Raw genomic sequence first — 72,089 nt, forward strand, 5'->3', positions numbered from 1 at the left:
TACAATAATTATTTTTTGAAATCATTATAAGGAACAAAATCGACCACCTAATTGACGAAATTTCCTTATTATAATTGTATTTTTGGTTGACTGGTAAATCTTCAAACAAGAAAAATGCAATGCAAACAAGAATAAATTTGAAGGGTGATAGCTGACTCTTGTGTGCTGCCAGAATCCTGATGGTAGGTAAGAAAACGTGGAATCATAGATCGGCCAATCAGGTAGTAAGCTAGGGGTACATAAGTTACTTACCAGTAACACAACACGGTAAGAAAACCACTAATTTTTTTCTTTCACAAATCCTTATTTAAAATGGTGAGCAATAAATCGGAATCAAAGTTAACTCAAATGTTTTAAAAGTTACACCAATATAAAGTTATCTATTTTATGGTGATATAATTTTTCATTTTATTAAAAATTATTTCTTCAAATCACCCTAATAATGTACTGCGTATAACCTTAATAATTTACCCTTTAAAATATTTATCCATTAGCTTTTTGGAAAAATTGACATAAATAATCCCACCTTTCACTCATCTTCTCAGAATAATCCCAACTTCGGATTATTTTAGAATAATCCAAACTTTAGGGGTTACATTCTCAAAATAATCCAAACTATCAATTTGCCTATGTACAATAGACCCAAAATGGATTAGTAATGACAAGAAAAAAAGACTTCGGATTATTTTGAGAAGGTAACCCCTAAAGTTTGGATTATTCTAAAATAATCCAAAGTTGGGATTATTTTTAGAAGATGTGTGAAAATTGGGATTATTTATGTCAATTTTTCCTAGCTTTTTTTCATAATATAGAAATTAATCAAAACATATTAAAAGTTAAAAAAAGCGCGTTGGGCAAAAAATATCATGGTGTAAAATAAATTTTTTTACACCTTGCGCGTGCAAGACCTTTTGTTTGTTTTTTTAAGGTAAGAAAATTGTCTTACCGGGTCGAAACTCCACGGGTCAACCCTTTCCGAATTTAATGGGTTAGACACTTTCAGAGTGAGGAAATGGTAACTGAACCCTTCCTTAAAGTGCCTCTAGTGGAGAATGGACACCCAACCATTTGGTTGAAAAGTAAAATCCTTTCCATTACGACAAAACATTGCTTGGTAAAAAAATCACATGCCCAAGTAAGATAAAAATATACTACCTACGTAGTATGTTTCAAAAGATCTTTACAGTTACTATTTGCACAAATATAAGACAAAAGTAGAAAAGTTGGTTGAATATAATAAAATATGGATAAAGTAAGAGACCGGAATGTGTAAAAATGTGGGTTGGGGCAAGAAAAAAAATGAATAAAGTAAAAGAAAGTGAATGAAAAATTGTAAATATTATTGGGGTAAGAAAGATAAGGTAGTAAATTTTAATGTCTAACAACTGAATAAAACAAAGTGTAAAAAAGGTTATGAAACACACTAAAACGGAAAGGATAAAGGTCATTTTGAAACAGAAGTAATAATACATTTTTTTTACGTATGTTTTCGGTTTAATGGTGGCCACCAACTATGAGAAGGGGTTTGGGGACTTGGGGCTATGTTAGGAAAATTTAGGGGATGGTAAATATTGCCTCAGAAAAACATCCACTGTTGCATTTTCCCTAAATAACCTAGTGAGAAGAATAATACTTGAATCAAAATTGCATAATTGAAATTATTATATACTCGAAGCTTATCGATAGGGTTTTTTTTTTTTGAGGGAAGTAGCTTATTGATAGTTAATGTGTTACTCACAATTTGGATTATACACCCGGGTGCACAATGCTTATTGTGCACCCTGAAGAACATTTGTTGAGTATCTAAAGAATATGAAGAATGATTTCAATGTACATATACAAATGAAATATTTGCACTATATGTTCTTTGGGTTTGAACTATATGTTCATTTAGTATATGTTCTATGGATATGAATGATATGTTCTTTGCATTTGAACTATATGTTCTTTTAAAATTAGGGTGCACACTGAGCATTGTACACCCGGGTGTATAAACCATATATGTCCTTCATCGTTTTTTTCAAATGAGGAGAAAATCCAAAATAAAGGCAAAAACACAAATTACTAAGTTGGTATTGGTATGGTATGAAAGGAATAAAAGTATAAAACAATCTAGTGTTGCTTAGAATTGAAATTCATGACTCAGGAGTGAAGAGTTCTTGTTTGACCCGAAGATTAAGGCAAAGAAGTCGCACAGTTGTTTCAATTAATAAGTAATTAACATGATATTAACTACTTCACATGATCGATCGAATGTCCAATTAATTAAATTAATTTGGTACTACTTTTTTGCATTTCCTTCTTGCATGGATAGTTGGATACTATATTATTACTAGTTTTATTTTATTTTATTTTATTAATAGTATGTTGCATGAAGAATATTGCAGTCAATCTAATTAAGGTCACCGGCCACCATGCATGTGAGTATGTGACTAGGTTTTCCAGATTATTGCAACTGTTAGTACTAATCCTGATCGATGCATCATGTATTATTGATTATCATTGTGACAGGACCGTACGTAATGATCGATGGTTAATCATCGAGGGTGCAACAACAGATGGACCATTAATAGAGAAAGAAATAGAGAGAGACTCATCTTAATGTCGTTCTTTAAATTGTTAGCTGGAATCCTTATACATAGTACTCCGTATGTGTCAATCCTTCCACATGAAGGCACATCATATCCACCGTGGCTATAACTAATTGGCTGTAATTAGATTACTAGAGTAGCTTATCAATTTTACATGGGACGATTAGACTCAACTCACATTCCATTACTATCATGTTACAACTTACAAGGATTGTAATAAAATTAAGTGGAAATTGAGAAAAGTCATAACTAACTCTGAGTTAGCTAATTAGATGATGAAGATGAGTTGGGCTTCTCTTTTGGGCTTGCAGCTGGACTGTATACACGCAATTACACAGTCCAGTCGACATTACTTGGCGTTCCAAATTCAAAATATAACACAATTAAGAAACTTTTTTGTGGCACTTCATTTTTCTTCTTACTGACGCCTACAATATTACTAATCTACGATTCAGTGATTTCATGATCAGTCAACAGCTCAAAACATTCACCACGTACGTACAATGCGTTAGGTTCCAGAATTGTTCAAATTCTAAACAAGCAGCGTATATATTTTTACCAAGTATGGATGGGAGACTGGGAGTATATATACTTCGTATATAGGAGTATATTTTGAATTGTTTCTCAATTAACTTGCACATACGGAGTAGTACGTAATACCACATTTTGTTGAAACTAACAAATTTGTACTCCGTACATGTGAGTTACGTTCAACCGCCACAAGGGGCGTACTCCCTAGCCCCTCACGGTTCTTAAATGGAATTGGTCCACACTAAATTTATTGTGGACCATGCCTTAAAATAAAGTTAACAACTTATTCCTAATTTATTTTGGGATTTTATTAAGATTATTATGGGAAAAAAAATATATGAAATTAGTGTCGTTGATACATGTTATACTTGAATAATGTGATTTTAAGTCACAATTAGCTTTTAAAAACATAGGGTTACTATACTTCAAAAAATGGTTACTATGTCTATGAATTTTGGTGTTTAATTTATTATAGTTACTATATGAACAATAAAGGTTATTATAAATGTAAAAAAGTGCTACAGAAAACTATTGATTTTGGATCCACACTAATATTATTGTGGACCAGGTCCACGCAAGAATAATCCCTAACCCCTATGGGTAAATTAATGTTAACTTCCTCAAAACATTTCTAGGATGCATGATTACCGCTTGTAACTAGTTACGTTCATATAGGATATACGGATGGCCAAAATAAGAATGATTATACATTTCCAATCCCTAATGAATTGAAGCTTGTACTCCCGTAGTATAAGTGACAATGAAATATTTGCATTTAGTAAACTTAGTTAATTACATAACATTGGATCTAATTAACCATCACAAAAACATAGAAGCCAAGGTTGGAAATGAGAAACTAATAAACTCAACTTCTAAGCTAGCTAGCTAGAACCAATTTGAGTAGAGACCTCGAAACCTGGCATTACAACAAGAAAGGCGACGACTAAAGCACAAAGTAGAAACAGGCGAACCGCTACTACGCACCATATCATCTTCCCCCTCATCTAGTTGTACACTCGCGTACTCAAATGATGACTTGTGCCTATGTATAGGGGAAGGAGTTGACACCACAGAACACGATTGCGAGGATGGTGATGATGATGATGATGAAGAGGGCCGCGATGATGATTTGGTTGACGAGGATGATGACAATTCTGGAGAATCATCTCTTGAAACAGACAGCCTTGGAAACATGGATTGAATAAGATTCACATTATTATTGCAGGTAGCATCATTTTGTTTCTTTTTCTTGCTAAACGGCCTTATTTTGGTGGATGCATGTTTATTATGGTATTGATATGAAGGTGGTGGAGTTAAAGGAGGAAGTAATATATTATCAATTTCATGATCATAATTAGTAGAAGACCTCATGATAGTATGACGCTTGGGAGTACCTGGACTTGATTCCCACACAAAGGGCACAGCCGCGGGTTCTTGTGCATGGTAATCACCACCACCCTCCACGGAAGAATTACTCAGATTAGAAACCTCTCGAGACATTACTCTTCGTCTTCTCCCCACCTTAAAACTCGCGGCACCAGCACCACCACCACCACCAGTAGCAGTAGCAGTAGTAGTCGCTGCGGCGGCTTCTTTGATTTTAATTGAATGAAGATATTTAGAATGATGATGATCAACATTCATTTTGGGGACAGACAATTGTCCAAGTTTGTTGGACTGTAAGGTTGCTTTCTGAATTCTGAATGACAATCTAGCTTAATTGTCTGTAATTTGTGTTGGATCGTCACAGGAAATTAAGCTGAGAAATTGACTAAACAGGCTAACTTTATATATTGTTCCATTAAGTATATGACAGCTTCTATGTTCATTATAGATAGTTTAGCATGTGAACAGTAAGCGTCATTGACGCTTCTAATCAGTGGACTTCCTCATAATTATACTTATACTCCTAACATACATGTGTTGGGGTGACTTTAGTTCAAGTTTAAAAGTTAGTAGCTGAGATCTTGTATGTTGTAACATCACATGTATAATGTTTAAAACCGAAAGGAGAAGACTTATCACATGCTACAATTTATTCAACTTGTGCATCGATCACATCTAGTTGTTGATAGTCAACCTAACATTTAATTTCATCGCATCGCATCACCCAAATATTTAGCTCATCAACTTGCATACACAAACTCTTGTATCACTTTTGATAATCAAGCTCGCCACTCGCCTCATCGCATCTTTTTTCAAGAGTGCACAATGTTCACTTTACGTCAAAAGAACATACACCAACGTACTCATGAGTGAAATTGACAATCAAGCTCGCCTCATTGCATCTTGTTAAGAGTAATTATAGGAGAGCTTATATATTTATATTATTAATATTATTTTATTGCTAGTTAGTTACAAGTTTGTTAGAGGTTGGTTAGAGTTAGTTTTACATTGTATATAAAAGCACATTGAGCTTTTCTTTTCCTTCAAGAAATCAGATTATAACATTCTGTTTTCCCTCATTTTCTCTCTCAATATACTGGATTTCTTCTTTTCTTCATGGTATCAGAGCCAAATCTCCTCTGAGATTTAGGTTCCAATTTTTTGATTTCTTCGATTTTGATTGATCGCAAGTATTTTCTGCAAATTGCGAGGTGTTCTGAAAGATTGCTGCGAAATTTCTGGCGATTAATCTCGTGAAATTTCTTGCGCAAGCTTTGAATCTTCAACAAATCAGTGGTGTTTTTGTTGATTCCTGATCGAAATGAATACTGAAGATTCTGAAAACTCAGCTTCTCAGTCAAACAATGGAGGTAATTTTGATCCATATTTTGTTGCTAGCTCGGATAATCCTACTTCCTCTTTAGTTGCTGTAGTGTTCAATGGACTGAATTTTATTCGTTGGAGTAGAAATGTTCGAAGAGCATTAGTAGCTAAAAACAAAGAAGGTTTCATCAATGGTGACATATTGAAACCAGCTGTTAATCATAAAGATTATCCTAAATGGAAACGAGCTGATTTTATGGTAGTAAGCTGGATATTGAGTTCAATGAATAGTGAACTTGCTGATGATTTTGGATACATAGATAATGCTGTGGAGTTATGGAAGGAATTGACTAAGAGGTTTGGACAATCTAATGGTCCCTTGATTTATCAGTTGAAGAAAGAGATAGATAATCTCAATCAAGAAAACCTTACCATAGTTACATATTATGGCAAATTGAAGAAACTTTGGGATGAAATGCAGAACCTAAGAGCTTTTCCTACTTGTACTTGTGGAGCTCTTAATTTCTGCAGCTGTATGTTCTTAAAAAAGGTTGCTGAATTTGAGGAAGAAGATAAAATGATGAAGTTCTTGCTTGGTTTAAATGGAGGTTATGAAGGTACTGTGACAAATGTACTGTCTATGGATCCTCTTCCAACTATTAATCGAGTTTTTGCCATCACTCAGCAAAAAGAAAAGCTCAATGTGCTTTTATATACAATGTAAAACTAACTCTAATCTAGAAAAGCAGAAAGAAATGCACAGTTTGACAACTGAAACTGCTGCTCTGAGTAGTAGTGCTATGGCTGCACAAACTAACAAGGGTGGACAGTTTCAGAAGTTTGGTGTTACTTCTGGAAAGAAGGATTGGAAAGATTTGAAGAAAGAAAAGATGCACAGAGTCTGTACTCACTGCAAAGGAAAGGGACACACAGCAGATCAGTGTTTCAAATTGATTGGTTATCCAGACTGGTATAATTCCATTAAAGCTTCCAAAAATTCTCAGTCACATGGAGACAGATTTGCTGCAAATGTTCAGACTAATGCAACTGGAGATACTCCTTTGGATGATACAATTGGGGACACTGGAGGTGTTAGTAGTGAGATGTTAAATGCAATCTGCCAGGAAGTGATCAAAGCAATGAAGGGCAAGCATATGCAGAATGCTGATGCTGCTGGAGCAGATTGTTCCTATGCCAATTATGCAGGTATAATCTCTCACTCTTTCAATTGCACTGTGAATAACTTGCACAATGAGTGTCTTTGGATTGTTGATTCTGGTGCATGTGATCATATGACATATGATGAAAGAATCTTGATAAACAAAAAAGTCATTAGTGTGCCTATTAAGGTTGGATTGCCAGATGGAACTCAATTGAGTGTTGATATCATGGGTGATGCATACTTGACTGACAAGTTGTTGCTGAAAAATGTTTTATTGGTAAAGGGTTTCAGACACAATTTATTGTCAATAGGAAGATTGATTGAACAAACTGGTCTGAATGTTACATTTAATGGAAATGGATATTGTTTCCAGGACCCCTCTAATGCCATGGTGGTTGGTGCTGGAAAAAGGATACAAGGACTTTATTACTTCCAGTCAAAGGTTAAGAATAAATCTGATTCTGTTTGTCAAAATTCAGATTGCAATGTAGTTGCTAATGCAGTTGAAGGAACTGTTATTGATGTAAATATGACTAGTTTGCCTAATAAGACTGCTACTAGTATTTCTGAATCTAGAATGGAACACAAAGACAGTCTTGATCTATTGCATGCTAGGCTAGGTCATGCATCCTTGTCAAAATTGAAACACATTAATGCTGAATGTTGCAGAAATATTACAGAATACAATTGTGCTGTCTGTTGTCATTCAAAGCAACACAGATTTTCTTTTTCTGAAAGTGACAGCAGAGCATCTGATTGTTTTGACTTGGTACACTTAGATTTGTGGGGACCCTACAGAGTTAAAAATCTAGATGGGGCATCCTATTTTTTAACTGTGCTAGATGATCATAGCAGAGTTACATGGACCTATTTGTTAAATAACAAATTGCAAGTAGCAAAGATCATTTCTGAGTTTATATCTATGGTTGAAACTCAATTTAAAAAGAGAATTAAAAGGATCAGATCAGACAATGGTACTGAAATTGTCAATCAGTCTTGTTTAGCAATGTTTGCTAGCAAAGGTATTATACATGAGAGGAGTGTACCATATGTTCCTCAACAAAATGGAAGAGTTGAGAGAAAACACAGGAGTCTTCTTGAGATTGCTAGGTCATTAAGATTCCATGCTGGTCTTCCAAAGAAGTTTTGGGGAGAGTGTGTGCTCACAGCCACATACTTGCTAAATAAGATAACATCAAAGGTGTTAAATTGGAAAACACCCTTTGAGGTTATGTTCAAAACTCCTGCAGTTTATGATAAACTCAGAGTTTTTGGTTCCCTTTGCTTTGCTCATAATAAAGATGTTAAGAAAGACAAATTTGATTCCAGAACAAGGAGGTGTATATTCCTTGGTTATCCTGCTGGTTTTAAAGCTTTCAAGTTATATGATTTGGATAATCATATTGTGTTTGTTTCCAGAGATGTTATTTTTTTTGAGAGTGTGTTTCCTTACAAGGCTGAACAATCTACTTCTACTTCAGCTTCTTGTTCTGTTTCTATAGTGCAATTTGGCACTAATGCTCAAACTCATATAGACAAATCTGTTACACCAGCTTATTCTCCAAATCACACTTTCTCACTTGATTCTTCTTCCTCTTCTGACTCAGATTCAAACACAAATCATAATTTGACTTCAGAAACTTTCTTATCTTCTCCTCATATTTCCTCTCATATTTCTTCTTCTCCTGATTCTTCAAGTTCTTCTCTCCCTATATCTCCCAATCTCTCTATTCAATCTGATCACAATGATTCTTTGTCTATTTCTTCTTCTCATGTTTCACCCACAACTCTTATTCCTGAGATTGTTGTTAAACATCCACCTAGACAAATTAAGCCTTCTACTGTTTTAAAGGATTTTGTTGGTGGATATATTCCTCATAGGGATACTGTTGCATCTTCTAGCAGTGAATCTCTATCTTTTTCTGTGAACTCTTGTTCTCCTGACATTGGGAGTGATGATTCTTGGCTTTTAGCTATGGCACTTGACAGTTTTGATATTTGGGAATCTTTGGCATTTTCTGTGTTGCCTTCTGTCAATGATCCCAAATTCTACAGTCAAGCAAAGGATAATGACAATTGGGTACAAGCAATGAACAAAGAATTAGGTGCTCTTGAGAGCAATGACACATGGGAACTTACTCAATTACCTCAAGGAAAGAAGGCTATAGGTTCAAAATGGGTTTACAGAACCAAACTTAATCCTGATTACACCATTGACAGATACAAAGCAAGGTTGGTTGCTATTGGCTATCAGCAGGTTGAAGGGAGAGATTTCACCCAAACTTTTTCACCTGTAGCTAAATTAGCCACTGTGAGGATAATTATTGCACTTGCTGTTTTCAAAGATTGGGATTTATTTCAATTAGATGTGAACAATGCATTCTTGCATGGGTTCATTGATGAAGAAGTTTACATGAAGCCTCCTCCTGGTTACACCAAAGCTCAATCAGGTGAAGTTTGCAAACTGGAAAGATCCATTTATGGTCTGAAACAGGCTTCTAGACAGTGGAACAAAGAATTGAGCAAATTTTTGAAGACTTTGCAGTTTGAACAGTCCAAACAGGACTACTCTTTGTTCACTAGAACACTAGATGGAGAGTTTCTGGTGATTCTTGTCTATGTGGATGACATTCTAATTACTGGTACTTCTTTTTCTCAAATAGAGCATGTTAAGTGTTTACTTGATCAGGCTTTTACAATTAAAGACCTTGGTTTTTTGTCTTACTTTCTTGGCATAGAGGTTCACAGAAATTCCAAAGGTATCTTTCTATCCCAGAGAAAATATATCAATGATATTCTCAAAGATTCTGATATGGAAGACTGTAATGCTGCTTCTGCTCCTTTACCTTGTGGTTTGAAACTTTCTGTTAATGAGGGAGAGTTACTAGATGATCCCAATGTTTATAGAAGATTAGTTGGCAGGCTTTTGTACTTGGGAATCACAAGGCCAGATGTTTCTTACAGTGTGCAGCACCCCAGTCAGTTTGTTACTGCACCAAGGGTTCCACATTTGAGAGCTGCTCTTCATGTTCTCAAATATCTCAAAGGAACTATGGATAATGGACTTTGGTACTCAGCTGATTCTAGTCTACATCTATCTGCATACAGTGATGCTGATTGGAGTTCTTGCCAGTTTAGTAGCAGATCACTTAGTGCTTATGCAGTTTTTCTTGGCAGCAATTTAATTTCTTGGAAAACCAAGAAGCAGCGCACTGTAAGCAAGTCCTCTGCTGAAGCTGAATACAGAAGTATGTCAGTTACTGCTAGTGAACTTGTATGGATTCAGGATCTGCTTGAGGATCTTCATGTGATCATTCCCTTGCCTGTTATTATGCATTGTGACAATACTTCAGCAGAACATCTGGCTCAGAATCCTATGTTCCATGACAAAACTAAACATCTGAAAAGAGAAATGCATTATGTTCGTGAGCAAGTTGACAGTGGATTCATCAAGACTGCTCATGTCTCTAGCATCAACCAACTTGCTGATATTCTAACCAAACCTCTTGCTTCTTCTCAGCATCGTGTTCTATCTTCCAAGCTTGGTCTTGTATCCAAAGTCCAGCTTGATAGGAGAGCTTATATATTTATATTATTAATATTATTTTATTGCTAGTTAGTTACAAGTTTGTTAGAGGTTGGTTAGAGTTAGTTTTACATTGTATATAAAAGCACATTGAGCTTTTCTTTTCCTTCAAGAAATCAGATTATAACATTCTGTTTTCCCTCATTTTCTCTCTCAATATACTGGATTTCTTCTTTTCTTCAGTAATAACACACATGGCCTCATGTGAGTTACGTTGGGACAACTTGTCTAATATTATTACACCATTTGACTTTTAATTAAGGAAGTTAGGTTCTATTATGTTTGACTTATTTCACACAAAATAAGTTCAGATAAGTTCAGACAATATAAGTTCAGCAAAAAAAAAAAATTTTAGACACTTTCACACACAAATAAGTTTATTTTAGATAAAATAAGTTTAGTTAAGTTTAGATAAGTTCAGATAATATAAGTTAAGTCAAAATAAGTCAAATAGAACGGAGCCTTAATTCACAAATATTGCACCATATCCATTTAGGAAATTATTAAAATTTTGTTTTCATACTACAAATCTATTACATAATACTAAAAAAGACACCAGGAATGACGCGTGCCATTTCTTGGTACAATATTTTCCCGCCAAAATGTTTTCCTTTTTCCTCTTACTTTCTCTTTTTTTAATAAATTTTTTAAAAGAAATTAATAGAATGGTTATGGAAGTTACCAACAATAATATAATCAAATAAATTAATATATTACATTACATAATACTAAAAGAGATACCAGGAATAACACGTATCATTTCCTGATGCAATGTTTTCCCGCCAAGATGTTTTCCTTTTTTTCTCTTTTTTTCTCTGTTTTTAATAAATTTTTAAAGTAAAATTGATAGAATGGTTATGGAAGTTACCAACAATAACATAGTCAAATAAAAGGAATGAAATAAAATTAACATAGAATTATATTGGAGATTTGAGTTAAATAAATTATAATCTTTGGCTTCTTCATTTACCTAATAAAAATAATTTTGGCAAAAATATATTGACATCCAAATATATGACAATAATCAATTCCATCTTCACATATTTATATATGTAAGTGACAGAAACGAGATTCTTTTACAAGAATTATATACATAAAATAAACGAAATGGAATTTAATTAATATATAATTAACAGAGATATCAGAATAAATTTATAACTGTATACTAGAAATGACACATGTCATTTCCTGATGCAAAATTATATAAATAATGTTCTATGTATGTATTGGTTTAAAGATTATGAAAATAATAGATACCATGCAATAATAATTTGCTAAAAAGTAACTTTGGATATTTTAGTCAAATCGGTATATTATTCACGGTAAATATAATTACTCAATATTTTGGTCAAATTAGCATATCACTAAACATATAAAAGATGTAATACAAATGTAGTAGGACAAAAGTTGCATATTATATGATTAAATTAGTATGTTCAAAATTTATTAATTTCTGAGTATGTAATAACTTTAGGGGGGGAAATTTTCAGTTATATATTTTGTAAAAGATAATGATCAAATAATAATTTTATAATATCCGTGGGTGCACAAGATTTAATCTAGTACCCGGTATATTATGGTAACTCTTGTTGATTTATTTAATGGGGTATATGTTTCAATCACCTGGGCAAATGTTTTTGAAATTTCCATCTCTTACTTTTCTCTCCACCAAAAATCTATTGTAAAACCCTAATGGTGCAGTAATTTAGAACGGATCGGACAAAATATATAAGATTTGTGGCAACTACACACTTATCACCAATTAATTTTTGTATGATACCCTGTTAGTTTTATATGTGACCGTACTCTTCTCCGGTGTGGATTATGATGAAACCTTTTCACCAGTTGCAATGCTAAAGTCTATTCGGATAATGTTAGGCATCGCTGCATATTACGATTATGAAATATGGCAGATGATTATCAAAACCGCTTTCTTTAACGGCGTTTTAACAGAAACTGTGTTTATGACACGGCTTGAGGGTTTTGAGGACCCAAAGAATGCTAAAAAGGTATGCAAGCTTAAGAAATCCATTTATGGATTGAAGCAAACATCAAGGAGCTGGAATATACGTTTTGATGAAGCAGTCAGTGACTTTGGCTTCGTCAAGAACGCAGACGAATCGTGTGTATACAAGAAATTCAGTGGGAGCAAAATTTCTTTCCTAGTATTGTATGTCGAGGACATATTACTTATCGGAAATGAGGTTCCTATGTTGAACTCTGTCAAGATTTGTCTTGGGAAATGTTTTTCGATGAAGGATCTAGGAGAAGCACAGTACATACTGGGCATCAATAAGGTGCTTAGATGATTGGACTTAGTCAAAGCACTTATATCAATAAGGTGCTTGAAAGGTTCAATATGGTTGACTCCAAGCGAGGTTACCTACCCATGTCTCATGGAATGACTCTAAGTAAGACGCAATGCCCAAAAACACTGGATGAGCAAAGACGAATGAATGGGATTCCATATGCATCATCAATTGGTTTAAAAATTTATGCTATGATATGTACACGTCTGGATGTTGCGTACGCACTCAGTGCTACGAGCAGATACCAGTCAGACCCAGGAGAGGCACATTGGACTGCTACCAAGAACATTTTGAAGTACCTAAAAAGGTACAAAGATGATTTCCTGGTGTATGGTGGAGATGATAAATTAATTGTTAAAGGCTATACGGATGCAAGTTTCTAAACCGACAAAGATGATTTCAGATCACAGTTTGGGTTTGTCTTCTGCCTCAACGGAAGTGCAGTAAGCTGGAAAAGTGCTAAACATAGCACCATTGCGGATTCTACAACTGGAGCGGAGTACATTGATGCACATGAAGCAGCAAAGGAAGCTATTTGGATAAGGAAGTTCATAGGTGAACTTGGTGTAGTCCCCTCCATTAAAGGACCAATAGCTCTATATTGTGACAATAATGGAGATGTTGCACAGGCAAAGGAGCCTAGACACCACCAGAGAGTCAAGCATGTACTTCGTAGATTTCACCTTCTACGAGAGTTCGTGAAGAGAAAAGAAGTCGAGATAAGCAAGATTGGAACTGATGACAACATCTCAGATCCATTAATTAAACCTTTGCCGCAAGCGAAGCACAACTCGCACACTGCAGCTATGCGAATCAAGCATGTTGGAGAATGGCTTTGATGTCCTTAATGAATGTTTTAAAGTTTTAGAGTTTAATACTTTGTAAAACATTTTTGGTTAACCATTCATAGAAATGAATAAAATTCATTTTTCCATTTGATTTTGTGGTTTATTAAATGATGAGTCCTTTCAATTTGACAATATATTCAAGATAAACTATCAGGACCCGTCCTGTGACTAAGAAATGTCTATCAAGTGAACTTGAATGTAAAAAATTGAAAATAGTCCCTGGTCGGAATTTTTCTATAAAGGTGGACGCATAGAAAACGCTAGACGGCTAGAATGCAAGATGACTAGTAGTTCCGTTTCTTGAACTATGTGGACATGGTAATGTCGCAATCATTTGCATAGATACTTACTTGAGAAAATTAGCATCGAACAGAACTATGAAACTTTACTGTAAGAGATGAAAATTTGTCATAAGTAAATTTCATTACATTATTAGACACTAATCATCAACACCTGAGTGCTTTGAGATTACTTGTTTGAGAACTGGTTACTTTGACGTTGTCAAGCGTCGCACCGTAAAAGGAGACTATAACGGCAACTCTCAGGTAATCACCTATCAAACGAAATGTAATCTCAAAATCACAAGATTGAAATTGTCCTCCCATAAATCGGGATGAGATGCCGAAAGTTGTACAAGGCCACTCGCAGAGCTAGAAACTGAAAAATGCATGGCCGTGCTCAGATGAATCATAGGCTATGATTATCTGTTTATTTGATCAGTTGAACTCTGAAACTGAGAAATACCTCTAGACATAATAAGGATGACTACTCTTACCTTACGTTCATAAGCAGGCATCAAGAGACAAAGGAATTAGGAAATGCACACTTGTCCCTAAGGACAAGTGGGACACTGAAGGAAATAATGCCTTTGGTCTAAGTTTGCATTTAATGCTAAATCTAATGAATGCGGTTCAGTATTAATTAACAAGTTAATAATCCAGTGAGATCAAGTGAACTGAATGCCTAGCTAGAGGCCGCTTCAGTTCAAGTGGAATTAATAACATTAATCCACAACTTACTCTTGATTGAACCCGTAGGGTCACACAAATAGTACGTGATTGGATCAAGTATTTAAGTGAATATATTATTCATTAAGTACTCTATTTATGATCATTCTGAAATGACGGATCTCGGTTCCAGTGGGAGCTGAAATCGTCAAAAGGAAAAGTAAAGAATATTCCCGAAACGAAGATATTGCCGGAAACGAAAATATGGTTCATGACGGAAATATAAATATTATCCAATCGTAGATGTTGACGGAAACGGAAACATGGATCGAATCGAAAAATATTATTGGAAATAGAAATATTACCGGAATCGGAAATATTGCCGGAAATATTACTAGAATCGGAAATATTGTCGGAAATATTACCGGAATCCGAAATATTGTCGGAATAGGGAATTATTTCCGGAATCGGAAATATTAACGGAAACGTAAATATTTGTTCAAAACGGAAACAGATTCCGAATTCGGAAAACAAATCGGAAGCTCGACGAACGACAAGCCGACAAGTGAGCCGACCCATCGCTCGACAAGCAAAAGGCCGAGCGCACAAAACTAGGCATGAAGCCCAGCACCGGCGCCCAGCCGTGTGCGATGGGCCTGGAGCGTCGTGGGCCACAGCGAGCCAAGGCAAGCAGCGGCAAGCCAAGGCAAGCAGCAGCGCATGGCCGAGTCCAAATGGCAGCACGCACTGGGCCTTGGGCCAGCATCGACTGCGTTTGGGCCTAGCCAGGCACACGCGCCAGCGTGACCCTTCTGGTTGCGTTGGTTGCTTCGTCTTGGGCTTCAAGCAATGTCTGATTACTTAGTCGCCAAGTAACTTTGGCTTTGAGTATTAGTTTTCCTAGTCGTACTAGAATTGTATTAATTAAGAGTTTAATTATTGCTACAATTATAATTGGTTAAGAATTTCAATCCTAATGGGATTGGTAATTGTTTACCTAGTAAAACTCAAATTCCTTATTTCCTACTCTATAAATATGAGGCTAGCCCTCATAATTCATACACATCAAAACATATTCTTTACATATATTGTGTTCAAGGGAGAACATAGTTTATAGCCTAACCCGAGTGCATAAAACCTTAGTAATATCCTAGTTGGTTGAACCTAAGGCGGATCCGAACGTGCTGTGGAATTTCTACGGAGGGGTGACACTTGGAGCTCTAAATACTTGTTCTTGTTCGGTTCGAGAGCAGCTAGGGAAGGCACACATCACATTGTATGTAACCTAAATTATGCTAATTGACTATGTGGCAATTAATTTGGATTCCTGGATTTATGGTTTTTCCGCATGAATTATATTGTTTGTATTATTCATAACCTTACACCCTTGTAGGCTCTACGCCTCATATAGGTGGCCCAAAGCGTATTTGTAGTAAATCCCTAGTTGCATTTACTACACACATAATATAAATATGTCGCCTTAGTGCATATATCAAGGTAGGTTCATTTATTGTCTTCACACTTACGATTATCTAGCGTACTCTCTCTAGATCTGAACCTAGTGTTTACTTAGGCATTTCCCCCGAGGCCAGTAATTGCACTTGTGTGCAGGTATTCAAGGACTCATTACTTTCAAGAACAAACTAGGTCTTCCATACAATAAAAGGGCTTTCAATCCTAAATCCATTGTTTCATACCTAGAACTAGGGGTGTGCACAGGTCCAAAACCAGACCGGACCGGACCGTAACCGGTTGGGCCGGTGGACCGGAATTTTCAGAATTCACAAACCGAGGACCAGACCGGAAAGAATCCGGTCCGATTTTGGACCTGCTTGGACGTGCTTTTATTAATTTTTGCGATTTACAATCTTAAACTCAATTTGTTTTTACAATTTTATCGTTTTACAATCTATATTTCTCTTTAAGTATGTCATACATCACATCATAAGCTTAATTTAAAGGGGAAGGCCAATGACACAAAAAAAAAATCCAAAGTCTTTTTTTGTGTAGGGAGATTATTGTACGTGGGCTACAAGTTGGGCTCTTCTATCTAAGATTTAAAATTTTAAAATTATATTACGGGTCACCATTCCGGACCGGAAAATTCCGGATTTTGACCGGACTGGACTGGAAAAATCGAAATCGTATATTTTCATGGACCAAGGACCGGACCGGAATCTATTCGTCCGTTCCGGACGGATTTCGGTCAAATTTCCGGTCAGGACCGGACCGTGCACACCCCTACCTAGAACACTGATAATTTATGGATGATGTGAGCAAATAAACATGAAGGCTGGAAACAAAGAAAATTAACGGATGGATCAGGCGAGTTGCACGGATGAGGGACCACCTAAGTCGCTAAGTTGGTGGTGCTGATTCGTTAAACCAGGATTCTTCAATCTTCATATTTAATCTCACCATACACGTAATCCTTATTCATACTTTTCTATTTGCGAATTGTTTTTTTTTTTTTGTGTTGTGACTTGACTGTTTAATTGCGAGGAGGTTATTTTAGAAGATCTTTAAAAATAACTTTGACAATTGTCGTAGCTTATTATACATAGGAGTATAATTATGTTGTCTAACAAATAATTCACCAGTTCTTTTTTAATGACACGAATTTTTAGAGACGTATGTCAATGCATGATTTCAAACATTAATATTTTTAAATTATGGATAAGAAAGTTATAAAAAGTTGATACTTGAAAAAATTCATTAAGACGAATATAATAAGAACCTACGTGACTATGTTTTTTCTTAAATATAAATCCCTAAAGGAATTTAAAAGAGCTTGTGTGAATAGTCTCAAAAATCACATTGTTTCATTTAATAAGAAACGAAGGAAGTATAGAAATACTCCGTATTTGATAAAATCATTGATGATTGAAGAACTTTTCAAATTACCATGTTAATATATTGTATGTTCCATTTCTCAACTCGTTATTTCAAAATGAAATCATAAAGAAAGTTGCAATTAAACATACATTGCACTATTATAGATGAATTTTTTGAAACTTGACTTTAAGTCAAATAAAGATTCATGCATGCTGATCGAGTAATCCATTACCCGCTAGTTAATTTGGGTCTTGGGAGTGATTGTTGAAACTCTTGGCTAGAGCCTTTGTTGATTCTAAGTTTTAATGATGATAACGCAAACTTGCTAATTATTTTTTAAGTGTGTTATTGTAATGCTAAGTTACGAAGCGCCTGGACAAACTAAGCATGTGGAACAAGCACAAACAATATAAGGAGCTCCTAAATAATCGATCAGTTTGCAAATGTTATCAATGGTTGATCCTCAGGAAGTTGATCCTCAAGTGTGGTTGATCCTCAAGTGGTTGATCCTCAAAATGGTTGATGCGCCAAGAGGTTGATCCTCAGGCGGCTGATCCTCAAATCTCGAGAGGTTGATCCTTAGGCGGCTGATCCACAATCCTCAACAGGGTGATCCTCAGACGGCTGATCCTCAATCCTCAACAGGGTGATCCTCATACGGCCGATCCTCAATGGTTGATCCTCAACGGATGATCCTCATATGGCTGATCCTAAACAAGTTATTAAGCGAGCTCCTCATATATTATGAGGATCCTCGAAGTTCCGGAAGAAGGAACAATGCATGAAGCGTTCAAGCAAAGCTTCAAAAGGTGCCAACATGAAAGCTACAACATATGAGTTTATGTTTAGATTTTATGTAAGTATTTTAATATTGCTTATGCATAATATGAAACAAAAGGAACACCTGTGTTTTAATATGTTTTGAGAAAATAGTATTTGTAAATAAAATAAAGTTTTATAAAGAAAAAACTTTTGAAAATAAATAAAACGATTTTAATAAAATCAACGTTGAATTCTGATTCAGAATTCCTTGTTTTCCAAGAAAAGGTTTTTACTTGTTCCTAAAACTGTTCCCACTATTTTCTCTAAATTGAACGTGTTAAAAGTGGTTTGAAGAAGTCTCCCTGTTTCTCTCAAGTAACGTGTGAAGGAAATAATGCCCTTGGTCCAAGTATGCATTTAATGATAAGTCTAATAAATGCGGTTCAGTATTAATTAACAAGTTAATAATTCAGTGAGATCAAGTGAGCTGAATTCCTAGCTAGAGGCCGCTTCAGTTCAAGTGGAATTAATGATATTAATCCACAGCTTACTATTGACTGAACCCGTAGGGTCACACAAATAGTACGTAAACGGATCAAGTATTTAAAGGCATTAAATACTCCATCTGTGGATATTCGGAATCGACGGATCTTGGTTTCAGTGGGAGCTGGGATCGTCAAAGGCAAGCAAGTGAATACTCCGGAAACGATGATATTGCCGGAAACGGAAATATGGATCGTATCGGAAATATTAATATTATCCAAGTCGTAGATGTTGCCGGAAACGGAAACATGGTACGTATCGGAAAATATTATTGGAAATGGAAATATTGCCGGAAACAGAAATATTGTCAGAATCGGAAATATTATCGAAATCGAAAAATAATTCCGGAAACGGAAATATTAAATATTTGTTCGAAACGGAAATTAATTCCGGAATCGGAAATATTAAATATTGTTCGTATCGGAAATGAATTCCGGAATCGAGAATTTAATCGGAAGCGTATCGTACGAATTAGCATCGGACGAGGCCTGCCAGACGAAGGCCCAGCACGAAGCCGGGCCATCGCCCAGCAAGCCAAAGCGCAACAAACACACGCAAGCCACGCCAGGCCCAACGCAAGGCCAGGCCTAGCAAAGGCCAAGGCGCGCGCGCGCGCTTATGCTCGTGGGCTGCGAGCAGCGCCAGCTCGTGTGGGCCGCAAGGCCCGTGCGGGTTTGTGCGATGCTCGTGCTCGTGCAACGTTTGTGTTACAATACAAATCCTAAAGCTAATGGAATTTGTTCTATGATTAAATCCTAATCCTAATAAAGATAGAATTTGTTTAATAGAGTTTTAATAATATTCTAATTAAACAAATTGGTATCCTAATAGGATTCCAAGTCCTTTTCCATAACTCTATAAACAGGTGCCTAGGGTAACAATTTATGGACACAGAATATCAAGTATTCAAACAATAAAAAGCTAAGATTTTTAAGTAGAAAAATCAGCCATATTCTTGCCCTATTAGCCGAAAATATATAGTACCTTAAGGGCGATTCTAGTTGGTCAATCTTAAGGCGGATCCGGACGTGATGTGGACTATCTACGGAGGGACGACACTTGGAGTCCTAAAGACTTGTTCTTGTTCGGTTCGGGCGCAGCTAGGGAGGGCACGCTACAAAGTGTATGCATCTCAATTATGCTAAATGATTATGTGTAAATAATATGTTTCCTGGCTTTATGGTTTTTCCGCATGATTTATGTTTATTCATATGTATCATAACCTAACAGTGGTATCACGAGCCTCTTATTATTTTCATAATCTAAATTGCATGAACATGGTTAAATTTTACAAATTTGCAAAGAATTAAAGGGGTGATTAATTTTCGTAATTAATTGCAAATTGCGTTTATTTAATTATATGTACGCAGTTTTTCGGCAGTTTCTTCGTTACTCATCCAAATCGAGTGATTTTTGTGTCAATTCCGCATGTAAAAGGCATTCTAAAATTTTGACAAATTTTTTTTTTTCGCCGAAACCCAGAATTCCCAAATTCGAAGCCTAACTATGACTTTTCGGAGGTTTTAGTTTATCGAACGCAAAAGTTTGTAAATTTAAGATGTTAAATTGAATATTTGCGATTCTTGTTGATAAATCTTGAGTTTTTGATTGACCTACAGTATATGTTTAACAATTATGAATGCCTAGACTTGTTAATTATACAACCTAATTTGTAATTATGATTAATTTGTTGAAATTCGAATAATTTAGAATTGATTTGATTTCATAATTAATTAATAATTTAATTAGGTACCCATGATTAAAAACCACCATAAAAATTGTTAATTTGTGTTAAATTTTAAATTTTTATGACCTAGATTTGAATCCATGTTAATCGGAAATTAATTGATTAATAAATTTTCGATTTTTAGCCCTAAAATAATGAAATTAATATGATTTATTAATTTGTCATTAATTTTAAATTAAAAATTTTTAATTTTTAATTAAATGCCCATAAATATTGCACGCACAAAGGAATGAAAGCTACGTGTTACCCTTAAGGGGTGTTGTATAGTGCGGGCACGCGACGACGAGCAAGGGAGCTCATCGCCCGTGCGGTACGAATGCAGCGAGCGACGAGCTATGCGGCACGCAAGGCCCTGCGCCTAGGCGTGCGTGTAGGGCGATGAGCGAGGGCATGGGCACACGGCATAGCACGATGCGTGTGGGCAGCAGCACGCTGCGCCACAACGCACCATGCGCGCCAAGGAGCAGCAGCCATGACGCAGCAATGCTGCGCGCCGCGTAGCCCGCAAGGGCTGCGTGTGTGTGTGGCTTTGGCGTGAGTGCGTACAGCTGTGCGGGGTATGTGCGACGATCAATAGGCACGGGGCATGGGCCTCGTAGCTCGATGGGTTTTGGGCGCAAGCCCAAGTGCCTCGTCTTGCAAAGTATTGATGTGTTTCGTTTTAATTTTAAATTTTCAGTTCGGAAATAATTTTAATTAAATTTAAAAATTAATTATTTAAATTGTTTTCTCGGATTTAATTTTGAATATTATAATTATTATAAATTTTATTTATACTAATTATTTTACTAAAATTAAACCTTGAATTAATTTAAATTTATTTAATTCAACTAAAAAATAAATTAAATCAATGGATTCAATTATAATTTTATATGAGCTTTAAATTTTAATTAAATTTGTATGTTCCCGGTTAGAGTAGAAATACATTTTTATGTTTAAAATTAGTAAAGCATATAAAGTTATTGGTTTAAGTGAGAGTATTTTTAGTCATAAACTTTTGATTAGGTCTACAAATTCTTTAAGGTTAAACAACTTGATTAGAATTAATAAGGACTGAATAATTGATAGATTATTGGTGCCCTTAATTAATTACTGCAAATATTTATGTAATGCAAACAACGTGTTTTTACTAACCAGCTATGTGGGCCATTCATGATAATGAATGGGTGAATGGTATATATTGTATATGTACTGTTTTGCAGGTTATGAAGTGACTAGTATGGCCCAAATAGGATAGAAAATATGGTCTGCGTACCATTAATTTGAATGTAATTGGTCTAAAGCACCAAATTTGTTTTTCAATTCAAATATGGTCTACATACCATCAAATAGTTGTAATTAGTTTAATTATAGCTTATCCTAGTTGAAGAAAATGGCGCCTCCCACGGTGAAATTCAAGACGGAGTTTCCAATCCATTTTCAAGACGGACTTTGAAGTTGAAGCTTCAAGATGAAGTCGGGCCATACTAGATCACAATTATCTTATGCATGCTTTAAGTTATTTATTGCTTTTAAATATGTCTTAAATATGCATGAGATTCTGGCTTGATTATGTTGCATGATTAAGGATTTTAGTTCACTTAAAATCTAACCAACATAGTAAGAGCCTTAAGTTCCAAACTTAAAAATTGAGTTAAAAGGTGCCATGCCAAAATAACACTTACTTGGATATCCTTTACATCGATCTTAGTAGTAGGTTTCCGCCATAGCGAGGTGTTACTTATCGTTGTGAGATGAGGGCGCATTGTTGTGGGCTGTGGGCGCATCTCACATTCGTGTCACCTTTGTTTATGTCATAACTCTCGTTCTACAATGCCCCAAGGGACGTGTGACCTATCGTTGGAAAGCTCTTTAAGTCTACTTTCTAGCCAAATCAAAATCGTCTCATTTCGATATGTAGAACTTGAGATATCATCAAAAGAGTGAATGCTTGTCCGATTTGATGCTTAGAAAAATAACGTTTAGCTTCGTTGTTGACTCAAAATTATTTCTAGAGACATGTAGTGATCCTCAAGTCAACATCCCATCCGTTCATCATCCAAATCAACTCTGAACACTCCGAAAGCATCCAAATGATCATAAAATCACCTGAAATATTAAAGAAAACACAGACGGAGCGTAATAGAGTACAATAACGACGACTTATGCAATTATGACTCTAAATGCAACTAAAATGAGACAAATGCCTAGAAATGCAACCTAAATGAGCCAAGAATACCCTATATAAATATGATTCATCAAATTCCCCCAAGCTAAACTGTTGCTTGTCCCCAAGCAACACTAGACCGAAGACAGAGAAATGAGACGCACATGACTTTCATTGAACCTGAACAAACCTACTTAACTCTTGGGCAAACAATCAAACAACGTTATTAAGACAGAAATCTAGCTCGGATACAAATAGAACCACAAAGCATCATGATCCACAATTGAAACAACCAAGCTTAGCCATAAACTGTTCTCAATCAAGCTAGTCGTCGTCGCATACCTTGTAGAATATAAATATATGATGCAACGTGGGGTAAGATGACAATAGCAAGAAACAATTTTCACTCAATCACAAAACAAACATGCCGATCAAGAGTTCTTTATAATAAGCTTGTAATGGGGCTAGGTGAAAAGGAAGGGTAGGATATAATTTGGGAAAAAGTGAGAGTAAGGTCCAACTTGGGGAGCAAAGGTGAACTATATGCGTCGGCGATAATGCCGAAAATCTAACTCCATCGAACCATGAAACTCGAACAATCAACCAAGTTATAACCAAGGGGAAAAACATAATATAATGTCAATGATCTTTCTTCATTCCCCTTCCCCTGCTTCCAAACTATATACAAAAACGAAAAACATATTTATTTTTCTTTGGAATTTTTTTTTTTTTGATTTTTTTTTTGATTTTTTTTTTTTTTGATTTTTCTCTTTTTTTCTCTTTTTTTTTTCTATTTGTTTTTTTTCTTTTGATTTTTTTTTTGAAATGAAATAAAATAATGAAATCAAAAGTACCTAAATAAATCTAATACTAACTGTTACAAGCTTGGGTGCCATCAAAAATATGCACCATTTCCGAACCACAAATCCAAACATAGCCTCGAACCACGATCTATTGGCTTAGTGTGCCAATCAATCAACATCAATGAAACCATTACGAACACCGAAGCTCCCCCAAGCTAGACTCGGGACAAGTAACCAACGGGGCTAATAGGGCTCAATTTGTGGAGTTAAACGAATAAACGGACAAGGCTACAACATGGGTATGAAAGGGAGGAACTGATGTTTCTAAATTCGTCTGAAGGCTTCCTAACAGAATGGCCTCTGTCATACGCGGCATGCGTGAGATACAACTAAGCTACTAATGAATCTCAAGCCAAAATCATACGATAACAAGTCACATCAATCACAGAAACACATAGTAAGGTGACCTACAAGGTAATTGGCTAGCTATTCTTGACACGAGACCAACATCTTACCGCATACCATTCAATTGGTTCACACAATGTCAAGCAGTTATCAATGTATAGCACAACCGACTGAATTTCAGAATCATAGCTAAGTTCAAGAGAAGCTCCAGAGAGTCAAATAAAGTTCGAACATGGTTTGAAAGTCAAATTCACTTTGCAGGGTATAAGGAAATATGAATGCAATGCAAGTAAAGAAAAACAACTAAACTAATCAATAATACTAGGAAAGCAGTACATTTTTTTCGTTGCACGTAAACTCCCACCCCTAATGGATGGTACAAAGCGTACAATACCTACAAAAGCGATAAAATTACACTAATTAAGAAAGCAATAAAGGATAGAATATCCCTCCCCCAAGCTAGAATGATGCAGTGTCCCCACTGCACAAAACACGACAGTAAAACCAAAGTGAGGGGAAGAGAAAACTTACAACTTCACCGATCAGGGGCACCAAACCCGGTGCCATCGAGTACCGAACCTCTTGTTCCAAATTTTGGACTAGCATCAACTACATCTCCAGGATCATCATCGCCTGCAAACCCTTTCAAGCCAAATGCAATATTTGAAAGATTTCTAGAACTGGAATGAGGCAACTTAGCAATAGAGGTATTCAAAGAACAAGACACTTCTTGCATTGGACTTTTCATCACATGAGACAGGTTAAAGGCCACCTTGTCATCCCCTACAGTCAAGGTTAGCTTCCCTTTCTTAACATCAATAACTACCCCCGCGGTATGAAGGAATGGTCTTCCTAATATTATTGGAATCTGGGTGTCCTCTACTATGTCAAGCACAACAAAGTCTACAGGAATATAGAATTTACCTACTCTCACGGGGACGTCTTCTAAAACACCTAAGGGGTATTTAATAGAATGGTCGGCCATTTGAAGAGTAATGGTGGTACATTTTAATTCTCCCATGTTCAACTTTTTATAAATAGAGAGGGGAATGACAGACACACTAGCACCTAAATCACATAGAGCCTTATCAATGAATAAAGTACCTATAACATAGCACTACACTCCTCAGTTAGAGCCACTCTCTCTACACCACCAAAATCCCTTTTCTTAGTGATTAATTCCTTTAAATATTTTGCATACATAGGAATCTGAGATATTAAATCAGTGAAAGGAATCGTTACCGCAAGATTCTTGACCATAGCCAAGAACTTACCGAATCGCTGATCAACCTTTGTTTTCTGCATTCGGTGAGGAAATGGTAGTGTAGGTGAAAAAGGGGGAGAATCAGTAACCTTCTCCTTGCCGCTCTCCTTCTCCTCTATTTCATCCTCAACACCCGGGGTTTCGACCTCTACATCCACAATCTTTCTTTCAACATACGCCTCTTCACTAGACTGATGATCACCCTTTGACTTATTTTGTCGATGAGGAAATGGCAATCGAGGAACAAAAGGGTGAGAATCATCAATAACCTTCTCCTTGACTTCTTCCTTCTTTCTTCTAGCCTCCTCTCTCCCCTTTTCGAGATCCGCAAAATCAGTAGGTACCGAGGGGGCATCATATGTAGTACCACTCCGAAGAACAATAGCACAAGCACTCTCTCTAGTGTAATCTTGAGATGAAGTAGATTGCCCTGGAAGTTTGCCCGGTTGCCTTTTTGACAAAGTATCAGCGAGTTGAGAAACTTGGTTTTCCAACATTCTATTTTGATTCTTCAACTCCTTTATGCTCTCATCGTGATTCTTTTGAGCGATCTCAGAGGTCTTGTGCATATTCGCTATGAGCTTATACAGATCACCCATGTTAGGCTCTAGAGTAGCATTGATCTGAGGAGGAGGTTGTTGATAGCCTTGGTGCGGGGGTCTATTAAACCCCGGGGGAGCATTATGTTGGGCTCCTTGTGGAAATGGAGGCCTGGCAACATGTGGCTGAGGTGGATGGAATTGTGGTTGTGACCATTGTTGCTGGGGTTGAGGGTTTTGAACATTGTTGCTCCGATATGAGAAATTTGGATGATTCCTCCAACCTAGATTGTATGAGTTGCAATATGGGTCATCGGGTTGCCTCTGTTGAAAAGAATTCACTTGCTCCATTTGCGTAGTATCCTGCGAACTATAAGATCACTCATGACCAAAGTGACCTTGGATGCCACATACTTCGCAGTAAGAAGTTGTCACTGGAGCTACACTAGACATAGCATTGATACTCAATGGGGGAGTACCAGACTGAGGAGCCTTCAAAGAATCGATCTTCAGGTTCAAGGCTTCCACTTGTGAGGACAATAGAGCATAAGCATCGACATCCAATTTTCCCTTCTTAGATGTGGTTCTGGTGGTGTTGTAATGGTTCGCAGCTAAATTGGCAAGAAAATCATAATATGCATCCACTTCTTTGTCAAGAAAAACACCCCCAGCAGCAGAATCAACCGTGTTCTTTGTTTCATCTTGCAAACCATGGTAGAAAATCTGAACCAAGAACCATTTTTCAGTGTTGTGATGCGGACACGACCGCTGAAAAGCCTTGAATCTATCCCAGGCTTCTCGAAGTGATTCACCAGGTTCTTGAGTGAATGTAGTCAGCTTATGCCTTATTTCAGCAGTCTTGGTGGGTGGAAAGAATTCTTCTAGAAAGGCCTGCGAAATAGCACTCCCCTCTGTCTCCTTGACATCATTCAACCATGTCTAACCTTATCACGAAGGCTAAAACCAAACAACATGACTTTCAATTGGTCTTGAGTGACCCCTTGATGCTTGATAGTACCACACAGTTGGTTGAACCTCTGCAAATGGTTGGTGGGTTCCTCAGATGGATGGCCACCATATTGACTTTGTGAGACCATGGAGATTAGAGCGGGCTTAATCTCAAAGTTGACTGCATCAATAGTTGGCATTATGAGCCCAGTCAGAACACTATTCGAGGAAGGAACCCCATATGATTTCAGGGATTTAGACATCGTGTGACTCGGTGGAGTCTGTGAGTCTTGGGACCCTGACTGCTTCTTCTTTTTCTGTTGCTTTTTCAGTTGACGAAGGGTCTTTCCGAGATCGGGATCGGGAGGAACCAAGGTACCCGTTCTGGCAGACCTGGGCATAAACAACAACGAAAGAAAACGCAGTGAGATTTGCCTCTATTGGAACTGAGAGTTCCAATGAGACAATGGAAACAGTTCAAATAATCAAACTAAAACTAATAGAATCTAGCCGTCTCCCCGGAAACGGCGCTAAAAACTTGATAGATTAAAAAGTGATACCGCAAGTGCACGGTGTCTGTTGTTAGCAGATACTTAGCAAATACGGGTCGATCCCACAGGGAGACAAGTTCTATTAGTTTTTGCCCAATTATACGAACTATTTCAATAACGAAAATTAATTTTGAGTATTGACTAGTAAAGCTAAATCAATAATAAAAATGCGTAATTTATCAATGAATTAAAGGTCTAGGGCGTCTGTTCGGTTCACCATGCTTATACCAATCCAATAACACAATTCAATTCGACAACGAATAAACTAGGCCGAGTAATTAAAGTACATGCTAATCCTACGGTCGGGTCTTAACACTTTCAATTCAACATATGCAGTACGATCGCTAACATAATCAGAATTGCCAATTGTACAAAGCCTCTAAAAACACGATCTTTCGATTCTAATTCCTATTAGCTAGATAATTAATCCATGAAATTGGCCGATAACGTGAATCAACGATTAAGAACAAATCAATTGGAATTACTCAATCATAATCTATAAATTAACGAACTTTAATGCATAACGATTATGGTATTAACATGGCTTCCCTTACTTAGCCCTAGAAAAAGACTACTCGCTCATAATTAATTTAACAATCATGAAACAAATAATAAGAATAGAATTCATAATCAACGAACGAATTAATCTAAGGAGCAAAAATAATAAATTTGAATTAAAGCAAGAGAAATTATGAATTTACCTTAGATTGATGAATGAATGAAATCAGAAAAGCGTTCGACAATGAAAAGAGAAAAGTAAAATAATCGTTCAAAGAATTCTAAGGAAGGAAAAAAATAACATAAGAGAGACCTAGGAATATAATTCCCTTCATGTTTATAGGCTTCCTATTTCTGAAATAATAATAAATAAATAAATGAGAAAATAAAAATAGAAGTCGTCAATGATTGGTCGATGGCGTGATGACGTGGCGCTGAAAAACTCGACGGCGAGAGAGACGTACGCAATGTGGTATTCGTCGACTTGGGCGCACTGTGGGCGCAGCCTTGCGCTGTGAGCAGGCCAGCAACCGCTTAGTGAAGCGTGAGTGAGATGTGGGCGCAGCGATGTTGCTGTGGGCGCATCGAAGAAGAAAATGTGCGCTGTGGGCGCATCACATCGCTGTGAGCAGGTCAGGCGCTTGGCAATGCTAGCGAGGGAGTGATGTGGGCGCAGCGCGCTCAGGTACCTCGCAGCTAAGGGGATGTGGGCGCATCGTTGTGAGATGAGGGCGCAGCGTTGTGGGCTGTGGGCGCATCTCACATTCGTGTCACCTTTGTTTATGTCATAACTCTCGTTCTACAATTCTCCTAGGGACGTGTGACCTATCGTTGGAAAGCTCTTTAAGTCTACTTTCTAGCCAAATCAAAATCGTCTCATTTCGATATGTAGAACTTGAGATATCATCAAAAGAGTGAACGCTTGTCCGATTTGATGCTTAGAAAAATAACGTTTAGCTTCGTTGTTGACTCAAAATTATTTCTAGAGACATGTAGTGATCCTCAAGTCAACATCCTATCCGTTCATCATCCAAATCAACTTTGAACACTCCGAAAGCATCCAAATGATCATAAAATCACCTGAAATATTAAAGAAAACACAGACGGAGCGTAATAGAGTACAATAACGACGACTTATGCAATTATGACTCTAAATGCAACTAAAATGAGACAAATGTCTAGAAATGCAACCTAAATGAGCCAAGAATACCCTATATAAATATGATTCATCACGCAACTAGGGAGGGCACGCTACGAAGTGTATACATCTGAATTATGCTAAATGATTATGTGTAAATAATATGTTTCCTGTCTTTATGGTTTTTCCGCATGATTTATGTTTATTCATATGTATCATAACCTAACAACGTGCACGTTACTGCTCCCAGTAACTGTTAGTGGGAGTTGAGGGGAACATGGGAAACTAACCTAGGAAGCTCCTCTATAAAAGGAGAAGAGTTTTCATTTCTAAAATCACAACTAACAACGTACAATATTTCTAAAGAACTTAAGAGTTTTTATAAAAGTCAGTTTACAAAAGAGCGTGTTCCTCAAAGTTCCTTTATTGTTCATAAGCTTTATTAAATACTTGAGTTTTCATAATTCGAGTTGTAATTGTGGGGTTAAGGATCGAGTGATCCTTGAGTTGTGGGGTGCAAGGATTGAGTGATCCTTGAGTTTTGAGTGTAAGGGTTGAGTGATCCTTAAAGTGACTTAGAGTCAAGTCAGTGAGAGAGTGTGAAAGGAGCAAGCACAGTAATCAACGGGGATTGCTGTGAGGAACTCGTGTTCAAGTGGAACTTGAGTTGTTGAGTGTATTTTATTCGAGGCATTGCAATATATAAAAGAGGTTGAGGCCGGTTTTCCTTCTTGATTAGTGTCAAGAAGGTTCCTCATTTTCACATTCTTCTTGTTTATTGATCGTTGTTCCTTTAACGTTTAAATTCCGCAAGAAACGTACTAAGTTCCTTAAAACAATTCACCCCCCCCTCTTGTTAGTGTTCCTACTGAACTATCAGCCTTTTGGGTGATTATTTACAATTTTTATTTATTTGAAGTCTACGCCCGAATGTAAACCACACATCAATTGACTACCATCTTTGACGTAACTTGATAGATCAGATCATGTACATACCAGGAAATATGTAGCGGGTGCTGTGGGGTGGGGTGGTCGTGGATCACAATAGTTAAATTATAGGTCTAGCTAAGTAGCTTGTTGTTCGGGGAATGGGGTTTTTTTTTTTTTGACATAGGATAAGTGAACAAGAAACAGAAAAGTGCTACACAACAAAACTAAAAATGACAAGAAACATTAAATCTAATCAGGGTCCAGTAGGTGCATAGTACAAACGATCCCGTCCATAACAACATACTTAGCGCGTGTGTGAGCTTGGTGTACCTACGCTCTCTCCACCTTGTATACGATGCATTTGTGAAACAATTTTCCTTGGTGAAGGATTTTGGAAATTATCCAAGCCTGACTAATGTCTGAGTGGCCTCCACGTTGCAGATTATTAACAAGGTTTGTAGAATCAGTGAATACGAAGATGGAGGAAATTGAACGGGAAAGAGTTCATTTCATTCCATATTAACAAGCAAGAGCCTCAGCATGCGAGGCTGATAGAGCCATTCCAACTGCAGCGCTTCCCATATCGAAATCCCACTGATTAGTAGCTGAAGAGAGGGCCCACCCCATGCCTGCTCTGCGACACCTCTTCTTCCAGGCTCCATCCACCTGTAAATGGAACTCTGTCTGACCTTCATCTGTTTTGTCAATATTAACACGCAGAAAATCAAGAGAATAGGCTTGCTCTAGAGAAAGTGATTTCTTACCCGTTAAATAAACCTATTGGGAGGTCTAAAATACAAGTAACAGATATTTATACTACATAGTTGCTTGGAGCACAACTTCTTCATTACTATAACTAGCTTTTGAGCCCGTTCAAAGAACGGGCGGTTGTATACTGGTTATTAGTGTATTTTTTTAAGTTCTAATTTTATTGAGCTTGTGATTTTAGAGAGTATATATGATTTAAATAGAGGTAAATTTTGAAGGTTGAAAAAATATATGTAAATTAAATAGTGTGTTAATATTGAGTGTTAATCGGGAAGATGGAGTGGAAGATGCAGAATTAATAGATTGGTGAATTGATGTTGTATGAGGGAGGCGGTTGGAGTTGCATAATATATCAAACAACAAAGAAAAAATAAAATTAAAAAACCAAATTGATGGAGGAAACAATGGATAACACGTGTCATCTAATCAAATGTGATGACACGTGTCATCTAATCAAATGTGATTTTGCTTTTAAAATACTAGATATAGATAAGCGTACTTTGAGTTAAATTTATTATTTATGGTTAACATTAAAACACAAAAATAAAATCAACACTTATTAAGTAGTGGTGTTTATGCTTAGAGAATGCATGAGCATATAAACCACGAAATACGGGTACAACACAATGTCCCGATGGGATTAGTTGGATTGGCCCATCTTGCTTAGGATCAAATACAACTGGTCAATTCTATGCCATAGAAACAATAAATACATAATGGACAAAGAAAAAAAAAGTTCCTCAAATAGACAATAAATTTAAGCAGATGTTAACCTTTTCTTTATTTGTTTAACTATTTTGTTTTCTATATTACCCCGTAGTAAATATTTAAGCATGCATCAAGTGTATATAAACATGGCTTAAATATGTCGGAGTTGGACATGCAACAAGTATTATGTTACACGGTTTTTTCTATTATGTGCAAAACAAACCATTTGCAATTACAAAGGACGAAAAAAAAACAAACTATCTTATTCTTCTGAATGCTAGTTAATAAACCAAATCCCATTGACAGCGTCGTCTCAGTCCTCTCCTTACTAAGGGTCTAACATTTTGAACCGGCCTACCATTTATCGTATGGTAATGAGAAGGAAATTCCCGTGAAATCGAAGGACAACGGGAGATGATCGTTCGGACATGAGATGAACCCCTTTCAGTTCATGATGTTTTTATAGAGGGCTTTTTCAGGCTGATCTCTTTCATTAAGGAACTTCAAGGCTGGTTCTAAACTCTGCGTAACATCATCTTATACCAAAGTGATGTGTAATAGTAATGACTAACAATTAATATCATCATATTGCTTTTGAGAAACACTTTTTTTTGAGCTAAACAAATATTTTGATCAGATCTATTATTTTATACTACCTCCGTTTCAAAAAGATATTTACAGTTATTATTTGCACGGACTCCTATTCAATATTTAACTACTAATATATCCAATTTCGTATGTAAAAAAATTATAAAAATTTGATATTATGAAAATACATCCCGAGACCAATCTAACAAGATCATACATGTAACTTTTTGATGTATTTAATAGTGAAAATTTAAGGTCAAAGTTTTTATACTTTGGACACATTTTCCAAAGCGAAAAGAACTTTCTGAAACGGAGGTAGTATGGTTTATAGTACCAACATTTAGAACTTTATACTAAGTCTTCCTATTCAATATGACGAATCAGGATCCATTATACCATCTTTTTTATAAAAAAATTGTCTTTGTTTCTTGAAAAAATTGTATGGACACTGCATCAACGGAAAATAAACGAAATAACTACTTCGGACTTGGAGTCAAATCGAAAGACAAACCAAAAGCTTCTAATTTATTCCGTATAACTCAAGTAGGCTTCTTAGAACATCTTCAATGGTTGTAGCTAGGGACTAGTTTGAAATTTGTAAAAGTTCCTAGCTAATAGCTAGACCATTAAAATGAAAATAATAAATTAGCTTAAACAAGCTAATTTGCTTGACAACTAGCTCACAAAATTGCCAAATGATTAATTGACAAGTGGGACAAATTTAAATAATAAGTTACTACTGCTAGCCATTTGAGCACAAATTAGCTAGATAATAAAATAACTTGAAATCTTATGTGGCATAATCTTATGACAGAGACATAGCTAATATTTTGAACCTCATTATAAGCGAAAATTCTTGTATACACCCTCGAGTCATCGAGTGCGCATAGAGCCAGTTTACTCCGTAGCATGACAAAGGCAAAGGCCGCAAAGTTTTTTATTTTTTATTTTATTATTATTATTATTTTTGTTGAAAGGAGGCAAAGCTAAGTACGGAGTAGCTAACTTAAAATAACAAATCCTGCATACGTTTCTTTATTTCTTCATACGTTTCCAAACGTATATGCAGCTTGCAGCATACAGGAAAGGGGAAAAGGGGGGAAATCGAAAATTATATAGAGAAGAAGAAGAAGAAGCCTGACTTTCTTTAGCACGAAGACTCTGCAACCTTTGACACACACCTGGCCCCAAGAAGTCTGTCAGATCTACCAACAAATTCCTCCCCTTTTTTCTCTCTCCTACCTCCTTCTTCTTCCTCCATTTCACAGTTTAGGTAATTTCATCACTTTCTTTTCCCCAATTCATCTTCTGTGTTTTTATCATTGACTTTTACGATTTTCCAAGTTTTAGGTTAATTTAACGTATTTATGCATATGATGCCTATGTTATTTTCTAGAATTTAAACTTGAATTGTTTGTGAATTTGGATGATAATCTAATTTGGTAAAGTAAAATTTGTGGATTATTACGTCATTTCTTTTAATTGTTGCAAGTAGCACTGCTATCAATTATCCAGTATCTAACTTTTAAAGGAATGTGAGGAATAAGGATCTTTCAAATTCTTTGCAGTAATGGATGAATTGCAATATTTCAATTTTGGAATTTGTTTTCTGTTAACATATGCTTGTCACCAATTTGCCACTTTTTTCCGACCTGTTTTTGCTTTTCTTGCAGCTTTACCGGAATTTGTCGATAATTTATCTCGGTAGTTTTCGCTTTCTGGGACTGTATTTAAGCATTCTCTGGATTGTGTCTTGCATAGAGACATTCTAGGGAATGCTAAATAATGTGGCTGTCTGTTGGGGGGGCTTTTGTTTTAGTCTATGAGGCTAAGGACTTGCCTATCCTAACTTGGACTGACAATCACCCTTGCCGCTACTCTGTGACTCTTGGTGATATTAAGCCTCAGGGGATTGACTGTAATTGGATGCCGTCTGCATTCACGCACAATCTTTGTGGGGATGGTTGATTTTCATTAACTATTCTAGTTCTCCTGCTTTGTACATAGTATACACTCATCCTTGGCAGGAGATTCATATCTTGATATTGTGTCTTAGTTTTTCTTTTTTTTCCCATTATATTTCATGGAGCATAAGTCGGGTGTACTGATGGAAAAGTACGAATTGGGGAGACTACTAGGTCAAGGTACCTTTGCTAAGGTCTATTATGGAAGAGGTATTCATACTGGCCAGAGTGTGGCCATCAAAATGATCGACAAAGACAAGGTTTTAAGAGTAGGGCTCATGGATCAAATTAAGAGAGAAATTTCTGTCATGGGAATGGTTAGACACCCAAACGTTGTTCACCTGTTTGAAGTCATGGCGACCAAGAGTAAGATATACTTTGTGATGGAATATGCTAAAGGTGGTGAACTCTTTGACAAGCTGACCAAAGGGAGGCTAAAGGAGGACATTGCTCAAAAGTATTTTAGACAGTTGATTAGTGCTGTTGACTTTTGCCATAGCCGGGGAGTTTATCATCGCGATTTGAAACCTGAAAACTTGCTGCTGGACGAAAATGAGGATTTGAAGGTTTCAGATTTTGGATTGAGTGCTCTAGCTGAAACTAAACGACAAGATGGTTTACTCCATACCACCTGTGGGACCCCTGCGTATGTTGCTCCCGAAATCATCAGCAGGAAAGGCTATGATGGAGCCAAAGCTGATATTTGGTCTTGTGGGGTGATTTTATTTGTTCTCTTGGCTGGTTTTCTTCCCTTTCATGATTCAAATTTGATGGAGATGTATAGAAAGATTGGTAAAGCAGAATATAAATGCCCTAGTTGGTTTCCAAAGGATGCACGCAGGCTATTAGGAAAGATCTTGGACCCAAACCCTGATACTAGAGTCACAATTGCTAAGATAAGGGAGAGTTCTTGGTTTAAAAAGGACTTGTCTCCAAAGCCTATCCAATCTGAATCAGATAGCAGGACAGTTTCTGATGTGCATAGCAATGGAGATCCAGGTACTTCCAGAAGCCGCACTGGCAATGAAGAAACCAGACCAGATGGGATCAAACCTGCTGAGTTAAATGCATTTGATATCATATCCCTTTCGTGTGGTTTTGATTTATCTGGCTTATTCGAAGATTGTAGTCATAAGAAGGAAGCAAGATTTACTTCAAGAGAATCTGCTTCTACCATTATCTCGAAGCTTATGGAAACTGCTAAAAGCTTAAAGTTAAAAGTAAGGAGGATGGACAAAGGATTACTGAAGTTCGAGGGTACTAGCGAAGGAAGGAAAGGTGTCTTGTCAATCGATGCAGAAATATTCGAGGTATCCTCTACACTATATCTGATAGAGATGAGAAAAGCCAATGGAGATACTCTTGAGTATCAGAAGGTGGTAAAGGAAGATATAAGGCCTTCCCTAAAAGATATTGTTTGGGCCTGGCAAGGGGAACAACACCAGCAATTACAAAATCAGAAGCCGCTGCAATTGCAGCAACCAAGACAAAACCAGGAGCAGTTGTAGCAGTAGCAATGATGGTGAAATTACTTTAAACTTATTTTTAGCAGTCATCTAGGTCTCATTCTTTTATCATGTTATGATGATTGGTGAGTATGTCAACAAAAAAAAAAGAGTAATTTTCTTTCCGTTCAAGAGCTTATATGATTTCTTCCCCTTATTACTGCTTAACTGATTGTTCATACTTTGGCAACAAAGGGGTCAGAACTTGTTTATGAGGCAAGTATTTGGATATATAATTAAGGTGTGTGTGTAATATGTTTGATATAGCTACATTTGTATTTACTTTTGTATTAAGCTTTAAGCAAAATTTTGATGTGCTGCCATGTTAAGATAATTGAAAAGCACGACAGGTGAAACTGAACACTTGAATAAATTGGATACACGTATACTCTGTACGAAGTAATTCTTTCACAGGACATTGACTATACCAACTATGGAGCATATGAATAGTGCAAGTCGAAAAATCTTTTATTTCAAATAAGATTTAGCTTACAAGTTCTCAAATGTGACATTTTTTCTACCTTTACAAGAAGTTCCCACTAAAATGTTAACAAATAATTGCACAAACACAAACTAAGGTGATAACTAGTCTCGATACGCTTAATAAGCCGTTTATACCAACTCTTTATAATTTTATGTATTAAAATCTTTCAATAATATTAATGATTAAAGTTGTGCATTGATAAACAATAAAATTCATCCCACCAAAAAAGAATCTAACACGAAATACGTTTTATTCATAATTTTTGTCAATAAGTATTAAACACAACAATAATAAATTAGTGCGAATAGTAAATTTTCCTTAGTAGGAATTATTTTTTATCAAATCCAAATTATTATTGTTTTGTCTAATCCAAATTGGACAAAGATAAGTAATATTTTATAATACAAAGCATACCATCTCGTAAACGTATTCTTATAAGACGAACATAACATAACGTACTCTAAATGGTTATGCGGCTTACACCATCATTAGTTCGTTACAATTTGTTTCCCAAATCATCCCCCGCAAATCCGCAATTGATGCTCTTACAGTTACACCAGACAGGGTTGTTAGCACCGGATAATTTCCAGACCACGGTAAACTAATTTTCTAGGGAAAGAGACAATTTGAGAGCGAGCGTTGAACAACCACACGCCCTCTCCTCCTTCACTCCAGAAGCTTGAATATTACTCCTTTTTTCCCTTTTTGCTAATTTCAATCAAACCCTAATCTCCCTCTCTCTCCTTATCTGCCATCTGGTGGTTGGTGAATTTGTGAAATTTGCAGAAATCAAATGTGTCCACTCAGAATCATTTTGATTTTTCTGTCAGCTACTCTCGCCGGATTCTTTGTGCTCAAGAATCTCAATTCTTCCAATGACGTCGATCTCAATCTTCGTCCCGATTCTCCTAAACCTACCGATTCTACTCCGTCTTCCTGCAAGGTATTTTCAATTTCTCTATTTTCTTCTTTTAATCCGATTTTAGGGTTTTAATTAGATTTTATGGTATTATTATTGATTATTAGAACTAATTTGAAAATTTATTTTGTTTGAATTGAAGGCTAAGGTAATGTCGGCAATTGGTTCGGGTTTCTGGACGATTGTGGATATGGCGAGCGGTCGCTATCTCTGGAACTATTTCTCTGCTGCTACAGCTAAGAGCTCGCCTTAATTCTTTTTCGAGGCAGTATAGTATGTATTGTTGTTGTAGTTGTTGTTGTTGGTGGTGATGATGTTTCTGGTAATTTGAAGAAGATGCATTGTTGGTAACTGTAACTAAGGCCAAGGATGATTATGATGATTGTTGGCTAATAACTCAATTGATGTATTGCTGTAATTTTCTACAACTTCGTATGTATATACACTAATACACATGTTTGTTACTGATATAAAATCGTTCAATTTTCTACTTATGCTATGATGTTTGTTTGTGCCTGTGCTTCTCTTTGTTTATCTTGGTTTGGAATTAGAGGCGGATATGGCTGAGGTTTTGAACTTTGTGAGTTTAGCTGTAAGTTATTTGCTATAAATGTGGTTTCTCTAAAGCAAATTCGATATGAGTACTATGGTTGTTATGGATTTTTGGACTTTGATTGTTGTGGTCTGGTTGCTTAATTAATTTTTTGTTAATTTGTGTTGGTTGTGGGGAGATAGGAGGGACGAAATGAAGAATGCAGTTAATCGTAGTAGTGCAGTAGGAATAGTTTTCTAATGCATTGTGAAACGAGAATCTTGGCCTGCTGCTATTAAGGAGTTTACGTACACTACGAAGAATGTGGTTGTGCTAGCTTGTTGTACATACTATAAACATGACTGAACTGTTGTTCAGTTTTTGACGGAGGCTTCTGCCCTCCCAAGACTTGAGCACTATTAGATGTGTTCTTCAAGTTTATTATAATTTGGTTGTCAAACTATTAATGCTCCTTGTTAGTGATCTTCTTTTAGCTTATCCTAGAGGGTAACACTTTAGGGGATAGAAGCTGACTAATGTAGTTTCCATCAATGGTGGGCAGTTGGGGGTTTATCTGACCAAGGTGAGCTTGTGTTATATGCCATGAGTCTTGATTCTACATGTGATGCGGTGTTTCTTTTCCTTTAAGAAGCACTTTGTATTTGACAAGCAGCGTCTTGTAGGCAATGGTTTATTTATTTCAAAAGTGGGGTTAGTTATAATGGAGTGAGACCTGTAATTACTCCTAAGCTTGTGACCTGCTTCCTTTAACATAGAGTTTTCCTTTTCCATTCCTACTCAGCGGAGAGTCGCATTTCCCACTAGTCACTTATCCTTTGGGTGCAAAGTAGAAGTTTAGTGCTATCGAGTTTTGTAAATCCTATCTAAATGGTACACCCCTACCTCCATGAGAAATGTGCCTAGTTTTGTGTTGAGGATTTTGAGTCAAGAGTTGTTCACTTTCAGGTCATGTTCCATACTAGGGTAGTGTGGAAGTTATTACTGTGGAAATCATGTATTAATATAGGGTTGCCTTCCATTATTCTATCGACAAAGTAATGCTTTCTAGGTTTTTTTGTTCATGTCGACACTGGCATCTAGCTCAGATAAGCTTCGACACTGCAAATGAGGCAGATGAGTGTATTGTCATGGTTGGACAAACCCACTGTTTTTGAAATGTATCCACCCGATTCTAGGATTTCCTCTGCTATAAAGGTCGATACAAGTTGCTATTGTTCTCTTGCATCCTGACTCCTTGTGTTTCTAAAAAGAGATCAAAGTATTGTTGTCAGCTGTTTTTAGACTCCTTAATCCTTCCCTACGCCCTTATGTTCAAAAATCAGAACACAATCCTTAACTTCCTGGTAAAAAAAGGGATTCACCTTTTTTAGTTTAATCTCCACTGGTTAGGGTGTTTTGACCATCCTACTAGTTGACATCAGTTGGCCAGACCTGTACTTTCTGATGTCTCCTTAACCGGACCTGGAGGTTTAGCGTAGCCAGTTATGAACAGGAATCAAGAAGCTCAATGAGTATGAAAGTATTTTTTGGCTATAAAGTTGTTTACAAAGAACTTATTCAAAATAGAAACTTGAAACTTGAAACTGGTACTCTTTTGTAAGGTTCAGTAATAGGAGTCGCCCTAAATATCACTTTGCTAATCACAATCCAAGGAGGTATGATCACTCTATTCCATTCTTTCCGAACATATATTTTTGCTATGATTGTATGTGCCCTTGATGTCCCTTATCATTTAAGACGTATCTGTATTGCCAGAAACAGAATGGCTTGTTTGCGATGTAACCCACCAAAGTCACCTTGTTTCTCTATCGTAGGTTCCTTTTTACGTGTCAATGTAAGATGTTGACTATTCTGCAGGCAAAGATTTGTAATTATGTGTTTATAGACAGGAAGATAATTTGTTTGTAGAATTATAATGTATGATATGGCACTGGTAACTGTTATTCTGTACATGGAAGATTATTTTATGATCCACATGCCCCTCCCCTCTCTCAGTAAGGGTCAGGTGTCTTTTAGCAGACCTTTTTTCATTTTTCATTTTTCATTTTTTATTTTTCATTCTTATATAAAAAATCGCAATTTAGAAGGTGGACTATGGTGCACACATAGCATGGTGCACATTAAGAACACTAAGACCCTGTTCGGCAAAATTAGCGGTAGCGGGTAGCGGTTAGCGGTTGAGTAGCGGGTAGCGGTTAAAGTAGCGAGTAGCGGTGAATAGTAGCGGGTAACGGTTAGCTGTCAAAGTAGCGGTAACTAATATGAGTGTTCGGTAAAAGTAGCGGTTGATATTATAAAAATAAAAATAAAAGCAAGAATATTATTTAAAACTTTATTATAAATTTGTCAAACGCTACCCGCTACCTTAAACGCTACTAATTTTAACGTTTGACAAAAGCTACTCAACTGCTACCTCAATCGCTAACCGCTACCTAAATCGCTACTTTACCAAACACTTACATATTTTACAAGTAGCGTCTTGACTAGGTCAAAACGCTACCCGCTACCTCAAACGCTACCGCCGAACACGCCCTAATATATAATTAAAAGAACATCTAGTTACGTGAAAAGAACATGGATATATATATTTTTTATATTTTTAATAAATAGTGAAATAATATGTTATTTTTTATAACAAAAAAGTAAAATATTATATTGCATGTTCTTTTATCGTAGTGTCATGTTCTTTTTTTTATGCACATGTGTTCTTTTGGTGCACATGGTGCACCATACTCACTGTGCACCATGGTCCATAGTCCACGGATTGATAAAAAATCTCTTATCTGAAGTGAAAAGTCTGAAGCTACCAATTAGTTTCGAGTTTTAAATGGGTTGGAGATGGAATAGTCTAACATATGGAGTATCCATTATGACATTGAGGTCATATTGCTGCAATTCTGCACGGGAACAAACCCAGAATTCCCAAACAGTACAGGTTGCTGGCTGTAGACGCCTACATTTGTCCCTAGGCCCGAAGCGGTGAGTTCGATGATGAAACTATAACTCGCTCGCCACAAAACACTCTGATTAGCTGAAGAACGACCCTCGACTGACTGAAGAGACCATCCCGAACATAACCTGTTAAATATAGTAACTTTCATAAATAGAAAGTTTCCTAAAATAGACTTGACACATATTTAGTCGCATTCGCGTCCCGATACGGCTTAATATGTGTTTGCATAGATAAAAGGATAGAATATGATTGTCCGCATTACAACACACATGTACGCGCCACAATGTCCTAGTGCTTGCCTTCAGGCTCTAGAATAACATACCTCGAACAATAACACTTCTCAAACTCATACTTATTGAGCACAATACATATAAATGTTAACCCAAGTTATTTAAAAATGCTTACGAGTGCCTAGAAAACGCTCATTAGCCCGTTTAGCAAATGGTACGTCCTTACGAAATCAAAGTCTGTGTTATAAATTATGATTTGGATCATGCACATCACATGATTGTATAGGCCTTGGAATAAGCTTTCCATGTACTTATCATAAGCCCAAATCTGATTTAAAACGAATAAGTTATAAGGCTTTACTTGGGCTTCGCCAAAAGGGACCGACCTCCACTCTTTGGGCCATAACTCGAGATTTACGAAGCCCATTGATGCGAGATCGGCGGCATTGGAAAGCTGGATTCCGTGATATTATTTGCAAGAATCCGAGTTAGTATGAAGAAGCTATGAGTTTTTAAAAATCGAATTTTTTTTGGAAATCCGCAGATCTGCCCGCTCTGGAAATTTCAAGCGCTGGCAGAGCTGCGCTGGAAAATTTCTAGCGCTCTTAAGGGAGTGATGGATGACATTTATGTCGCTCATAGGGTAGTAATTTAGGCATAACTTGAGTCATTTTATTCTATTTTATTCTATTTTTAATCTTTATTTTCCTTAGTTTCTTAATTTAATTATTTATAGCTTAGTTTAGCATTTTTAGCTATTTTTGTTAGCTTTTAGGTCTTAATTCCGTAATTTATTTATTTTATTTGTTTTATAATTTTATAGTTTAATTATGTTAGTTTTCTTATTAATTTTCTATTTTATTTCTATTAATTTCTATTTAGTTGTTTTTATTATTATTATTATTATTATTATTATTATTATTATTATTATTATTATTATTATATATATATATATTTTTTTTTTTGACAGACACTAAACAAAGCTTAGAAGCTTTCCTGGAGACTAGTTATCCTAGCTTGGATTGCCAGTTTGTGGGCGTCCAGAGTAGCTTGTCTACTAGTAAAATTTATTTTACAGAAGCTAAAGTTATTCCCTAATTTGCGGATATCCTCTATCAGATTTCTCAGGTCTGTTGGCGCTTCTTGGATTGTCTCAATATACCTGATTAGTACCCTGCAGTCCGTGTTGACAATTACCTCCTTATGCTCTTGCTCAATCAGCCATTTCAGTAAGTGTAGTATTCCTCTTGCTTCTGCATCTGCTGCCGATGTGCATCTTATGGGCATGCTCATTGTATGTATAGTGGTATTGGTGATATTGTTGTATATCCTCCATCCGATGCCCGCATAGTTCTTGTCTTTGCATTTCTTGTCCATCTTCCATGCACTATCTACATTTGCATATAAAGTGGTCTCCCCAATCTCGTTGTTGCCAATTGAAACAGTATTTTCCTCTTCATTCCTAGTTGATGTTGTTGTTGTTCTTCCACTGCGATCCACTCTATTGTGGGCTGCCTTTTGTGAGGTGTTAGTCCAATGATGGAGAGTTTCTACTATCGTTATTGGGCTGGGTTCTACCCCCCTAAAAATGATCTCATTCCTGTGCTTCCAAATCGCCCAAAAACCTGCAAAGAAAATGTTAGTTGAATCGTAGTAGGGATCATCCTCTCTTGATAGTTGCCTTATCCAGTTTTTAACCCATTCCTGGATTGTTGTTGTGCTGCTAGCTCTAGTGTTAATGCCAAGTGGGAAAGATTGCCACATTCCTGATGACCATTCACAGTCACGAAACACATGAGATGCAGTCTCCTTTTCTTTGTTGCAGAACACACAGACGGGATCAACATATATCCCTCTTTGATTGATGTTTGTTTTTGTTGGTAGAGCGTTATTGCAAACTTTCCACATGAAGACTTTCCATTTATGTAGAGTGTTTATTACCCAGAATGTCTTCCAAATTTTGCTATCTTCTTGGTATTTCTTATGGTCATCACTTTGACTGACTAGGAAACCATACCCCATTTTGACCGAGTATTGACCAGACTTTGTGTGTGACCATCTTTGTTCATCATCTTTACCATTCTCAGGGATGTACGAATTCAGTACTCGTTGTGCATCCATTCTTGGGAAATTGTTCCATATAAGGTTCTGGTTCCATTCCCTTTTATTCCAGTCAATCAGGCTTTCTACCTTAGAAAAGTCTTTCCTTACTTGATCATTGGTGTTTGCCTTGAATTTAACCTCCTGATTATCAGCCCATAAGTCTCCCTCAGGGTTGATGTTTCTCCCATTCCCTAGTTTCCATCTCATTCCTTTATGGAACTCCATTGCTACTTTGCACATTCCTTTGAACCCCCATGACCAGTGTGGCTTGGTTACTCCCTTTCCCCCTGCTTGTAGAGGTAAGGTACCATACTTTGCCTTATACATTCTTGACAGAATGCTCTCTTTCTGCGCCTCACATCTCCAAGCATATTTGTAAAGCATGGCCCTATTGAACATGGCTACATTCCTTATTCCTAGTCCACCCATCCCCTTCGGGTTTTCAAGAATCAATTTATTACGCCAGTGAATTGCGTGCTCCTTCCCTTTAGCTCTCCAAAAAAACTTTTTGATCATGGAGTCTAGTGAACTTGTGATTTTTTTTTGGCAGTAGGAAACTGGATAGAATATGGTTACAAAGTGAGGCCAAGATACCATTGATCAAAATCAGTTTACCTGCTTGGGTAAGAGTGGAAGCACTCCACGAAGAGATTCTAGATGTCATTTTATCACATAGGAATTGAAAATCTTTTGTTTTTGAGGTGGAGAACGAGATTGGTGATCCCAAGTATGTACCTATATCAGATTTCAGAGTGATTGCCATGATGTCTTTCCGTTGTTTTTTTCCTAATTTCCAATATTAGGACTAAAGATGATGGACGACTTTGACAGATTAACCACTTCACCCGAAAATTCACAAAATTTCTCCAATGTTCTCTTCAAGTTGGTGCAGTCTTCCTTGTCAGCTTGGATAAAAAACAATGCATCATCAGCAAAAAATAAGTGCGAAACTGGGGGAGCTCTCCTTGCTATTTTAATGCCTTTGATAAGATTGTTCTCCTCTAACTCTCTTATTTTCCATGACAGGACCTCCATACAGATTATGAACAAGTAGGGTGATAGGGGGTCCCCCTGACGAAGCCCACAACAAGGAACAATTGTGGTAGACGGCTCTCCATTTATTAACACTTGGTATCTTACAGTTGTCACACACTCCATGATCATTCGATTCCAAACCACTGGAAAACCCATTCCGCTTAGAAACTTTTGAAGGAAGTCCCATCTAATACGGTCGTAGGCTTTGTTCATGTCGATCTTGATTGTGGCAAGTGGTTGTTTCCTTTTCTTTTTCCGTTTGATATGAGTGATTAATTCATGAGCAATTAGTCCTGCATCCCCCATTAATCTTCCTTGGATGAATGCACTTTGATAAGGGCCAATCAATTCGGGCAAGATATGTTTCAGTCTCATTGTAAGACATTTCGATATTATTTTGTACACCACATTGCAGAGACTTATTGGTCTGAATTCGTTGACTGATGTTGGGTTGGCCACCTTTGGGATTAGAGTGATGAATGTGTTATTCCATTCTCTAAGAATTTTCTGGTTAGCAAAAAAACTGTGTACCCCTGACAAAATATCAGTTGAAATTGGTTCCCATAACTTGTGAAAAACTTCACCTGGCCCCCATCAGGTCCTGGTGATTTGTTGCTTGCAATTGAGAAGGCTGCCATTTTGATTTCTTCACTTGAAAAGGTGGCGTTCAACATTCTGAGGTGTACTGGTTTGAGCTTCATTGCATCCCATTTGATCTCAAAATCCTGAATACATTGTCTTAATTCTGGTTCCTTGTTTGAGGATCTAAACAGCTTCGAAAAATGGTCGGTGAATTGTTTATGGATTCCCGCTTTGTCAGAAATCCATTGATCAGCTTCATCTTTGATCAAAAAAATTTCATTATGTTTCGTTCTTTGTTTTGTTGATCTGTAGAAAAGAGTAGAGGATGAATCTCCCCAAGTGTTCCAGTTTAGCCTTGATCTCTGTTTCCAATATTCTAACTTGGCTTGTATGATTTCTTCCTCTTTTTTCCGAAATTCTATTTCTTGATTGAGTTCGTTGTGGACTGATGCAGTCCTCAGTTGTTTGTCCCCCACTTTTTTGGAGACTGTTTCCCAATCCAGGTTATTTTCTTGCTTGTATTTCCTGCACCAACTAAAGGATTTGGATTTGATCTCCCCCAATTTCCTTGAGGTCGAATACATTGGTGATCCTCTAGAACTTTTTGCCCACTCCTTCACTAGCTCACTCCTCATTTCTTCAAAATTTAGACTCCATGTTTCAAATTTATATGGCCGCTTTCTTTGATCTTGGTCCGGTTTTACCTCCAAAATTATGGGAGAGTGACCGGAAATGAGAATTGGCAGGTTTAGAATTGAGGCATAAGGGTAGCTATCTTTCCAATCTTCTGAACATAGCCCTTTATCAATCCTCTCATAAATTGCTTTTCCCCCCTTTCTATTGTTGCACCAAGTAAAATTCACCCCCGAGAACGGAACATCTAGTAATCCATTTTCGATTTTCCATAGAATGAATTCCGTCCAGCCAGATATTATATCACTTCCCCCAATTTTATCCTCATATTTGTCCACCTGATTAAAGTCACCTATGATGAGTAATTTGGTGTTGAGAGATCTTCTTTCAGCTGTAAGTTTGTTCCATACTTCTACTCTATCAGACACGGCCGGAGCCCCGTAAAGGCAAATTAAAGACCATTCATTTCTCCATACATCAACTACATTACAAGAAATAAAATTGCAGCACGAAAAACTAAGAGAAACATCTACTGTGGAGGAACTAAGCATAGCTAATCCTCCACTTAGGCCTATGGAGTCTACACCAAATACTTTATTAAATCCGTAACCATTTAGCAGCCAGTTAAGATTTGCGACTGCACACTTAGTTTCCATTAAGAACAGGATCTGTGGCTTAAACCTACGGACCAGCCATTGCAGAAAAGGAATTGTAGAGGTGTCCGCACTCTTAAGACCTCTACAATTCCACGATAGGACTCTCATAACTGATTTGGGTGGGCCTTTTTGGCACCCATACCAATTCGACAGCAAATTTTTCCTAGTGACAATGCTGTATCCAGCTCCTCCATCAGTATTTGGTGATTCTGGTTGAGGTCAGGAGCGTCTTCTGTGTTTTTCTCCATTCTTCTTTTCTTTCCCCCATTAGCAAAGGGGGTGATAGTTGATTTTCCATTCCTCTTTTTTGTTTCAGTGCTGATTGGTTTCTTTGGTTTAGTTTCTGATGGTTTTCCATTTATCTTTCCCCAAGCTTGGTTGCTCTTGTGTAACATTTGGGCTAGAAGGCCTTTTGAAGCCCACTTTTCCTTCTTTGTATGTGGCTTTTCCACCTCTTGAAGCTTCTGGATTGGGTTATGGTCATATGGGTTTGGTGATGATGGGTGTATTATTTTTGTGGATTTGATGGATTGGGTGGATTGGTCTGGTGGGCTAGTTATTTCCGTGGATGAGTCCGATTCGGAGTCAACTTCTGATTGATAAGGCGTGATGCAGTGGGTGTATGGTTTCCTTTTTTTGTGTTGTAGTGGTGAATTTGGAGAGGTGGCCATGATTGAGAAAGTTTCTGATTCAGAAGATGATTCCGATTCGGTGGTCGAGGTATTTAATAGGTGAATAGGTGGTTGGGTATTAATGGGTTGTTGGTGGTAGTTGTTGTTGATAGGGTATGGGATTGGAATGAAAGGGTCAAGGAGGTACGGGTGTGGCGGGGTTAGTCTATCTGTTTTTAAAATATTGATGGTATCCGATGTGAGAGGGGGTAGATCAGATGAACAGATTTCCACAACAGATGAGATAGCTAAATGGAATGTTTGGGCCTCTACTAGTGTTTTGAGATTGACTTCTTCCCACATTCGGTCCATTGGGTTTGGTTCAGGGTTGTTTTGGTGGTTCATATTGTTTTGGATTATTTGTGGGTCTGGTCCATGAGTTTCAGAAAGGGCTGATATAGTTTGTGTGTTATTTGGTTTTATTTGGGTTGAATCTGTAGTTGGGCCAAATATTTCACCAAGTGGGCCCATTGCTTTTAGATTGAGATTCGATAATCCAAAGGGGTGTAATGTGTGTTCTATATTTGGGGGTGCTAAATCCGGAAAGGTAAATTCCAAATTTGGTGTAGTCACATCATCCCACATTAATTTGTCGGAAAAAATTCCCGACAGGACCCCCACATCTTGTGGTTCATTTTCTACATATTCCTGGGCAGTCATTAATGCATCATTAAATTTGAACTCACCTTCATTCCCTTGGCTTATGACAGATAGTAGATTACCATTGTGCCCCTCAGTTATTTCCAGTTCATTGCATGGCACTGTCATCCTAAACGATGTTGCACCATAGGGGTTGGGTGCCCCATTATCACCACCAGAGCTTGCATTAGACCGGTTTCCCGGAGTATCTGGGTCGATGGACCCACCTGTATTGTCTGATGAGTCGGAGGTGTCATCCATATCTTCATCATCATTTCCTTCTTCACTAATGCTCGACAACCTTGGGCTATGGGGTTCACGTGTAAGGTTTGGAATAGTAGTGGTATATTTGGGAATTGGGGCTAGACCTCTGATTTTATTTGTAAAAAGGGGAAGGTCGTTATCATCAAAGATCACATTTTCATCACCCAAATTCATTTTCCTCATCATTTCCATTATTTCTTCTTCTGCCTTTTGTAGGGTTTTCTTGCAAGAGGTTGTTTTTTGCCATAAGTGAGCACATTTCTTACAGAAACGAAACACTTTTTCATATCGAAAGCTTACCCATGCAAGGTGGTCTTCCTCATACTCGAAGTAGCATCCTGGTGCCAAAGGTTGTTCAAGATTGATCCTTATTCTCGCCTTCAAGTGGGGTCTAGCACGATATTCCTCATCTGGCATTTCCACTAGTAGCGTGTGTCCAAGCTTGGAAGCCATCCTCATTACTACTGCTGGCCTGACATAGAGAAATGGAAGGCCTTCAAATCGAACCCATAGAGCTGTTTCTGTTGCTTTCATTGCGCCCGGAGTAGCCCCAAAGAACCATGGTTTTAAAACTAGAAGGGCACCTTCAAAAATTATTTGGTTTAGGTTAAGGAGGTTTAGACAGTCTTCGGCATCTTCACAGAAAAACAGAAAGAGTTTCTTTCCCACCTTTTCAACAATAATGTTATCACGTTTGATCCATTCATTAACCCACCTTTGGATTTTATTCTCCGAAAATTCCCTGGAGTCTTTAAACCCCCCATGATGGCATTGTTGTATTTGTTGTCTGCTGGATGGAGGGCATTTGGAGGTGGGGGTAATTCTAGGGCATCTTCTGGTTAATAAGAATTTCCTTTGAGTAGGGTTTGCTGGTGGGGTTGAGTTTGCCATTTTGGTAACTAACAGTTGTTTGGGGGATGGTTATTGTGTTTGTTGTTTTGGATGAAAGTGATAGTGAGAGTGTGAGTGGGTGTTTATGAACGATCTGGGCTTCATTTTAACCTCAAAATTTGGACAAACAGTCGGTTGTAACAGTGTTTAGATAGCATTAGTATTGAATGGTAAGTGCAGGAATTTAATGGAAAGTGATCTTGGATTTCGAACAATGCTTTACATCAGCTTGATTTTAATTACTTGATAAGTAAGGGGTAACCTTTTCACTAAGAATTCCGACTAAGAGGGGTTTGTACCCCAATGTACTCCCTTGGAGGGAGAGAGAGAACTCTCTTTATTTTAAAGAGAGAAAAGCTGGTAGTTTTACTGAATCTTAGTTGAGTTATGTCCTTTCACCTTTATTATTATTATTATTATTATTATTATTACGGTTTTTTCATGAAATGCCTCTGAGGTTTGCAATAATGCACCAAATACCCCTGCGCGTTTCAAAATTCATAGAATACCCCTATTTTTCCGTACTGTTCATTAAATGCACCTGTACTTAACGGACGTTAGCCTGCCGTTAGCTGTGTTTTACCATTCTACCCTTAATTCATATTTGGGGCTATTAAGGATGAAAAACCCTAAAGAAAATCAAAAAAAAAAAAGAATCTCAATCTTCTTCGCTTTCTCTCTCATCTCCCCTGTTCTTCTTCCTTGAATTCTACTCAAACGCTACAAAATCTGGGTGTTCTTTGGGTGAATTCGGGACAAAAAGGGGATATTTGAAGCGATTTCGATCTCACCCCCAATTCATCAATGGCAGATTCACCTCAAATTACTCAGAAACACAAGGCTCCATGAGGGTTCGATCTCACCCCCAATTCATCAACAGCCATTGATCTTCTTCCAGTGATTTGGTGGTGCAAGTGGTGGGAAGTCTGACGAATCCACCATTGTCGCCGACGAAGGTTGAAGGCTGGCCAATTCCGCAAACTCCAAGAAGAGGAAGGAACCCGAGAAGTTGCAGAAGGTTGAAGAAGTGGGTCCTGTTTGGTGGGTTGAAACCTCCAAGAACATCTCCCTTCATTTTCAATTCGATCCAGATGGTCAATTCTCTGCTAATCTCTCTTTTTTCTCTTTCTCTTGGTTTCGCGTTTGTAATTGTGGTTGCAAATTTGCAGGGAATAAAAAATTTAGGGGTACTTGAGATGCAAATTGCTTTTATTATTTTGTATATTTATTGAGATTGGTGGGATTATTGGAAATTTGAAGTTTAGTTTTTGAGAATGAGATTTTTGGGTTGTGTTACTTTGAGATGAATTTTTGTGGAAATTTAATTCAATTTAACATGATAATTTGATTTTGTCTATTTTTCCTTCCTTTTAATGATAGATTCCAGAAATGAATTTGTTGTCTACAGATCCCTTAATATTGATATTGTGGATTGTGGATTAAGCCTAATTAGTAATTTACTTGTGAGTTATCAGGAGTTCGTATTAATGTTTGTTTATTCAGAGGTTTAATTGGTTATTTTGAGGCCTCTAAACATGGAGGATCTGAGGCAAGCAAAGAATCAAGTAATGAATTGTAAAATCCAAGAATATGAACTTGAAAATTTATTTCAAACACTATATAAAATGTTAAATCTTACAACTTTGCACTTCCTGTACTGCAGTTTCTGATAGTTTTGCTTATGAGGGTGCAGTACTGAACGAACTAAAGCAGTGGAAGGAGCTCTATGGAGAAGGAGGGTCAAGAAATGAGCAACTTACTTACTTCTTATAGGAAGGTGGTATGGAGAAGGCGGGTCAAGAAAGAAGGATCAGTTGTAAGAGAACTCTGAGTCCTCTTTGGCAATAGATACATACCATAAGGCACTGAAGGAAGCTTATGTAATTTGTATTTCTTGTTAAACACTTTTGGTGGGCGAGTGGGAAAAAGAGAGTTTTAGATATAGATGCAACGAGGGCTTACATATATCTACTTATACCGTATTCTGTATTAAGAGTTTGCTCATGTTGTATAAGAAAAATAAAGCCTAATTTAACTTACAATTAATTTATGTACTACCAGTTACTGCGGCAGTAGCCATTTGTATATTATGTCTTATTTAACTTACAATTAATACTTGTTCTATCTCTTCTAAGTACTTGAATTTGAAACTGAGTGTCTAATGGTTAATTAAAGCTGGTTTGCATTGCAAACTTCTTCTGTTTATTAATGGAAATTTGTTACAAACTGCTCTACTTCATTGTTACTTTGCTAGGAAAATTAGAAATGAAAAATAGCCGTTAGATTCAAATTCTGCAGTTTAAAAGCAGTTTGGGTATTTGGTTCAAACAACTTTATAAATAGGTGTATACTATGCAAAAACTTTATATGTAGGTGTATTTTATGAATTTTAAACATGACTTAACGGAGGACTAACGGAAAGTCATAATAGGGGTATTTGGTGAACAGTTTTGAAAAAATAGGGGTATTCTATGAATTTTGAAACGCGCAGGGGTATTTGGTGCATTATTGCAAACCTCAGGGGCATTTCATGAAAAAACCGTTATTATTATTATTATTATTGTTGTTGTTTGTTGTTTATTGTCATTATTGTTATTTATCATTTTTTCTTTATTTTATTTTTATTTGTCCCGATTTCTCCCCTCGTGCTTGTGGTTTTATGTGTAGGTACGTGATTTGAAGTTGAATTATCGGTTTTTTCATGAAATGCCCCTGAGGTTTCACGAAATGCATCAAATACACCCGCGCGTTTCAAAATACATAATATACCCCTATTTAAACTTATTTGCACCAAATGCCCCTAGAATTAACGGAAGTCTAACTCCGTTAACATTAACTCTTAATTAATCTAACTAATCCTAATTTAACCATAATTAAATACCGATTAGTCTAATTAATCATAATTAACACCTAATGAACCTTAATTAACTCTAACTCCCCTCTCTCCTCTCACTCTCCTCTCACGCCTTTTTCTGGGTATCAAAATGGTGAACCCAACCACAATATTTCCTTCTTCAAACCATCTTCATCAAACATCAATTGCTAACTCATGTAGATATGTACTTCATGATATATGTTGGTTACTTGAGTAGCTTGGGACGGTGACGAAATCGGGAGGTTCAGGAGCGGATTTTTTAGGATCTGGCGGCTGAGGGGTGGTTTCAGGCTTTAAGGGCGGAGGGGTGGTTTCAGGCTTTGAGGGTGGCGGAAGAGGAGAGACAGTGTTGAAAGCGGAGGTGGTGTTGATGGGTGATTGGACCTCCATTGGTGGTGGTGGTTGTATTTGTGCTTGCTGCTCTCGTGAATGGAAAGTCAAGTTGACAGACATTGATTTGGCTGCCCTCGATTCCAATCGCTGCTATTCTACTCTCCTATTTGCTGCTACTGCTGCTATATATCTCTTCCTGCAGAAGAACTCAACCCCAAGAACGAAAATAAGAAAACAAAATCGAAAAAGAAATTAAAATTTAAAGACGAAATTCATTCTAATCTACGAATTGTTTCTGATTCTCTAATCTAATTCTAACTACCCTGCGCTATTCTCTTTCCTAGCTGTTATTCTACCTCGCCCAATACAAATTTGAACTTCGTTCTAGAATTTGTTCTTCAGCATTTATGTTCTTCTTTTTGGTTCGAGGGAGCAGCTGCGATTAGAGGAGATAGAGAATAGCGCAGCAGGAATTGTTTTATGTTTTTCAGATTTTAATTTTTGTTGGTTTTCCTATTTTAGATTTTGCAGCTGGGTTGTTCGTGAGTATATAATAGCAGCAACAACAACAACAAAGGGCGAAAAACAGCAGAATTTGGGTAAATTAGAGAGAGATTAGAGCCACTAGAATTCCAATTTATAGTTTAGATTTTCGATTTTAGGTATTAAACTCTCAAATTTTCATATTCTCTTCTTCAATTTTTTGGGTTTTGTTCTTGAATTTTCAGATTTATTTTTCTTCAATTTTGGGCTTCAAATTCAATTGTATTTGTTAGCTAGAGTTAATTAGAGGCAATTAGAGGTTAATACTAACGGAGTTAACGGCCGTTAGTCATTAAAGGTATTCAAGGGCATTTGGTGCATTTTTTTAAGAAATAGGGGTATATTATGTATTTTGAAACGCGCGGGTGTATTTGGTGCATTTCGTGAAACCTCAGGGGCATTTCATGAAAAAACCGTTGAATTATTGATGGGCTCTTGTTCAAGTTAATATCAAAGTAAAAAAGCCCAAGGTTCCTATTGAAGCCCAACACTTATCCTACACTACCACACTCTTATCCTACACCACCATGATCTCTACCCTCCTCATGCTCCCTCTACCTTGCTTCTTCGCACCTCCATCAAACCACCAACAAAAAAACTGTTGCACCTGCTACCTCACCTCCCTCATCAATCGAGCCAGCTACAATCAACCGTCGCCCAACCACCTGTACTAGCTGCCTCCTACAGCAATAGCACCACAAGTCACCATCATCCCACGCATCAAGCAACAACACCAACACTGCACCTGCATCTCCACATCGCCACCAGCATTCAATCATCACCATCATTGTATCAACACCAAACGCAACAACAAACCCAAAATAGCAATCAAAATCAAGCGAAAAACAGAGCAAAAACAGAGCAATTGGTTCGTCCGAACCCGTGACGGAGTTCCTCCGAACCGAAAATTTAGAGTTCCTGATTGTATGAGGTTCGGTCGAACCTCAATGTGTTCTCCCAAACCGAACTCGGGTTCGCCCGAACCTCCATTAGAGTTCGTTCGAACATTTTAGCGCTCAAATTGGTACAGAATTAATGATTGCACGTGACGGTGGTGGTGCTAGCTTCTTGGATTACCGCCGTACAACCCGAATTGGAAGGCTACGATTGAGTTGTTATTTGGGTTGCTCGATTGAAGGAAGATAAACGGTGGTGATGTTGATTGAAGGCTGTGATTTGAGATGATGATGATTGGTAATGATGATTGACGGTGATGATTGGATGATGGTGGGCGTTTGATGAGGATGGTGAGCCGTCGATGAGAGCAACAACCAGGGGGAAGAGCGACGAGGATGGCTGATGTTATTTTGATTTGGGGGTTAGCTGCGAAGAAGAGGAGGACAAAAAGGAAGATGAGGGCTGACTCCCTCCTCCGTATTCATTTTTACTTTCTTACTTTTTTATGTTTTTATGTTTTTCTCTTTTTCTTTTCTTTTCTTTTCTCTTATTTCTATTTTCATTTTACTTTATTTTCTTTATTTTATTTTTCTGATTTATCTTACTATAAATACTTCATTTTGGGATTTTAGAGAGAATGAAAATAATTAGTTTAGTTCTTCTTTCTCTTAGGGTTTAGGGTTTTTCTTGAGTTTAGTTTTTATTTTCTAAGAGTGAGAAAGTGATGAAAAATCATTGAAAATGGAGGATTATAGATAATACAAGAAGATTTGAAGCATTCATTCATCATCAACGAGAATTTTCTACTCTCTCTCCTTATTTATTGCTTATTTATTGCTTTATTTATCATTTTAATTAGTTTAATTGTTTTCGTTTAGTTTAATGATTCATGTTTATATTAGTTGTTATTATTGTTTAGAATCATGATTTTAGTTGTTAATTTCTTTAAATTTCCTATTTTTATGTTTATGGAGTAGTGTTGTTGGTTAGGGTTTGGGTGAAAACTCAACCATGATTGATTTGGGGATTTGAGTTCGAAATTAGAGATTTTGCATGATTAAATTATTCCATGTTTGAATGTACTCAAGCTTTGTTGCATATGAATTGATCACTTGTGTGTAGCATTGAAATTGGGGTAGTCGGCCTTGGAAAATCAAGGGATTGTGACTTTGTGTTGACTATTTATTGGTTGATGTTTAATTTACCTAAGAGTGATAGAGTGTAGGATGGGAGTCCGCATTTTGTCATACTAAGAAAGGATTCACCTCGGGAGATGATTGGAGTCCATAATTGAACCAACATTTCATTCATGTAGTGTTTATGCATTATTGTCCCTAGTTTCGGTCCTCTTATGCTTGTATCATGATCGGTTGTCGTTTGATCCCCATTCCATAACCTCGCTTGTCTTTGGTAGTTAGTTTAGTTGATTTAGTTTTAGTTGGTTAGTTGATTTTCCAACTCGTTTCGACCTAGCTTGTTGTTCGATTAGCATAATCTAGTGCACCTTAGTCCTTGTGGATTTCGACCCTTACTTATCGCTTTACTTTGTTTAGTGATTAGTTTAGGTTTTTGTTTGATTAGGAGAGACTAGTAACGACCTAGTTTCTACCTTTATCAGGGAGCGCCAATTTTTATCTTGCGCTTCATTTTGACTCTCACTGAAACTCAAACTCCTTAGATTATATCTAGGTTACGCTAGAAATTACTGGCGCTATAGTGGCATCTGCTGGAAATTTTCAGCGCGCCTACTTTTTTCTGGCGCATCCATTTGATTTGCACAGATATTCGAACTCTTCAAATATCTATCATATTTCCACTACCTACACTATAAATACAACCCTTCCGCACCCCGATTTCGATCATCAATTCAGTCTCACTCCTCTGATATTCTGAATTCTCTCTTCCCTCCTTGGTATACTAACTTTATGTTGACGTCCCGCCCCGTATTGGTAATAGTTATGCCGTATTAACTCTTCTTAAGCAGAACTCTGGCCGTACAAATATTCAAATCATCCCAACTACTACCAAAGTTCTAGCCAATTCATAAGCCAAAACCAAAGAGTCTAAGAGGAAACTCTGCCGAAGTTGAAGGAAGGATAAGGATTTGAACGTCAGTATAAAGGTTGTTCTAAAGCTAAAAGGAGGCTTTTCTAAGGCGAGTGGTAGGTGTTCCCGAGAATCGCAGTATAGCCTACGCTATACTGTAACCTGAAATCTACATTTTTATTGCTTTTATCACCTTATAAATCTGTGCACTTAATCTGCTTATTTAATCACGCCTAATAAGATAATCTCTGGACAAATCTGATTATTGCTAAGCTCCTTAAATCAATCTAAATCACCATTTTGACGATTGTTTAGTTAATATCTGTACATTAAAACCAACTCAGATTAGTAATGTAGCATAACGCATGTCCCTTTCATCATCACATTGAACTAGTAAGGACCGCCGCGTGGGCTAATGCTGGGCACTCCCGTATTAGTAAACGTCCCCCGAACTCTCATTCTCTACTCTGCTGGATGTACGTTGAGTGATCTCCACAACAGGGATCACAAGGGAACCTATGGCCGTTGTGAGTCAAATATGTTTTCACTCCATGCATATCACGACAACCGGGTTTTGTCAGTTTTCCCCAATGTCGTTGAAAACCAAATGACGACTCATACAGACTAGTAAAAAAGAGGCTAATGCCCAAAGTTAGTCCATGTTTTACTTAATATTGCTTGCCACATCCCGAGGAAAGTCGTTCAGGCCGCTTTCTACGGAAATGTACGCCCGTCCTGTTTTTCGACCCCCTCACAGTGGCGACTCCACTGGGGACAATATTGAAGTAATTTGTGCAAGTAGTGCGTAGATGAGGAAGCCGTATAACATAAATCGAACGATATGCCACAATTATTAAATCGAACGCTATGCCACAGGATGACCTGAAGAATTCAATGTGACGAATGATCGCGACATAAGCGCATACCTAATCTTGGCTTCCTTGGCATGTTTCATATCGGAAGTTGGGAATAAGGACACCTATTAGCCGGGGGTGCATGCGCTTTGGATTTTGTCCACCCGGCACGTTCGCAATGTAGCACATCCACCAAAATCAAACCGTTTGTCTCCTAGGTCCATTCACGGTATATGCCATCCCAGTACGTACAGAATAGGCCTTGATAAAATTCGTCATGAACCTGGCTACTCTGACAAGGGCCTGTTAGGGAATTGGTGATAGGTTTGGTACACTTTGAGACCCTACCTATTTATACCTTAGAGACTAGCATAAAACTAAATGTGCATTTGTATCTGAAACCATGTTTGTTGTTAGTTTCGTGTAGAAAACTTATGTGCTATATGAAAGTAACCAACCAAACGCATAGTTTAGGGTCAACAACATTGTCAAAATCAATCAAATTGCTTAAAAAACGTAGAAAAATAGAAGCTACGAATCAGAATAAAGTTCCGCAGCCAGGGTCAAAGCGCCAGAATAAACCAGCGCTACCTTAGTAGCGCTGGAATTTTCCAGTGCGCATCTAAGGAGCGCCATAAATTTCTGACGCCTGCAACGAGGAAATAAATAAGCCAATATGGCCAGCACCATAAACTAAACCACATTGACTATATATGCGAGCGCTAGAAATTTCAAGCGTTCTGCTACTGTGCGCTACTTTATTACAGCGCATACCTTCTTATTCCTCGCACTGAATTCCATAAACTAGAGTTTAAAAGTAAGAGTCGAACCTTCGTGCAAATAATTCAAAATACTAAATTACGCATTTGCTACAAAGCACTACGTTGGTCTGACTGAAAATACCCATTACAGAACGCATATTCAAAATTGCGCCGAAGGTATTCTCACGGAATTAAGCCTAATCAAGTCAAAATACTAATCCGAATTAGCTTCTACCGATCAAACCAAAAGGCCAGTACGCGCGAATTATGTCCTTCGCATCGGAGTGTTGAACGTTTGAGTGCATAAACGCTCAAACGAAGGGCTCAGATCTTTGCTCTAAAGTTAATTAAAGGAACCTAAGGCCGGTTTGTCCAAGAATTATCTTTGTTAAGCATGATGTAACCTTTTGTATGTTATTGAATTTAGCATGTGAGGTGATGAAAGCAATAAACATGTAAAGCATCATCACAAGATAGTAGGAATTACTGAAATGCGTACAAAAACACATCACCTTGAAAAGTAAAGGTGAGATATTGAAAGTGCGTTATTGAAATGTGATATTGAAATTGCGGTATTGAAAGTGCGATATTGAAATGCGATATTGAAATGTGCGATATTGAAATGTAATATTATACTTGAGATCTGAACGCCAAACAACTACTTAATAATAAGTGTGCCCGACACGGATTCAATTCTAAAAATCTCAACTTTACATGAGTTTCTCATCATAAAGTATCTTTGATTTTGGTTATTAAAATAGAACTTGAATATTGAACTTGAATATAGAACTTGAATATTGAACTTGAATATTGAAATTAGGAGTCTTGAATCTCAAAGATTAGACCTTTTAATGTTAAAAAGGCCTCACCTTTAATGTGCTCCATAACTTGAAATTGATTCTAGTTTGAGGAAGTGATTACAAATAACCTTAAACATCATTGAATCTTGAAAGTGGGACTTGCATTTGAACACCAAAATCAGGGTTCATGTGTTGTAGTTTGGAAAAGGGTTTGCACTTTTCCAAACATCCTTGAGCTTGTATAAAGTTGGGGTTTTTGAAAATTTGAAGATGATTGTTGTAAGAAATATTTTCAAGAGTGAAATCTTCAACTTACTAATCAAGTTTTTTTGAAATCAAAGCATAAAGATTGAAACTTGATATTTGTAGAAGGAGTTTGGATGATCATTTGAGGAGGAATTTCAAGTATGAAATCCCCTCAAAGATTACTCCTTTTTTGACATTTCCTAGTTCAAATGTGTGTATGAACATCATAAGAATTAACATCATAGGAAAACTTGAAATAATAAAGATGGAAACTTTAATTAAATCATGGAAATTTGTATTAGGGATTCGGAATTACCTAGTTAGGGTTAGGTTGGTTTTCCGATTAGTATTTGGAAATTGAAATGCAAATTGTAGATTAGAACTTGAATTTTGCATTTGATTTTGAGGGCAGAATTTTAGATTACGACGTTGTATTAGAAAACTGTCTCCTCCAATGCTTAGGAAATGAGGGTTTTTTATAGGAGATTAAGCGGCTAAAATCCAAAAGCCTCCTGCGCCTGGCGCAGGTGACATGGCCCAGATTCCGCCAAAACAAGGACGATGGCGCCATCCTTGGTTTGTTTTGTATTGTTGTACCTTTGTACTATATGTACGAATTTGGCACAAAGTGTTTCCTTGGGGATTAAGGCTTGGTTTACGTCTAAAAAGAAGCCGTTTTTGAATTTCAGATTTCGTATTTGGACTCGATTTTACGGGACGGGGCCCGGCATGCTTGGTTTTGTGGGTCGGCGCCCGAATTTGGATTGCTTAATGTCATTTTGATGGGAAATGGCCTTGTAAGACCAATGGAGAGGTCCATTGGGTGAAATTGTGTTTGGATTTTGAAATTGATTTTTGGATTTTGAATTTTGTACCGAATACCATAATGGGAAAGGGCTCGCGAATTGGACTTTGGATTTTGGATTTTGGAATACACTTTAGCAATTGGGACTTTCGCACGGAGTTGCACCAACCACCTGGCAAGGATAATAGTATCGTCATTATCCCATTAGGGTAGACACGAATTAGGTGTCTACAGGCTGTGAATTATCCGGAAAACCTTAGGGTAAATAGTGTTGTATATTACCTTAGGGGAGAAGCAGATCTGTGGTGGCAGAGATGTGAAGAAACCTTGAGAGCTACACCTAATTTTGGATGGGAATCGTTTAAGGTTGCCTTAAGGAACAAGTTCTACCCGCCATACTTGAAAAAGCAGAAAGCCCAAGAGTTCATCGAGCTAAGGATGGAAGGGATGTCTGTAACGGAATACTATTCCAAGTTCATAGAGTTGTCTAGGCTTGCACCTAAAGTGGTGGCAACGGGAGAGCTTAGAGCTCAAAGGTTCGAGAGCGGAATAACTATGGATTTGCAAATGATGGTTGCTGGAGAAACCTTTACCTCTCTTGACACCCTGTATGGAAAAGCTGCCCATCAGTATGGACTACAGCAAAGGAGGAATGAAGTTGGTGAAAAGAGGAAGGATGTTGGTAACCAGAATCAGGGAGGTGGCCAACAGAATCAAGGGAATTTTAAGAAGAATAAGGGGAACATTCACTTCCAGTTCAAAGGGAACAATGGTGGAAATAGGAACAACTTTCACAACAACAATGGGAATAGGAATCAGTCTGCAGGGAATGGAACAAGAGTCTATGAGTGCAGACGTTGCCATGGTAATCACCTCGGAAAGGACTTTGATGGGAACCCAATCGTTTGTAGGTTCTGTGAGAAGCTAGGCCATAGAGAATTTGAGTGTTGGGCTAAGAATGGGAAACCCAACCAGGCCAATCGCCAAAACAACAACCGGAATAACCAAAACGGGAATGGAGGGAACAATGGAAATAATGGTGGGAACCAAAGAGGTTACCAAAGCGGTAACAACAACAATAATGGCCAAAGTAATGGAAAGTCCGGGGGAAACTATCAGCAGAATGGGAACAAAACACCAATGGAAATGCCAATGGAGGTGGCTATAACAAAGGAGTTGCCCAAGGAAAGCTGAATGTAATCACTAGACAGGAAGCTGAAACCTCGTCCGATGTCATAGCCGGTACTTTTCCTACCAACTCCATTTTAGTTAGAGTACTATTTTATTCTGGTGCAACTTATTCGTTTATATCAATGGGTATCTTAGAGAAGTTAGGCTTGGAAGGACCTGAAAGAATTGAAGTACCCATAGTGATACCAACCGGTGAGATAGTGAAGTGTACCAAGATCCATAGAGACGTGCCTTTGACCATAGCCAAAACCGTATTATTATCCACCCTAAACGAGTTTGAATTAGGAGTTCTAGACGTGATATTGGGAATGGATTGGTTGGCAATGTTCAAAGCTAAGATTGATTGTGAGAAGCAGAAGATTCACTTGAAATCTAGCTTAGGAAAGGTAGTATCCTATCGTCGTTTTGGGAATCCTAGAAGTGTAGGAATCATCACGGAAATGGAACTCGTGAAGCTAGTCAATAAAGGGAACCCTATTTTCTTATGCAATGTGAGAAACCTAGAGCATGTGATGAAGGATCAACCTGAGGATATTGCAGCAGTAAATGAATTCCTGGACGTGTTTCCGGAAGAGATCCCGGGAATGCCGCCCAACCGACCTATTGACTTTACCCTAGAGTTAATACCTGAAACTGCACCTATTTCAAAAGCCCCATACCGAATGGCTCCAGCAGAGATGAGTGAATTGAAAGGTCAGTTAGAGGACTTATTGGAGAAAGGTTATATTAGACCAAGTGCATTGCCTTTGGGAGCGCCAGTCTTGTTTGTGAAGAAGAAGGACGAAAGTATGAGACTGTGTATTGATTACAGGGAGCTCAACAAAGTCACAATCAAGCATATGTATCCTTTGCCTAGGATAGATGATCTAATAGACCAATTGAAAGGAGCAGGAATCTTTTCAAAGATTGACTTGAGATCAGGTTATCATTAGTTGAGAATCGCGGAGCACGATATACCAAAGACCGCATTTAGGACTAGATACGGTCATTATGAGTTCACTGTTATGCCTTTTGGGTTAACCAATGCACCTGTAATTTTTATGGACTTAATGAACAGAGTATTCCATGCATTCTTGGACAAGTTTGTAGTGGTTTTCATAGATGATATTCTGGTGTATTCAAAGAGTAAGGAAGATCATATCGAACACTTAAGGTCAGTGTTGAGTACCCTGAGAGACAACCAGTTGTACGCCAAATTCTCGAAGTGTGAATTCTGGCTGGAGAAGGTTGCATTTTTGGGACATTTTGTGTCAAAGGAAGGAGTTGCAGTGGATCCTGCAAAGATAAAAGCTGTTAGTGAGTGGCCTACACGAAAGAGTGTCACCGATATTTGGAGTTTTCTTGGTTTAGCGGGTTATTATAGACGCTTTGTGCAAGAATTTTCTAGAATAGCCAAACCAATGACAAATTTGATGAAAAAGGAAGCAAAGTTTGAGTGGAATGAGAAGTGTGAAGAAGCATTCCAAGCCTTGAAGACACGATTGACAACCGCGCCGGTGTTAACTTTGCCAGATGAAAGTGGTACTTATGATGTGTACAGTGATGCCTCTAAGAATGGTCTAGGGTGTGTTTTGATGCATAACGAGAAGGTGATTGCGTATGCATCAAGATAGTTGAAACCGTATGAATCCAATTACCCTACCCATGACTTAGAACTAGCTGCCATAGTGTTTGCATTGAAGATATGGAGACACTACCTGTATGGTGTGAAATATAAGATATTCACGGATCATAAGAGTTTGAAGTACATTTTCACACAGAAGGATTTGAATATGCGTGAAAGAAGGTGGTTAGAATTGATCAAGGACTATGATTTGGATATTCAATACCATGAGGGAAAGGCCAATGTAGTTGCAGATGCCTTGAGTAGGAAATCAAGTCATAGTGTGAATGCGTTAATAGTTGCTAATGAGTTGTGAAAGGGCATACTACGACTGAATCTAGAGATAGTAAATGGAGAATGTCTAGAGGGAATGATGAATGCCTTAACTATCCAACCGTCAGTGTTTGATGAGATCAGGGAGAATCAGACTGGAGATGTTAAGCTAGAGAGAATAAAGGAAAATATTTTGCAAGGGAAAGAGACGGGCTTTAAGATCCACGAGGATGAAAGTTTGGGGTACAAAGGACGGTGGTGTGTGCCTCAAAAGTGTGGTGAACTAAAAGAGAAGTTGATGAAAGAAGGTCACAATACGCCGTATTCTGTTCACCCGGGTGGTGAGAAGTTGTATAAGGATCTGAAGGAGATCTACTGGTGGGCAACAATGAAGAATGAAGTGGCTGAATTCATCGCAAGATGCCTGACTTGTCAAAAGGTTAAGATTGAGCATAGGATACCTTAGGGAAAGGTCCAACCCTTAGAAATTCCGAGTTTGAAATGGGACTGTATCTCAATGGACTTAATCACTTGTTTGCCCAAGTCAAAGAGTGGAAATGACACCATTTGGGTAGTAGTAGATAGGTTGACTAAGGCGGCAGTGTTTATACCAATGAAAGAAACCTGGAAAATGGAACAACTTGCCAAAGCCTACATCAAGTATGTAGTGAGATTACATAGAGTTCCTAAGGATATCGTGTCTGTAGACACCTAAATCGTGTCTCCCCATTGGGATGATGACGATACCATTATCCTTGTTAGGTGGTTGAAACAACTCCATGCGGAAGTACCAATTACTAAGAACACATTCCAAAATTCAAGAGCCAAAATCCAATACCCGAGGTCGTTCCCATTCCGGAACTCGGTACAAAATACAAATTCCAAAAATAATTTTCAAAATCCAAGTACAATCTCACCCAATGGACTATCCCATTGGTTTTACAAGACCTTTTCCAGTCGAAATGACACTAAGAAATCCCAATTCGGGCGCCGACCCACAAAACCGAGCAAGCCGGGCCTCGTCCCCGTAAAATCGAATTCAAAAACCCAAAATGGCTTGTTTTTAGACGCAAACCAAGCCTTAATCATCAAGCAAACACTACGTGCCAACTTCGTACAATTCGTACGAGAGGTACACCATTACAAGCCAAAACACAAGGACGACATATTCGTCCTTGTTTGGCAGCTTCTGGCCACGTCAGCAGCGCTGAGCGCTGGCATTAGCTGGCGTTTAGCAGCCAATCCTCCTATTTATACCCCCTAATTCTGAGTATTTGGGGAGGGCAAATCGAAAACACAACGTCGTAATACAAAAATTGCCACTCAAATCAAAATACAAACTTCTCTCCAAAAATCTAATACAATTTCCAAGTTCTAAGCAATTGGGAGCTCTAAAAGGAAATCTAGCCTAAACCTAACTAGGTATTTCCGAATCCCAACCTAATCTACAATGTTTTTATGATTTTATTTCAAAAATGATTAGTAAAGTTAACACTTTTATTATTAAAAGTGTCACTTACAACAATCATAAACTTTTGCAAAATCCTCACTTTATGTGATTCAAGTTTCAAAATTTCAAGATTCAATGATGTTTAAGGTTGTTTGTAATTACTTCCCTAAACTAGAATCATCTTCAAAATATGGAGTAATCAAGGTGAGGCCTTTCTAATGTTTAAAGGTTCAAACTTTGAGATTCAAAACTGCATTTTTCAATATACAAGTTCAATCCAAATTTCAAGATCTAATGATGTTTAGGGTTGTTTGTAATCACTTCCCTAAACTAGGATCATTTCAAAACATGGAGTAATTAAAGATGAAGCCTTTTCAACAAAAAATGGTCCAATCTTTGAGATTCAAGACTCCATTTTTCAATATACAAGTTCAATATTTCAAGTTCAACTTTTCAAGTTCAAACATTTCAAGTTCCAATATTTCAAGTTCTATATTTCAAGTTCTATGTTTCTATATTCAAAATCCAAGACACTTTAGGTCGAGCAACTTGACCTAAAGTAGAGATTTTTGCTTTGAATCTGTGTCGGGCGCACTTATTCTTAAGGAGTCGCTTGACGTTCGGTCTCATGTGCTAAAGTTCAAGTTCAATATCGCACTTCAATTCCGCAATTTCAGTTATGCAATTTCAATTCCGCACTTTCAATTATGCAATTTCAATTACGCAACTTTACTTGCCTAGTCCTTCTAGGCAATATGGTTTCACCTCCTAGTCCATTTCTAGGTGGTCTTGTACTTTACTAATTTTGCACCTATTTTCTATTGTGATGTTGCTCTACTTGTTTATTGCTTTCATCACCGCACATGCTAAATACAAAATGCAAGGTTACATCACGCTTAACGAAGATAATTTCTTAGACAAACCGATCTTAGGCTCCCTTAAATTAACTTTAAAGCAAAGTGACCACGATACAAAGTAGAAATTCTATTTGTTCTAAATTCAAACCCACATAGTCTAAACTAGGGTATTTTCGAAAATGTTGTGCCACGCATTTGAATTATTTCTAAAGCTCGCGGAATAAGCATCTCGTTCCCTTGCCCGGATCTCACCCATCCGTTTCTAAGATTCAATGCCTTATCCTAATCGAGTTACTTTTTGGTCGTTCCAAACGGGACCCTTCAAAATGTTTGGTGGAGACTCCTACAAAATACAAAAATACGAAGGTTTCTAAACAACCGCCCTCGTAGGGGAAAACACAAGAGGAACGTACGAAAAAAAAACCCTACAGTGTCAGATAGGGATTCTAGGTTCCTTTCGAATTTCTGGAAGAGTTTACAGAAGAACTTTGGTACGACATTGAAAATGAGTACAGCGTTCCATCCAGCCACAAATGGACAAACGGAAAGGACTACCCAAACCCTGGAGGATATGCTTAGAGCCTGTGTGATAGATTTCCAAGGTGGATGGGGAGATAGCCTAGACCTAATTGAGTTTACATACAATAATAACTATCATGCCAACATTGGAATGGCACCATTTGAAGCCTTGTATGGACGAAAATGCAGATGCCCTTTATGTTGGAGTGACATTAGTGAAACTGTGGTATTAGGTCCCCAAATGATACAGGACACAATGAACCAAGTTAGGACTATTCAATCCAAAATTCAAGCCGCGCAAGATCGCCAAAAGAGTTATGCAGAATTGAAACGTAGGGATGAAGAGTTCCAAGTAGGCGACAAAGTGTTGCTTAAGGTTTCACTAATGAATGGTATAGTGGGATTTGGGAAGAAAGGAAAGCTAAGCCCAAAGTATATAGGCCCATATGAAATCCTAGAACGGATAGGAAAGGTGGCATATAGACTAGCCTTACCCATGGACTTGCATAGAGTGCACAATGTGTTCCATATATCTCAGTTGAGAAAGTATGTCCTGGATAAGTCGCATGTATTGCAACCGGAGACCATAGAATTAGACCAAAGCCTAACCTTTGAGGAAAGACCAATCAAAATCCTAGATAGTAAAGTGTGTAGTACAAGGACTAAAGATGTTAAGATTGTCAAAGTGTTATGGTCTAACCAAGAATCCGAAGAAGCTACCTGGGAAGCCGAGGAAGAAATGAGAAAGAAATATCCCGAGCTTAGTTGAGTTACGGGGACGTAACTCGTTTTCTTTAAGGTGGGCAGAGTGCGTTAGAATTTCGCGTTTTTTACCTTAGTTTCCCTTATTTTATGCCTAATTTAGTGTTTTTCCAGTGAAGTCTCACTTTATATTGTCATGTTGAATTACTTAAAGAATACAACAACTAAATTTTTTTGCAAGAAAACGCATTAAAGTCTCATAAAGTCTCAAGTGTTGATTTTTAAATTGTGATTTCCGTGCCCAAGTTTCAGGACGAAACTTCTTTTAAGGAGTGTAGACTGTAATACCTCGTATTTTTCGGAATTTATAATTATATTTTAATGTATTTATAGGGTATTTATGAATTTAATTACATTTAATGTGATTTAAATGTATTTTATTTTAAATAATTTAATTATTAATTATTTACGAAAACCGAATTTTATTAAATAAATTAAATGAATTTATTTATTCGCGAATTGTTGGGTCGTATTTCAAAACTATTTTAATTCCGAGTCCAATCCAATTTCGTTGGTAAACCAAACCAGGCTTGCTAGTAATTAATTCTAATTAAACCCAATCGCAAGCCCAACTCAATTTCCTAAAACCTAAGCCCACTAGGGATTGGAAACTTATAAATATAACCCTCCCCTTCTCTTGATCCCCTCACAAAATTCAGAAATCTCTCTCTCCTCTCTTTTCTCTCTCTTTGCTCGTGTGCCTTTTCCCGCAAGCAACCGAGCCTTGCTCGTTGCCTTGCCTCGCTAACCGCACACACTCGTGCCTTCGTGCACGCTTGCCTCGTCTCCCTTCCTCTCGTGCGTTGCTCGCACACCACTCGCCTCACCCTCTCTCTTTTTCTCTCGCCCCTCGCGTCTCCACATCGCACAAGCAAAAACCCTCGGCTGTTGCTGTGCTGCGTTGTTGTTGCGTCGACGAGTGAGCCCAGCGTTAGCCGAGGCCTCGCCCCTCGCTGCTCCTCGCGAGACTTTCCCGCGCCCCGCGCCGTGCTGTTGTTCGTGGTCGCTGTCCGCACGCAACACACCATCGTGTGTGTTGTGTGTTGTTGTGTTCCGTATGCTCCGTATATTTTTGGCTCTGTTTCGCCCAATCACATCAAATTCGTGATTGTACCGTGCTATAGGCCGGTTTGGTATAATTCTCTTCTTCCTTACCTATTCTATTTCAATTCCGTATTTCAAAATTATATTATTATTATTATTGATTTTGATTATTTAAACTGCTGGGAACGGTTATGAACACCGTATATTGATGTTTTCGTATTTGAACTCATGAGATTGATTTTAATTAGAAGAGGTATTAAAATAATAAAGTGTCAATTTTTATTACCAAAACATAGTTTTTATGATGTTTTATTACTAGGGTTTTAATCTCAACTTAATAGGCAATTGATTTACATAATTTATGATGATTTAAATTATAGGAATCAAACTTAATTTTAAGATTTAATATAAAGCCTTAAAGTGTTGATTTTTAATGATTTTTAAGGCCAAAAGTTAATTGAGACTTTAATTGACCAATTGAGACTATTAAACTATTAAAGAACGATGAATTTCTAATCAAAACAAAGGCTTTAGAATCTAAAATAGTTGCTGAAAATTTAGTAAACATGGATAATAATTAAGTTTCTTTACTTTAATTATAGGAGGTGATTTCTAGCTTTGAGTCGTGATTCGCAAAGTGGCCCCCGTACTTAGGTATTCAAGGTACATACATGTCTAGGGTGACCAACAATTACATGAGAACTATGTGATGAGTATTATTTGTGAATAATGTGAACTTGAAGTATTGAGGATTCATGTTTGATGTGTGAACAAGCATGTTGTTATTTATTATTTCTTTATGAAGCTCTTGTGAACAAGCATGTTGTGATCTTTTATAAATCGTTGAATTATGTCAAGCATGTTGTTCAAGTTTATATGTATGTATTAGTGTTTCACATGTAAGTTTTTATGGTCATGTTATTGTACGGGATGTCTAGCATACTTTGAGCCTAGTGGATATGCCGCAGTGCATTATTTATTCTACCGCCGAGTAGAATATGTTTGGGAAGTTTATGGAATTGAACTAAGGACTATTCGTGCTATGGGCACACTCCGCTTGTTAATTGGAAATGTCGGGTTATCTCAATAGTGTTTGAGAAGGAATAATGGGAGTAATATCACTTGAGTCCTATGTTTGATCACAAGTCCTAAAGGATTAAAATAAAGTGTCATTGTTTAATTGCTTGTATGTCATGCTTTGTGTTGAGTCTTTAGTCACCTTGAACATAACATATTAATTAACGTAAAGTGTAACCCGAATGAGCTTCAAAACTCTTGGAACGTATATACCTTGAGTATGAACAATGGGGGGAGTCTTGCCGGAAAACTTGTACTCCTTGAATGATACAAGACGTTGTTTCATTCTTTTGTTTTATCGCTTTTATGCGCTGGAATTCCGCCGGTATGGCTCGACTGTCGGTAGGAGTCCGACTTTTATTTAATTTGGTGGTTGGAGGGCTCCCAACACCTTTATATTTCCTTTTATGGATATTTTCTTTTACCCATTCGAAGCTAATTCTTATTAATCTGTGAGTCAAGAGTCGTGTCAAGTGTCGAGTCTTGTCTCCATGATTACTTGTTTATTAAATGGCTTTTGCATGTGGATTATTATTATTTCGAGTGAAGCATGTTAGGATAGAATGTTATTCTAGCTTGTTCGTACTCAGCTTTTGCTGACTACGTGCTTCATGTCTTTCGGTCATGGCCTTCGCCTTAATGACCCTATGATGATCCACCATTGCATTTGCATTGTTGGGGAGTAGATTCCGAATAAACAGGTTGTAAGAGATAACTTGCGGAAGAAGTTATCATGGGATTGTGTTGAGAGTTTATGTTTTCTACTTCTGTATTTTAGAAACTCTATTTTATTTTATAGTCATGACTAAACCAATTATTTAACTATTAGTTAATGGATTTTAACGGTTTTTGTTTTGGGCCGTAACGGTTCCGACTTTGTAGTCATACCATTAACTATTTATTATGATTTGAAAGTTAGTAATTTCCGCTGCGTAATTCTGGTAAATAGCCTTAGCGGTTATCACGGTGGAGGTAATAACTTGGTAATTCTTTTATATTAGTCAGAAAATGGAATTATAAATATAAGGAATTATCAGGGTGTTACACCACACTTTTGCTCTATCAATTGTCGTTGCTGACCATCAAAACTAGATGCATTGTTTTCCATTTAAATTGATACAATCCCATGCGAGAAAAAAAAAACTCCCAGTTTTGGTAAAAGCAGACCGAGAAACTGCCTCTCTTGCGCGGTTGTGCATAATGGGCTCTTGGATGACCATCTAAACATCTAAAATGTCCTTACTCTTTATTCTTTTTATTCCATAAAATAGGTGTACACATTTTTTAAATTTAAAGCACACCTCTCATTTATATAGATTTAGCCGGAAGGTTGAGGGACATACGATTAGGTCTTCAAATAAGGTGTATCAACACCTAAATGGGCGGCAAAAAGAATGTTTGGTGCTGTCAAAGAAGTAGTAGGTAGAAATTTCATCTAACAAGAAAGTTACTAACGGATTTTAAGAAAGAAAAACAGTGACATGGTTAACTCGAGAGAGAGGCTAGTCAAGACACAAACCAGGAAAAAGTAACTAGGGTGATAAAAAAAAGGCTTTAGAACGGAAACACCTAATACTCATAAGACACATGAATGGTTCGGGCTGTCGAGTTCCCTTATTTCAACAACATCCATGTCGTGAATCTGCGATTATGGAAAGTTGAGTTGAAGAAGGGAAACGAGAAGATTTGACTCTTTGAGTTATGGATTTTTCTTCGTTTTGCCCCCTTGCGTTAGCAAATTAAAAATAAAGTGTTGTGTGTTGGGTAATTGGAAAAAGAAAGATATAGGAAACCTAGGCACCTACTAAAAACATATGGAAACCGGAAACCACAACAATCAACAAACACATTCTGTTAAATTTTAAGGTCATATGTAGTTCAACCTTCAACTTATAAAGACGTACTGTGTCTAATTTCCTAATGCGCATTTGAAAATAGGAGACTAAGAACCAAACATCTCACAAAAGAGAAAGGAAGAAATATGTAAATAAAATAAGATAAAACATACACCAACTTTTCACCTAATTGGCATAACACGGTGAAGAGGAAGATATTAGGTTTTGCAAAGATTTTCTATCAGAAACAGATTGGAGATAAAAAAAAAACACTATTGATTTCAGTATATGACAACAAAATTAACAAACTGTACAAACTTGTAATCTTGTGATCCTAACAAGCCATTTGAAGGACATCACCAAAGTGAAACAAAGAAAGATTTTACTCATACTGAATTTCAGACAGTAATAAGTTGCTAACCAAACACACCTTAAACATACTAAGGACTAACTATGTATGTATTCCTGGATTTATGTTCCTACTTAGCAAAAAGAAATTGGAAAAAAAAAGAAATAGGAACTTTTGATGTAATTACACACCTTCTAAAAGCTAGATCTATATCCTAAGATTTATCTGATTTCTGTTGTGAATCATAACCGGTAAGAACCAGATACACTGAGTTGCCAGTTTTGAGCAGGATTCCCAAAATTCCTATCATGAACTATTAACAAACAACTGTGTGATTTCTCTTTCTTCTCAATTCACCTGCTACAAGTAACTTTCTATATATTACAAGGAATTTCACCCACGTTAGAACCTTTATTAAGTTTTCTCTGCCACATAATACAAAGAATAAAATCATCTTCCAAATACTAAAGCGGCGGCAAAATCAGAATAAAGAACTTCTTAAAAAAAGTCCCAAAAAAGTTTCATGGCAAAATAAACACTTCAAAACGAAAACTAATGGTTATTCTCAACGGCAATAAAATGACAAGTTCCAACAAGTCGACAATAAATACAAATAACTCTAAAATAAAATTGTAGTTTTTCAGAATTGTGCTTATACATATTCAAACTAATCTAAAATGCCGAAAGCAAAAGAAAAGGCTCACTCTCTCTCCCTCCATGCCATGAAGCAAACCCATCCTTATGATATAAAGAGCTGCTTCAACATTCTATTGTCACAATGCAAATAATGAAAACCAGCTAGTCAAACTACAAATTGAACCAGCAACCACAACAACGCATGCCTAGTGAATTCCTTATTGAATTCCAACGTAACACATTTCAAAATTATTAGACATTCAGTGCACTTCATAAACAACAACATCATTGTTGCATAATTACCTCAACAACATAAGACAACACCATTATAGCAAGATGTCTACATATCAATAAAAAATATAAACCAAAGGTAATACGTCAAGCATCCAGTCCAAACAATCAACATATGAACCAGTCAGTACAAATTAATTTATATCTGAAAAATAGACAAACAAGACAATTCTTCTGAGACTTGGGTGACAAAAATGGATTTTTTTTACCACTTTTCTATTTAAGTAACAGGACTGGAGAAATTAACCTAGTTTTCTCTTTGAAAGGTTTATGTTCTATAATTCAGCTTGTGCATGATTTGGCAGTTTCTGATCGTATGCGTCACTTTCTAAGCCATCGGTTTTAAGCTTTGATGTTTGTTTGTTAGTCCTTTTATCAAAAAAAAAAAAAACTACAAGTATTTTTTAAAAAATTATTTTGTATTTTCTAATTTTTCGTGTGAGAGTATCTTACCAATGCGTTTGTATCTTTTTTGGAGCGGCATGGATCCATTAATACTACTCCGCATAAACCTTATGCAATGATGCACGATGAAGGATATGGAGCTCACACCAATATTATTGTACTAAACATTTACAATAAACTATCCCAACAAATTAAGTTAACCAATGTATAAAATTATGAAAAATACTCCCTCTGTATTTTATTAGGTGATGTATTTGATCGGACATAGTGTTTAAGGAGGTTGAATTGATTTTATTAAAATAATATTCTAGTGGGGTATGTGGAGAATAAAAAATGGTACTCCCTCCGTTCCTTTAAGTTCTACCCGTTTCTATTTTAGGCGTTCCTAAAAGTTCTACCCAATTTGAATCTTTTCTATTTTTGACCATATTTTTTTCCCAAATACCCTTATATTTCTTTCTAATTACCAAAATACCTAAAGACTCTACCCATATTCCCACCTAAATTTCCCAACCCCTAATATTAAATTAATACCCCTTCCCAACACCTGATATTAAATTAATTTACCCTTCCTTATAACCCACTTCCCCACCCCCTATTAAACCATCCCTTTCACCCCTCTCTCTCCTTATTCTTTTCGGATTTTTTCTCTCTCTCTTCACTTAACCTCTCTGTCTCTCTCTCTCTCTCTCCTCAAAAAACACTATGCCTCTCAAGAAACCCTAAAACTCTCTGCCTCTGTTCTTCGTTGTTTCTCTTGAGATCTCTCAGATCTTTACTTATTTCTCTCAAATTTGTTCACAAATTATAAACAAATACATTCCGATCAGATCCCCTTTTTTTGTCCCCTAATTCGTCCCACATCGTCGTCGGTTTTCGTTTTTCTCTCGAAAAATTATGGGAAACAAAATCGGAGATTTTTTACGATTTCTTAATTTTTTTCATGGGATCCTCTTCTTACAAACGTTATGAGAGTTCTTTGATGGGTACTTCTAGGCAACGCATTCCTGACCCTACTGTGATTGGGGGTCGAAATTACAATTGTCCCAACAATGAGAACTCGTATTCTGGAAAATATTTGAATAATTTGAGGTTGGCCCAGAAAGAGAATACGAGTACTCAAAATTATCTCAAAGCGTGGTTGGAGAAGAGGGAAGTGGAGCCTGATAAAGAGGTGGAGTCGAAGTATGACGATCGGTTGCCCACACCTGCAGATATGCGATTCTTTGGAGGAGACGAACCTGTTGAGGTATATTTTCTCTTGTTTTTATGTTTTCTGGGATTTATAAGGAAATTAGGGTTTACTCTATTTTTTGGGATTTACTGTGAATTTTTAGGAATTTATTGTGATTTTCTGTGATTTATTCGGAAATAATGTGATTTATTTGGAGGTTTGTGTTTTTCTGTCTATTTTAATTTGCATGTATGAATTTAGGTGATCGGGGTGATTTTTTAGTGAATTTTTGAATTTTTTTCATTCGCCTGTGTGATTGAGTGGATCTGATGTATTTGGAGTACTATCGATGTCTTGTTCATTTGCATATTTGATTTGAGATGTTTTGAAATGTTTGGAGTTTTTTTCGATTTCTTGTTCATTTGCATATTTGATTTGGGATGATCTGAAATAAATAATATTTTTTAGAAATCTTTTTCATTTGCTTGTTTGATTTGAGATGATCGGAAATTTTTGGAGTAAAAT

The 72,089-nt window shown here is 37.1% G+C and overlaps 5 protein-coding genes and 1 non-coding gene across 7 annotated transcripts; 3 read left to right on the top strand and 3 right to left on the bottom strand.

Moving 5' to 3' along the window:
* Positions 1 to 3,807: 3,807 nt before the first annotated feature.
* Positions 3,808 to 4,978, bottom strand: LOC110790899 (uncharacterized). 2 transcript variants are annotated; one of them, XM_056831735.1, is made up of 2 exons: positions 4,517 to 4,978; positions 3,808 to 4,305 (listed from the first exon to the last, which is right to left on the bottom strand). In XM_056831735.1, exons 1-2 carry the CDS (start codon positions 4,764 to 4,766, stop codon positions 4,127 to 4,129), a joined length of 429 nt encoding a protein of 142 aa, XP_056687713.1. In that variant the 5' UTR covers positions 4,767 to 4,978; the 3' UTR covers positions 3,808 to 4,126. The 2 variants fall into 2 exon arrangements, with proteins under 2 accessions (XP_056687713.1, XP_056687712.1); XM_056831734.1 differs by having other exon boundaries at positions 4,489 to 4,978.
* Positions 4,979 to 5,829: 851 nt separating this feature from the next.
* On the top strand, positions 5,830 to 6,555 carry LOC110790910 (uncharacterized). The gene has a single exon (XM_021995665.1). The coding sequence runs from the start codon at positions 5,830 to 5,832 to the stop codon at positions 6,553 to 6,555; it is 726 nt and encodes a 241-aa protein (XP_021851357.1).
* Positions 6,556 to 24,459: 17,904 nt separating this feature from the next.
* LOC110790909 (uncharacterized) lies at positions 24,460 to 26,078 on the bottom strand. The gene is made up of 2 exons (XM_021995664.2): positions 25,199 to 26,078; positions 24,460 to 25,028 (listed from the first exon to the last, which is right to left on the bottom strand). Exons 1-2 carry the CDS (start codon positions 26,076 to 26,078, stop codon positions 24,460 to 24,462), a joined length of 1,449 nt encoding a protein of 482 aa, XP_021851356.2.
* A 394-nt stretch (positions 26,079 to 26,472) lies between these two features.
* On the top strand, positions 26,473 to 26,579 carry LOC130464641 (small nucleolar RNA R71). The gene has a single exon (XR_008925011.1). It is a non-coding gene; the product is annotated as a small nucleolar RNA R71 (small nucleolar RNA).
* A 6,162-nt stretch (positions 26,580 to 32,741) lies between these two features.
* Positions 32,742 to 37,222, top strand: LOC110790914 (CBL-interacting protein kinase 2). The gene is made up of 3 exons (XM_021995669.2): positions 32,742 to 33,129; positions 33,530 to 36,752; positions 36,871 to 37,222. Exon 2 carries the CDS (start codon positions 33,940 to 33,942, stop codon positions 35,326 to 35,328), a length of 1,389 nt encoding a protein of 462 aa, XP_021851361.1. The 5' UTR covers positions 32,742 to 33,129; positions 33,530 to 33,939; the 3' UTR covers positions 35,329 to 36,752; positions 36,871 to 37,222.
* A 4,226-nt stretch (positions 37,223 to 41,448) lies between these two features.
* LOC110790908 (uncharacterized) lies at positions 41,449 to 42,996 on the bottom strand. The gene has a single exon (XM_021995663.1). It carries the CDS (start codon positions 42,994 to 42,996, stop codon positions 41,449 to 41,451), a length of 1,548 nt encoding a protein of 515 aa, XP_021851355.1.
* Positions 42,997 to 72,089: the final 29,093 nt, after the last annotated feature.

The sequence above is a fragment of the Spinacia oleracea genome, chromosome 6 (assembly GCF_020520425.1).
Source record: "Spinacia oleracea cultivar Varoflay chromosome 6, BTI_SOV_V1, whole genome shotgun sequence".
In the NCBI taxonomy this organism is placed as follows: Eukaryota; Viridiplantae; Streptophyta; class Magnoliopsida; order Caryophyllales; family Amaranthaceae; genus Spinacia; species Spinacia oleracea.

Bases quoted from the DNA above. Each gene is read 5' to 3' on its own strand.
- LOC110790899 (XM_056831734.1), bottom strand. From the start codon at position 4,766: ATGAATGTTGATCATCATCATTCTAAATATCTTCATTCAATTAAAATC. The intron at 4,306-4,488 runs GTCTTCTACTAA...CATGTTTCCAAG, and splicing joins AAGCGTCATACTATCATGAG to GCTGTCTGTTTCAAGAGATG.
- LOC110790910 (XM_021995665.1), top strand. From the start codon at position 5,830: ATGAATACTGAAGATTCTGAAAACTCAGCTTCTCAGTCAAACAATGGA.
- LOC110790909 (XM_021995664.2), bottom strand. From the start codon at position 26,078: ATGGAGCAAGTGAATTCTTTTCAACAGAGGCAACCCGATGACCCATAT. The intron at 25,029-25,198 runs GTAAGTTCTTGG...GCTATGTTATAG, and splicing joins AAAGGTTGATCAGCGATTCG to GTACTTTATTCATTGATAAG.
- LOC110790914 (XM_021995669.2), top strand. From the start codon at position 33,940: ATGGAGCATAAGTCGGGTGTACTGATGGAAAAGTACGAATTGGGGAGA.
- LOC110790908 (XM_021995663.1), bottom strand. From the start codon at position 42,996: ATGGGTGGACTAGGAATAAGGAATGTAGCCATGTTCAATAGGGCCATG.